This window comes from Mirounga angustirostris, unplaced genomic scaffold, assembly GCF_029215605.1.
Source record: "Mirounga angustirostris isolate CCGP_5_RB_7025 unplaced genomic scaffold, mMirAng1.0.hap1 SCAF_14, whole genome shotgun sequence".
Lineage (NCBI taxonomy): Eukaryota > Metazoa > Chordata > Mammalia > Carnivora > Phocidae > Mirounga > Mirounga angustirostris.
Genome location: NW_026991722.1, coordinates 4,563,438 through 4,625,449, shown reverse-complemented (window position 1 = coordinate 4,625,449; position 62,012 = coordinate 4,563,438). Strand labels below are relative to the sequence as shown.

Here is a 62,012-nt window from a genome sequence, read left to right as displayed (position 1 = left end):
AATCAGGATGACCAAAGTCTAATAGAAAGAAAAATAAAACAAAAGCAACTCATAATTAATATTTATTTCAATCTGTAAATGCTTGGTGGGTACAGTAATGAGAGGAGACAAAAAGGTCTCCGCACATTTCCGAAGTACCCCCAAAGTATCATCCCCCCTGAGAAGTACTGGGTCACGGACTGGACCACAGAGATCCCCCGACCCCAGGGGACCTGTCCGTGGGGTGCCGAAGGCTCTGGCGATGATACTCTGCTGAGCCAGAAAGTTAGCTCCTCTCAGCATGTGCACTAGAAGATACAGAACGTATTGGCCAGCTAGAAGTAAGGGAAGAAAAAACAAAGCAAACTCACTGGGGAAGTAACATTAGAAGAAAGAGAACATGACAGAGAACTAGGCGGACACTTGCCCCTGGAGATGGCTCTGACCTTGCTGGGTTCCAGGTTCAACGTCATCCCTGGGTACCTTCTTTAACTCAACTTCGTGCCTGAAAGTCAACACGGTCCTAATATTGCAGTGTACAGGAAGTTTTGATGAGGCTTTTTTTTTTTTTTTTTTGAAAGCTAATAGAAATTCTACCCCACTGCTGGTGGGAAACGGGATGCTACCGGGGAGGTGAGCACTAACTGTGAGGAGGTGTAATTTTTAGTTGTCAGTCACAAACTCAATACAGAGCTTTAGGCAAAAATATGTTAACACCGCATCATGGCAAATGCCCTTTCCTCCGTTCAGGACGGGAAAGCTGAACTCCCTCGACTCCTAGAGACCTTGACCCGCACCCACGCGTGCACGGCGGGGAAAGTGCCCTGGGAAGGCCTGGCTTGCGTCTGCCCATCAGCCTCACGGCACCTTCTGGTCAAGCTCCGCTCTCAACTATGTGCTGAGTCATTGGCGTGGGCACTGCCCGGCAGGTCAGGTTTTCAAGCTCAAAGGAAAGCAGAGCCGGTGAACGAACAGATTTGTCAACGCAGCCGTGCGGGACTTTGTTCTGGGCTCGCCTCCGCCAGTCCAACAGCTCTCAGATTTGGGTTTGCAGTGCACATGGGGCAGCGGACTCCATCCCAGCGAGCTCTGTTTGGTGTGCGTTTCCTTCCTGCCAAGCTTGCCCTCACTCACCTGGGTTTGCGGGGATAGCTAGGCCCAGAGGGGGCCCAAGGAGCTCCACAGATAATGTCCAGGCCAGCACCAGGGCACCAGGTTGGTGTCATGATGCCATTTTTCCAGAATAGAAATGTCGATCTGGATCTGGCGGTGCTTTAATGTTAATATTTTCTTACCCCCTAGGAGTGGGATCACTAATTGCTGGCATGGTATTTTTCTGCTTTAAAAGTTAATTAATTAAACAATGGGCCCTGGGCCACATTCTCCCTGAAATTCTGCTCCAATATGAGATTTAGTCACTGTTAGGGGTTGGATTTTTCCTCCCAAACTCATACGTTGGGTTCTACAGCCCAGTACCTCAGAATGTGACCTTGTTTGGAAACAGGGTCATTGCAGATATAATTAGTTAAGAGGAGGTCACACTGGAGTGGGATGGACCCTCATCCATTAGGACTGGTGTCCAGACAGAGACACAGAAGGGGGACACCATGTGAAGATGAAGAAGGAGATGAGTGTGACATAGTGGTAGCCAGGGGATGCCAAGAATTGCCAGCAAGCCACCAGAAGCCAGAGAGGCCTGAAGCACCCTCCCCCTCCCAGCCTCAGGGGAACCAGCCCGCTGACACCTTGATCTTGGACATCCGGCTCCAGAACTGTGAGACAATAAATTCCTATGTAAACCACCCACCTCCAGTAGTTTGTGAAAGCAGACCTGGCACATGAATACATTTATTTAAATTGATTTTTGAATTTAAATATTGGCCATCTAACAAAGTACAACAGATTATTAGTATTTAACATATAATATCCATAAGGAGAGACATTTCTCATCCCAACAGTTACAGTTTTTAATTACAAAGAATAGAAATGTATTGTCTATCAGAAACTCCCCCTATGGGCTCTGCTCATCAAAACCTGATTCTTTCTCAGGAATATCCCTGGCATTCCCAGGAGGCCCATGTGGCGTGTTTTGAGCAGAAATGATGAAGAGGTCAAGCAGAAGTTGTTATAAGCAGGGGCATCTGGATGGCGCAGTTGGTGGAATGTCCCACTCTTGGCTTGGTTTCAGCTCAGGTCCTGATCTCAGGGTCGTGAGATCGAGCTCCGCATCAGGCTCTGAGCTCAGTGCAGAATCTGCTTTAGTTTCTGTCGCCCTCTTCCCCTCCCCTACTTTCTCTCTCAAATAAATAAATAAATCTTTAAAAAAGAAAAACTTGTACAGTAAGAAACACCCACCTCCGACTATGACCCAGGAAAACCAATGCAACAGAATAATTGCCAACAAACTAGTTGTGTCCAAATCAATCAGGACAACATGAGATGCTTCTCTCCTACTCATCCTCTGTCCCTGGACTTTTCCAGGAAAGTTGACTGTAAGGTGAGTCTGCCTCGGATGTGCCCCCAAATAACCTACCTCTGAACTCTTGGTTTTGTTATAGATTAGATGTTTTATCACTGTATGTTTTATTATACTAGTGACTCAGGTTGGTTAGGAAATTAGTTTCCAGTTTGCTAGTTTAGCTTGCATGATCTTAGAAAGGGTTTCCAGAAGGGCTTCTTGGCATGCTTTCTCCAAAGAGAGCTCAATTATTTCCTGAAAGTAAAAGAGCTGAGAGGTTTATGTCATGTGAAAGTATAATTCGATGGTATCGTATGCAAAATGAGAATATAAATCTTGTTCATCATTTAATTGTTTGGCTAAACTTAAGACCAATAAAGGCAGGCAGACATAGAAGATATTAAATATATTTTCTTTCTTTTCTCCTGCCCACACAAGAGTTAAAGGCAGCTGGGGCCGTGAGAGGCAAGGCCCTGGGTCAGCCTTTAGCCTCTAAGGGGAAGCAATTACAATGAGAATACTTTTCTCACCCAAATAGCATGCCCTGCACAATGATGGGGACACAGCCCCACATCACAAAGGCAAATGCCAAGAGATGCTTGGAATCTGACTCTCACTATTAAAATCTCACGCAATCCTTCATTTTATACCCCTCAGAAAGGTGTATGGTTTTAATAGCTCCTTGACCTTCAGCCCTGACAGTGGAAGTGGAGACCTCGCTGGCCGTACCAACAATTGAGCTGTCCCTGCATGTATTTGGGCTCAGGAAGGAGCGTGTCCCCTTCTCTCTGGGGACGGGGTTTGAAACTGACAAATCAGGGGGCAGGAGGAGGGGCGTATCTCACTAATAAACAGAGCTCAGTTCAACCTGCACAAGTGCATGACTTACGATTTCTCTCTCCCCACGTGAGCCAATGCGTTACCTGATGAAACACGATGACTCAGTGCTAATGAACGAGGGCTCCTGGTTGAGCCCGCAGTTCAAAGCGCAACATCAGCGTTAGCTGGAAAGCTCAGCAGTCTACAGGGCATACATTCTAACCCAGAAACACTGCCTGTGGCCTGCAAACTGGCACGGATCTGACTTACCCCACCACCCACAGATCCCTCTGGCTGTTCCCAAATATTCACTCCGAGTTAAAAAACTCAAACATTTGTGTGCGCCGTGAGGGGCCCTCGATGCATTCTCAGTATTTATGGGAAGGCCGTTGTTTGGGGCCATGCCAATGTTTGAGGGAACATCCATGACAAGGTTGGGCACCCCCCAAAGAAAAGTGTCCATCCCCTGACCCCCAACACTGACGGTTCCCACATGAAGGGGGCTCCTGAGTGCTAACCTGCTCCTTCTTACTGACCTGAGCTGGGATTTGCTCTGAATTGTAACTCTTCCAGGCTGGGGCGGACGGACGCGGTGGTCAGTGAAGCCAAGGGCATCCACACCTGTCTGCCGTGGGCTGGCCACACCGGGGGCTGGCCACAGGAGCAAACTCTCGTATCTCTGGCACTGCCCGGGACCCGGCAACAGCAGCAGAGATGGTTTCGAGCCATCAGCACCTGGGGTTTAGTGGGGGAGATTCCCCTTCCTTGGGGCATGGTTCTAAGGTCCAGCTTGTGTTCCCCACCTGTCTTTTGAGTAGCAACTGATGAAAAACAACCTAAAACTGACTTAAGACAATCAAGGGGATTTATGAATTTCAACTCTCAGGTTGAACTGAAAGAAACTGCCATTCTTGTAGGTCAACACTTGTCAAATTGTCAGCAGTATTCTATGCTTCTGACATTCTAAAAAGCCCCACGAGAGATCATTTTAGCTTCAGGAGAGGCATGATCCAGCAGCTTAGCAAGTGTCTCCAAGGAATCAGATTTCCCCATCTTTCCAGTCTACCTTCCATGGGGACAGGCTCCTCTCAGACCTTGTGAGTCCTCACCCCAGCAGGACCCAAGGTATCTCATGATGTCAAAACGGCTGCAACGGGCGCCTGGGTGGCTCAGTTGGTTAAGCGACTGCCTTCGGCTCAGGTCATGATCCTGGAGTCCCGGGATCGAGTCCCACATCGGGCTCCCCACTCAGCAGGGGGTCTGTTTCTCCCTCTGACCCTCTTCCCTCTCGTGCTCTCTGTCTCTCATTCTCTCTCTCAAATAAAATCTTTGAAGAAGGAAAAAAAAAAATGGCTGCAACATGCCAAAACATACATCTGTATACCCTATCATCCAGGAGAGGAGAAACGGTCTCTTCAGAAGCACACGCCAAGAGGGAAGGAACGCCACCTTCCCACAAACACTGGCAAACAGCTCTTTTGCGTCCGGTTCTTGACAGTGAAATACTTTTTCACTAGTCAGGAGATGTTTTTGTTTTGTTTTGTTTTGTTTTGTTTTAGCTCAAGCTCATCAGGGCTCATCCTGGAGTTAGGAGGAGGGTCAATCCCACCCATATTACATAGCTGAGAGCAAGGGAGGCTGGTCTCCTGCCAGTCAAATCTGGGTGCTGTGACCAGACGGGAACGGACACTTGGTGGCAGAGAGGAGATGCCCAGGGCAGGCTGCTAGCGCTTCGGGGAGTGTGACCAGAACAAGCCTTTACACTCAGTAAGCGCCCTGAGTGTTAGTGGCCACCTCATGGGAGGAAGGCCATGGGGCCAAGGGACCTTACTCCCTGCCAGTGGGGCCATGTGGGCCTCAAGCAGGTCTCTGAGAGGACACTGGACAGTGTGTCTGTGCCCAGCTGGGGACACAGAACCCTGCCACATGCATGGTCTCTGACCCGCCTGGCGTCTCGGTGCTGCCTGGGCAACTCTCCTTCCCTTCCACTCGGCACTCCTCATTCTCTCCTCCACCACCTCCCCCTCACGGAAGATGAGAGGTGTGGATTCCCGTTTCCCTTTCTCCTCTTTCCGACTCTTCTGGAACATTCTGGCCTCCTTGGCCCTTCCAGCCCAGGGACCTGTGGCCGCCAAGCAGCCCCCTTCTCCCACACCCTCCAGCCCCTGCCCATCGCTCCAGCGGTCCCCCACCAGCCCCCCCATCACACCAGCATTCTGGACAAAGCAGTCTCCCCCGAGAAGGCCAGCCAGGACTGTCCCGCGGCTGTCCTAGGGCACAACTGCAGTCTCAGTCCTAGCCCATGGGCTCAGAGCCAGCCTGACATGGGTCCCAGCTGTCACCGTTGGTGACCTTGGCTGAGTTCTCGCTTGGCCTCTGGTGCTTCATCTTTAACACGGAGATTATAGCAGGTTCCCACCTCTGTGTGTGTGAGGAGGATTGGGCGAGGTCCTAATGTGACACCCTCCAAAGCGTGCCTGGCCCGTGGCAGACTGGCTCTTCTCCGTCCCTCCAGGGACATTTCTGTGGCAGCCTCTCTGTCAGGCTCTGAGCCCTGCATGCCCCTGGCCTCCCTGCTACCTCAGTGCTCAGCTTCCTTCCAGGCCTCCCTGTCCCCCAGATGGAGAGCTGACGGCTTTTGTCTCCAACCTGGACGACAGGACACCACCAACTCCCAGATGCCCAAGCCAGCCTCCTGGAACCTTCTCCAGCTTGCTCATGTCTCGAGGGGTTTGTACCTCCAGGGCTTTCTACAAAAACTGATGTATGGAAACTTCTCCCTGGGCTGAATGTGTGGATGGAAGGTCTCTGGTCAAGGGATTCAGAAGGAGAGTATGGAGTCACAAGGTCATAGTTGAGGTCATGACAACAGTTGCCTTCCTCCAGGTGGTATGAATAGAGGGGAGCAGACAGAGCCTTAGGGAACAACCCACTCAGGGGGCTGGTGGGCTATTCCTCCAAAGGCCTCCGGAGTAACACTGCCGACGTGGGGCCCGAGCTTCTCCATTTAACAAACTCACGGATGCTGCTGGTCTGCACAACAGACGTGGGGTAGCCAGGGTGGAGGCCTTGTGGATTTCCTTTAAAAGTGAGTTCACAAGTATTTTACTACAATAAAAACACTAATAGTACATAAGGGACTACATTCAGTAAAGAGGCAGCCTTCTGCTTTTTGATCTAGACAGATTTCTGCTATTTATTATAAAGTGAAAAACCATCTTTCCAATGTGATTCCACTTTTCTAAAGAACATGAGAAGTAATTCTGGAAGAATATATATATTGAGACGCTAACTGTAGTTATTTCTAGGTGGCCACCAATTTAAATTTTATTTTCATATATTTCTGATTTATAGGTCTTTTCTTTTTTTCTATAAATATGTACAAAAGTAGTAACTGTAATTTAAAAAGTCCCACTCTGAAAAGCCTAAATACATAAAAGCTCATTTATAAAGACATGTATTTATTCCTAGGCTTGGGTACCTGCTCTTGGCCACCCAGTCTATAATCTGTAGAAAGTGCCCTCTAAATGCAAGTCGGACGATGGCTGTTGAAGCCAGGCTGGCCTCCTTGTTCCTCTTCAAAAATGCCAGGCACACTGTTGCCACAGGTCCTTTGCACTTGCTGTCCCGGCTCAGGGAATGCTTTCCAACAGACCTCTGTGTGACTCGTTCCCTCACTTCATGCCAGTTTGCACCCAGAGGTCTCCAGTTCACAGAGGATTTTCTAAGCCCTCGAGAATTGCACCCCATTCTCTGTACACTGCCTCCTCCTCCACTCGATTATACCATTCACCGACTGGTGCTCCATGCATGTCTCTTATTTGCAGGTCCCATGGATGCAGCTTCCTGAGGGTGGGGACCATGGCATCCTGTTCAGGCCTGTGTTCCCAGGCCAAGACGGTTCCCAACTCAATACATAGTTGGGGGGTAAATTTTAGGGACAGTTGTGACCCAAAGAGGGATGATTTTTCCTTCATTCTTACACTTAACGCTAGTGGTTCTTGATCCTTGGGGAATAACAGGCCCCCTAAGGATTTAAGGAAAGTTCCTAATACCTTTCTCGGAAAAACATGCATATGAACAAAATGTTTCATGTAATTTCTGGGGTTCTAATGACCTCCTGGAGTGGCTTCATGAAACGGAGATCTGCTGCCCTAAACTATAGGTGCCACTCTTTCAAGCCTAATTTGCTATTCAGTAGCACCAGAAGTTACCAGAAAGATCTTTCCTTTGGGTTTCTCCTACTGAGAGGTTGTCAGAGAGAGGCAGTTGTCTATGAGAGACTGCACGGACACCAACACAAATTATAAGTTTCCATTTACAATCTGAGCTTGAGATGGGTGAGAACAAATCAGTAGTCCAGAGCCAGCAATATAAATTACAGTAGGAGTTCTACTGTCCATCTCTACTTAATCTCGTCACAGGATTAGCTGTCTCTCTCCATGTCCTCTGAAATGCATGACACCCAACGCCCACGACACACTGATATGCCCCATTAAGAGTCTTGGCCTGGGAACACAGGCCTGAACAGGATGCCCTTCCTGAGCGCCCACACGCCCCACTCTAACTAGTGGCGTGTTTATCAGCTCTATCTGCTTCCACTCTGCTTATTTATATTAGCTGTACCCGTAAATGCAATTACACTGTTTAACTGAATATTAAGTAGCCTGGAAAGAAATATGGTGCCAAAGAAGAGACGGTCCTATAAAGATGGCAAAGACTAAATTGAACGCGTTGGGAAAGCTTTGATCAAGGGGTTGTTTTAGAAAGGCTGGTTAGGAGCCGACAAGACACGCTAAAGACCAGGTAGAAAATTCTAAAACTCCCGGAATGCTGTGGTACAGGAATGGTGGGCGCTCTCTCAGCAAGAGCAAGGGAAGTCTAGATGCTGTGTTCTCGATGCAGTCAGTGGACGCACACTGAAAACCTCTGGACAAATAAATGAACACTTGAGTAAACTTAAAATAAGTTAAAATGATTTCCCACTTTACCCGACTTTGAGTAATCAACCATCCAAACATACAATTAAAGGAGCTTCAACTACATTCTAAAAATAGGGAGGCAGCCAACCTGAAATCCGAGACAAATCCTATAAGCATGATGGAATTAATTTTTTTTTGAAGATTTTTATTTATTTGACAGAGAGAGAGAGGCAGACATCGAGAGAGGGAACACAAGCAAGGGGAGTGGGAGAGGGAGAAGCAGGCTTCCTGCTGGGCAGGGAGCCTGATGTGGGGCTCGATCCCAGGACCCGGGGATCATGACCTGAGAGCTGAAGGCAGACGATTAAGGACTGAGCCACCCAGGCGTCCCTGGAATTAATTTCGATAGAGAAGGCATGTTCTTCTCCTGGCCTGACTCAGCAAACTGGCCGAGCACAGGTCTTCTGGAATCCTTGAGGAGAGTCAGCCTGACACTGAAGAGGGGCACAGAAGACAGACTCCTGCTAAGCTTTTGCTCTGCTGAGAAGAGCTTGAGGAGAAATGAAAAGACTGTGGAATCCAGTTTGAACTTGAAAAACTCAGGGAACCAGCCAAGGGGCATAATGCTCAGCATGGATGATCCTGGAAGATAACTTACAGTGAAGAGCAATGGAGACAAGAGCAAACATCTACTCCATGATTTCCCTGAAAGGATTTTCTCTGCTATATGAAAACTTCAACCAAAAACACAGAGTTGCTTTTGATCGTATTCAGTGTTTCGGGGTAAATCCATGACCAAGCTCATACCAAAAGGAAAGAGAAAAATGTTCTCTCCAGTTATTGCTAAGCCTCAGCAGTACGTCCTAAATGCTGAAATGATCAGTTTTCTGAGAAGGAGAGCGTCACTTGGGGCCCCCCAAACCAGTAGGTTTTAGTTAAAAGGAAGGCTTTTGGGTACTGGGCTTGCTGCCAAGTAAACTTGACTAGCCTGGAAGAGTCCGCAGACTCAGGTCAGGGGCAGGCTTTGCTGAAGTCATGAGATACTGCAGCTTGGCAGAGATAAAGGGTGCTTTCGCATAAGCTAATCAAACTCAGGTCCAAGAGCACAGAACTTCCCTGACCCTCGGATACGTAGCCAGCCTTGCCCTCCCTCATGTTTGCTGCTGATAACCTTCCACCCTCCCTTGTCCCCCATCTTTTGGACAGGCTCCAAGATCCAGGCACCAACATAGCTGTTCATAGGGTTTCATCAGCCAACAGGATCCAGCAAGTTAAGAATATCAGAGCTTTGTCAGCTAACATCTTTCTCTGCCTCATGCTGTGCTAAGAAACTCCTGGAGTCTAAAGACGCCCGAGCTCCAATACACAACACTCAGCCTTCTGACTGCAGTTCTTAAAAATCACTATCTTTAAAGGCTGAGAAGTTTGCCAAGTGCCTTCAGCACTGCCTCGGACTTGGTGACATCGCCAAGGCTTTTGGGCAAGAGTGATATCAAAGTGGTGTCTTTGTACGAACCATCTGATGGTGATGGGGATTAGACATTAGAAGTCGAGATGGGGCTGGGGGAGCAGCTGAGGGACTTCACTTCTTATTTAGTCAACAAACACCTCCCATGTTCCAGGAATTGGAAGAGGCTCTAAGGACACACCATGGAACAAAATAATGGCATGGCCAGATCCAGGTGGGAGGAGCCAGGGAGCACGCGCAGCGACAATTCAGAGAAGAGCTGAACGTGTGAACTAAGGTGGTGACATGGGAGGTGGAGAAAGGAGATGGGTATTAGAGTTGATCAGTCATTCCAGCTATTGCTTACTATCGATTGCAGAAGTCTAACATTTTCATTCAAACTGTATAACAGGACAAAATATAAAGAGCCCCTCCTCTAGCCTCACATCCCACACCTTACAGGGGGCCACTTTTAACAGGTGGCTGATTTTAGGAAGTGATGTTGAGGAGGAGCAGGATGTCACCGCCATTTCTGGTGTGACCTGGGCAGACACTTCTGAGATAACAAACCAGAGGAGAACTATTTCTTAGAGGATGAGTGTACTTGGAGCTTGTTGAATTTCTTATATAACAGCTGTATTGAGATGTAATTCCCATACTATACAGCTCACCCACTTACGCTGCACAATTCCATGGGTTCTTAGCACGTTCAGATATGTGCAACCATCACCACAAGCAACTTTAGGACATTTTCATCACCCCAAAAGGAAACCCAGCACACATTAGCCGCGACTCCCCATTTCCCCTCAACCCTCTTCCCCAGATCTAGCCAACCACTTTCCGTCTGTATAGGTTTGCCTATTCTGAACACTTCCTACAAACGGAATCATACAATACATGGCCTTTTGTGACTGGCTTCTTTCACCTACCATCCAAGGGTCAGCCATGTTGTAATGTATATAGCACTTTTTGTTGTTAAATAATACTCCATTGCAACAATCAATCCATCAGCACATCTTGTTAATCCAATCCATTCATTGATTGATGGATGTTTGGGTTGTTTCCACTTTTTGGTGATTACAAATCCTATGAACATTCATGCACAAGTTTTTGAACACCTGTTTTCAATTTCCTGAAGCATGTATCTATCAGTGGAATTGTTGGGTCCTATGTAATTCTATGTTTAACTTTTTAAGGATCCACCATAATGTTTTCCATAGTGGCTACACCACTTTATATTCCAACCAAGAGTGCACAGGGGTTCCAATTTCTCCACCTCTTTGTCAACAATTATCATCTGACTTTTTGATTACAGCCTTCCTAGTTGGGTATGAAGTGGTATCTTGTGTTTTGATTCGCATTTCCCTAATAACAAATGATAATTGAACATCAATTCATGTGTTCATTGGCCATTTGTATATCTTCTTTGGAGAAGTGTATAATCAGATCTTTTGCCCATTTTTCAATTATATTTTATTGAGTTGTAAGAGTTCTTTATAGGTCCCTTATTAAATATATGATTTACAAATACTTTCTCCCATTCTGTATGTTGTCTTTTCACTTACTTGTGTCCTTTTAAGTACAAAAGTTGTTAATTTTGGCAAAGTTCAATTTATCTATTCTTTTGTAGCTTGGGCTTCTGGGATCACTAAGAAACCACTGCTTTATCCAAAATCATAAAGACTTAGGCCTATGTTTTCTTCCAAGATAATTATGGATCTTTTACTGTGTTCTTGAACTGGTGAACTAAGCAATGAATGTGAAGGTAATGCTACTTCTCTTTGTTACAGTATTTTTTTTTCCATCTGACCATTCTCAACTGATTTCTTCCTAAAGAGCTATTGACATGACAAGCATAATCATGAAACTGAAATTCAGTTCAGAAAAATATTAGAATAATGAAACAAGAGTTTTCAAAATTGAGTTTTCACCCCAGGATACATGTCACTTAAAATTATGGGAATTTCGAATTCTTTCTACTAGAACTTCTAGTTGTTCAGTTACTTCCAAAATTCTCCATGGCTCCAAGACTATTAAAATAAATAAAATTTCCTGATCTAAAAGTGACAACATACCATTTTAATGGTTCCTTATATTTCGAGGACTGAAGGCGAAATGCTCGCAATTGCATATTTTGCATTGTTTTTCTGAGGGACCTAAGCTGTTGACACAAGCAAATTTGTTTCACTTGCTTCCTTAAGGGAAGGGGATGATGGATTACACAACTGCCCCACATGCCTCACACCAGGATGTATGAGTGCTTCTAGCAAACTTCAGCCTGGTCCTAGAGAGACTCCAAATGCCCTCAGATGCAGAGACCATCCGTGGGATCGGAAAGACCTGCTGCCCACTCACCCTCCTTAAAGCAACTCCCCTTGATGTGTCGGAAATGCTATTTTCAAACCTCATGTAAGCTTTGGTTCATCCTGAAGTTCATGACTCATTGGATTCTTTGGGTCACCAGCCTCAGTAGGAAAAACAGACCGTGACCAGGAAGATACCAGGCTGAGGCAAGAGTAGAGAAAAACAAGCCCTGCCTCTTTCTCCATTTTTAGGACTTTCCCTGACAGATGCATTGTTCCCACCTACAACTTGGGATTTGTTTGCGATCTCGATGGAAATTTCACATTTCACAATCAAAATTTATGCAACAATTTCGTCTCTCGAATTCTCAAACATTTGTTGACTGACTGCAGAATGTGCCTCCTGATAGAACCCTTCCCTCCTCATCTACCATGATGGAAACACCTTGGATCCTTTCCTACTGTTTCTGAGATTGACGTCCAGGTTTTCTGCATGAAACGTCTTCCTCCCCTGTTGTTGCTCCTTCCCCAGTCTGTCCCCACTTCTGAGTGGCTGAACACAGCAGATGTGGAAGTCTAGCCCTGTGCCTGCCATCACGTCTTCACCCCTCCCAGCAGGACCACAAGGCTCGCCGAGAACACGGACCATCTCATTCCCCAGCACCTTACATGCAAGCCTGTGTTGCAAATGCTGATGGCACAGGAGTGGACCCTGATCTCTCAAGGGGGACTCTGTACTGAGTATGAGAGTTCCCCACCCTGGGGCCAAACCAAACTGCACCTGGAGAGATAAGGTGAACACAAATGTAGTCAGAGAGCAACAGAAAGAGGAGTTTAGACACTGGTTCTCAGCCCAGCCTCACAGATTCTGTATATGGATGTGATGTGGCCATATGCTGTAAGCCATCACAATTACAACTTGTTTTGCTCGAATTTCACATATCAAATACCTTATCCTAACTAAAAGTGATCTTTTCTCTAAAGCAATCCAGATGGGGACATGCAGACATTCAATGCACATGTGTGCCAGGCAGAGGAGTACAAGCTTGATGGTCATTTCTCGTTTTTTTTTTAAAGATTTATTTTATTTGAGAGAGAGCGAGCGTGCATGAGTGGGAGGGGCACAGGAGGAGGGAGAGAGAATTTCAAGCAGACTCCATGCTGAGCACAGAGCCCGATGCAGGACTCGATCTCACAACCGTGGGATCACGATCTGAGCCGAAACCAAGAGTCAGGCACTTAACCGACTGAACCACCCAAGTGTTCCATTTTGATCCTCACAATACCTGAGAGTCCGCTCACATGTATGGGGCAGGGTTAAGTACAGGGGAAACACACAGTAGGTCTGAGTATTTTCAGATATGCTAACATCTGCTAATGGCCTAAAAGGCTAGGTTTGAATTTAGGATTTTCAGATTCCTCAAAGTTCTACGGCAGAAGGTGGCGGCACCAGGAGAACCAGCCCCAGCCCTGGTTATGCACCAGCACATTCATAGACCCAAGGATGTCCACACATTCATAGACCCAAGGATGACGACAACCACCACAGACAAAGGTAAATCCATGGCACAAACCATTCCCACTAAGGCAGGACTGTTAATGGATTCATTCCCAAGGACTGTCTGGCCTGAAATGAAGAGTCATTCTGGTGAGACCTTTTCGTGACTGGGGCAGATCAGATTTAGATAATCATAAGAACATGGGATGTGTAGGTATTTGTGTCTCATTGGGCAAGTACAGTTATAACTGGAGAAAGGCAAAAACAAGGTACTGGATGTTCTGGCCATGAAAGTCAGAGTCTGTGGCTTCTGAGGGGAGTCCAACTGCGGTTTATGGTGGCATTGGGAATAGAAGAGAAATTGGTCCAGGGAAGACCAGGGGTCTCCAGCATCATGGACAGATCAGAGTTTCTGATAACAAATCTAGCAGTCTGAAAGTTTACCTCCTCCACCCCCCACCTTAGCAATGGCCTGAGAGATACAGATGGTGGGGTCACCTTTCCAGGACAATGTTGGAGTGAAGGGAAGAGAGAGGAGAGGGACTTATGTGTAGGAAAAGTACGAAGTCTTGATCTGGTGTCTCGTGTGGAAGCGGTCTACTTTGATGTTGACTATTTTGTTGTTGTTGTTAATTTGATTCTGAGGTGTCTTGTGTTTGCACAGGACCAGATGTCTGGTGGCACCTTCTTCAGTTGTAACACGGGCACCCAAGTAGTGACACTTTGTCATTTGTCACTGGTGTCAGTGATCAAGAAGTCTTAGTAGGTCCTTCCCATCAGTCTTGCTTTTGTAAAAGCATCAGAGTAAAACAGTAACTGCACGTCAGTGACAAAAGATTGTAAAATGTCCACTGTTAATGTGATGAGGAAATGTAGTTATTTCCGCGATACACAGCACTTTAGTAACTGAAATTATGACTAAGGACATTATAGCAGGACATATCAGATTTCTAGGAATTTTTTACAATTTCTAGAATACTTGCAACAAATACCTACACAACACAAAGAAGGCTTAGTATGACTTATTTGACAATAGGTCCCATGTAACCTAACATATCAAATAAGGCTAATTAGTTTAACATCTTTCTAAAAAGATAAGGTGAGATAACAAATCTTCTGAGATGCAGTAGGGACTCTGGAAAAAACTAAAGTTATCTCCAGCTCAAAAAGACATCAATTAGCATTTGGCTTGGGGGGAGTTTATCAAAAATATCAAAAGGTTTTAAAGCACTTGGTCAAATAGGATCACAGGCCACTCTGAAACAGTACTTAGTTATCCATATAATCATAATGACAATTAAAGACTTCAGGCAAATACAGTTAAATAGTTGTGTAAAAAAACTTGGCTCTATCAACAGAGAAGACTCCGCTTTCTTTAACAATCAAAGTCATGATAAAGACATCATGAAACACAGGAAATTATTATTTTTTTAAGATTTTATTTATTTGAGAAAGAACACACGCATGAGCGGGGGGTGGGGGTGGTAAGAGGGAGAGGGAGAAACGGACTCCCTGTTGAGCAGGGAGCTTCACATGGGGCTCAATCCCAGAACCCTGATATCATGACCTGATCATGACCTTTGTTTTCGAGGCAAATACAGAATCTTTGTTTTCCAGATTACTTAGAAAGGTAAGGAAAACCCTTTCACAATCTCTTATCAAAAGCAGACCAAAAGTCCAAGAACACTTTGCCCTTTTAACAGAGGAACACCCAATTCTAATTTTGCAGATTACTTTTTTTTTTAGAGATTAGGCATGCATGGAGGGAGGCGGAACACAGAGGGAGAGAATAATTTTTTAAAGATTTTATCTATTTCTTTTGGGGGGGTGAAGAGGGGGAGAGAGAGGGAGAGAGAATCTTAAGCAGACTTTGCACTGAGCACGGAGTCTGACGTGGGCGTGATCTCATGACCCTGAGATCACGACCTGAGCCAAAACCAAGAGTCCAACGCTTAACTGACTGTGCCACCCAGACTCCCCAGGGAAGGAGAATCTTAAGCAGACTCCACACCCAGCACAGAGCCCAGCATGGAGATCAACTCGGGGCTTGAATCTCACAATCCTGAGATCATGACCTGAGCCTAAATCAAGAGTCGGACGCTTAACCAACTGAGCCACCCAGGTACCCCTGCAGATTACTTTTGACATTAAATTCATTCATCGAAAAAAATCTTAAATTCTAATCTAAGCCAGCTTGACCACACATGAAATTCTTTTGCAAGGATTCCTTTCCACAAACTTCTACAACTTTTTAAATACCCCTTCAAATTTTGTCCTGTTTTTCCTCTTTCCCATTCTGAAATACCCAGCTTCACTTAGGGCAAAATCACTCTCTTTCCCCTCAACAAAAGTGCATCTTCATTCCTCATACCTTCTCTTACCAAAAACACACATCTTACTTTCCTTACATACAGAAATGTTGCCCTTATTATTTCTAGTACCTTTACATAGGTTACAATTTTTAATGCTTCAAACACCTTAACTTCTGAGGAAAATAAGAAAGTTAACAATTGTGAGCTTTTACTGTAGCATTCTCTGGCAAATTCACAAATGCATTTTATATTTTCTAGAAACACATGTTTTCTCAGTGTGGCACAAAACATGTTTACTCCTAGACTCAAATAGCTTTAGTTGCTCTGTAAAAAGAAGCCAAAAAGTAGATAAACCTATCCATATTTGGTAATCAATGTTTCAGTATTTTATTTAGAAATGACCTAGGTAGTATTCAAGGATTAATTTAACTTAACAAAACTTCAAGGTTTCAGGTTACCAAAACATTTGGGAAACTATTTAAAAAGTTCACCTAAAAACTTCTGACCCTCTTATATCTATTTAGTTACTCGTTCTCTGAATAATTACGTTTAATTACGAAAATTTCATCATACCAGGTTATTTTTCCTGATGACCAATTTTATAAACCGAAACAACATGAACTTATTTGATTAATAAATCCAGGTAGGATAAAAGATATGTGTGTGCATTATAGTTAATGTTGATAATTCTAGACATGTCTATTTCAATTAAACCAACAAATTTTAATCAGCTTTAATACTGGGTATTTTCCGAGATCACATGAACCCGAAAAGTATTTAGGCCTCTATTCTATTTTTGAGAATTTTATGAATACTTAATTCATATAAGCACCTAATTTTAAGTCAATTAATTGAATACAATTAATATTGTACATGTGGGGGAAATACCCATGTACAATACATATGTATAAATACATATACATATAGATAGAAGTCAACAGAGACCTTATAGCTTTTGTTTTAAAACTTTAGCCATGAGACAGGTAGAATAATGCAGAACTTCACTAGCTGGATCCAAATTGTGTGTCTGGAAGGTGAAATAAGTAAAGGTTACCTACTCAGGTAACTAAAGCTTTTTACTAGTATTTGTGGAGAAGACGCTTAAGATTTTCCTTACCCTCAGTTTCAAAGAACCTTATCCCCCTTTTGTTTTTCTTCTGGTAAGAATGACCTAAGTGTGTATTTCAAAGACATGGCCTAGCTAAGAGTGTGGGGACACCAGGTAGAGCCTTTACATCCCAAAGGCACAGGGGAAAAAAACACAAGTTCCTCCCAGAACAGACTTTGTTTCCTAAGGCCAGAATTTTTATAATACTGACCAGCCTTTTGAGATCGATAGAGGTGGTTTTAGAATTGGTAACAATAGATGAACTTGAATTGTTCCCAGAGCTGCATTTCTGGTTTTACTAAAATCTGTATGGTAAGGACAGTTGTTTTTAATTCCTCAAAGAATTGCATTACTGCCTAATGACACCAAACGGTCGATTTGTCCATCTAACCACTTTATTTTCGATTTGTTATGTATCAGGAAGAAGATTTCCAACTAAGATGAAAATCAGAGATTTCTATGTTCTGTTTGTCTTCAGGAAGTTTTAAGTAAATCCTTTTTTACAAAGCCTTTTAGAAGGTTTTTCTCTCCTTCTGGATGCATAGTTTTTAGTTTAGGGGAGAAGGCCTAAAATAAAAGTACAATCAGGCACTGAGTATCAGCTTCCAGTTTGGCCAACTTTTGACCACAGAGCTACTTTACAAAAATCTTTTAAATATTTCATTAGTTACCTGCTGGGACAAACAATAAGTATTTTTGGCAGGAGTGAACATCCCCTCTTGGAAGTAAGACGGGTCCCCCCAAAGAGGGTGCAAAGATGACTACTTTCCCAAGATCCAGAGAGTCACTACCAAAGACAACCAAAAGGAAGAAGTGACAACTGTCATGTCCAAGGCAGGCAGAAAACCAAGCCAAGTTCTTAGGACACAAAACGAGACAAGCGAGAAGGCAAGAGCTATCCCTGGGGAGAAAGAGAGAGTGGATAACTAGCGGGTTGGATCTGGAAAGGAAGAGACAACTCAAGAAATTTTATTTTTCCCCTTCTTGACTGGGCACTGCAGAGAGAGACTCAGGAGAGCTGACTCTGTAAGGACCCTCATCCTTACCCAGCCTCTGCCAGTTTTCCCAAGACCTCATCCGCAGGCCCCAAGTGGGCTTAGAGAGTGTAGCTTCAGTATCTACCAGAATCTGGCAAGGTTTTCCGTTCATTTTCAGTTTCCCTTGGCTGTTTAAGGGAATAACAGCCATTTACCAAAAACTCCCCCGGAGTCCCGTCAACTCTGGGAGAGGCCCATATGGGAGCTCTCCTTTGAGAGCAGAGCTAGAGGCATCCATAAGGCCATTAGCTTGGCAAACTTTGTTTATGGCCTGTTCCTAAGTCCCTTTCAAAGTTCTCGGCTCCGGTCATGAGTTCTGTCAGACTGATGGGAGCTCAGTTCCATCCTGGTTTATCTGTCTGAATCAGTCTACTAGCCTCAGGAACTGGTCCATTTACAAACAGGGCAGCAAGACCAAGGTTGGGTGGCCTCGTTTACTGTATGCAACCGGGATGCCATAGGAAGAGAGCTTCCAGACAGTCTTGAAAGTCTGCCACAGATTCATCTTTTTTGTTTGCTTGTTTGATAATAAACCAAATGGGGCAGGAAGGGAAAACTCCTTCCGACAATGGCTTTTAAAACGCCAACCACCATTTCGTAAGCTTTTTCTGGTCCATGAGGGAAGTGTGTTTAAGAGCGAGGATCCTAAATATCTTCAGGTTTACACCAATCTGCTTCATGTATCCATTTCTGGGCTTCCTCAGGGCTGACCAGTATGTGCATAAGCCCACAGAGATCTGAAAGCCTGGGGTCTGTGGCCCTGCTAATGACTCTAAATTCTTCAGGAAACTTTTGGGGATCCTTCCTGGTCTCAGGAAATTCTCTATGGCCCCTTAGTTCAGTCTTTGACCAAGAAGTTTAAGATATCTGAGGAGGATCTTCTGCAACCCGGGGTAAGCCATTCTGTTTGTTTGGTTTGGGAGCCCTGGCTTTCAAAATCTTGTCTAATGGGAACGTTCCGCATAATGGCCACTGTAGTTCTAGACTGCATTTAGTAAAACTTTGTCATTGTCGTAAATATCCACAGCTTCTGGGACCACAGTTCTTGGACAACAAGTAAGCATTTGTGCCAAACAGGTGGTGTGCTCAATTCCTGGGGCTAAGGCTTCGGGTCTTCTGGAGCCAAACTGATACCCAAGGGGCTGTGTCGTCGGGTTGGGGACTGTGTGGTGTTCTACACTGCACCTCACCACATGAAGACTTTCTGGAGGTTGGCAGGTGACCTAGTGTCAACCTAACCTGTTCTGTGACCAACTTATGGATAAAGTTGGGTGGCAAGCATTCTAACAGCTTTTAAGTGCTCAGCCCATGCCCACCAATCATGTAGGTTTGGGCTTCCAAGATTCCCATTAACAATAGCCTTTCACTACACAAAACACACTGGATCCAGGCCAGCTTACACCAAACCCAGTTTGACCCCAGTTGGGATGGGACTGGGGACAGGACTAAACCAGCAGACCCCAAACAAATGGCCAACTGTGGAGTGAACCACCAGCAACATGGAATCAGAGACTTATCCAAGGGCAAAGGATCCTGATCAGATGGGGACTGTGGACTGGACCACAAGCAGTTCTCAACATGAAATCAGGGACTGTCATCAAACATGAGATTAGAAAGCCAATTAGGTCAGGAGCTTGACACAAAAAAAGCAGAGCTCAGACCCGAGAGGAACTTACCCACGGCCCTCGGAAACGACGAGAAAGACAGAGAATGCGGTTTGTGGGTACCATGACTGTGTTTCTCGTGGCCCCCGAAGCTGTCAGAAGTGTCCTTCGGATCCCATCACTGCCACCCAATCTGTTAAAATCCAAAATTCCTCAGAATAAAATGTAAAGATCTTATTTTTATTCAACAATTCATCAATCGGGCAATATCGTGTCTGGCAAATAGAAAAATGCTCCAAAGAGCTGTACCAAATGGAAGACTTTTATGGGCAGAAAGAGACTTGAGCAGAGCTGATTGTTTCAGGCAAAGTCATCTTCCTTTGAGGGGTCGGCAGCTGAGGGAGGGTGTCCACCGGGGATTATCTCGCTAGTGCTGACCAGATAATTCCAGACTGACTGGCTTAAGATTCCACTCCTGGGAGAGGCGGAAACTGCCATCAGTTTAGGTATCAAGTCTTGGTGTGGTGACATGGGTTTAGCACAAGTGACTCAATTTGGGGCCTGTTGCCTCGTTTTAAACAATGCTCTGTAATTAAAAAATTCCTTTCCAAGGTGCTTTAGTCATTTCTGAAGAAGTCCATTGCTTATCAGTTGGTTAGCCTGCCAATGGAAACTTGTACAGTCATACGTAACTACGAAGTACTTAGAATCTAATTCATCCTTTAAGAAAAAAGGATAGGGCAGAAAATAAAGATGATAGAATTAGTCTACTGGAACTCCAATGAGAAAATGAACTGAGCCATAACAGATTTCCTCAGGCCTCATCACCACCCATTTCTTCAAAAATCAGACTCCGAATGTCCCATAATCTCTTTCAAATTTTGTTTTTGTGAAGTACAGAATCAACATTTCCTTAATGAGTATATAAACAGTTTTTGCTTCTGAATGAGGAATTTTTTTAAACTTTAGAACCTATATGACAGAATCTCTTCAGTAAATTTTTAGTCTGTGAGAGGGGACAGATAAAATGTCCTCTCATGGTTCACGGGTTTCCTTTTATGTTGACTGTATTTTTTTAATCAAGGAAGAGGTAAGTCTTTTTCATAGGTCCTACAGGCCACCTTCTCTTTTTATCATCTATTTCAAGTAGAACAATTAGAAATCTTTCATTTCTGAGCTTTTCTTAATTCCCTGGGAACGGAAACTACACTGGAGCAGGCAGTACTGGGTTGTTCAGGAGAGAGGACACAGCACAAGGAGGGATGTGAGGACACTGCCCATCGCACGTCATATAGACTGCTTGAGTCTCAACGATTAGCACATTAAATGACTCTGCTAAACAATCAGATTCTAAATGTTAAAGGCAGTTATATACCAAATAGACAGGCAATCGTGGTGGCATATTTTAAAAGCCAGATATATTTTTTAAAAGATCATGCCTACAATAAGTAAATTATGTAGTGATGGAACATCAAAAAAAGCTGATGAACAAAAGGCACAATTCAAAGAGTCCGGGAGTAGAAAGAACAGTTCTTTTGGTTTGGTTCAAAGTAGGAGAAAAGGGAAACAGGTGTATTAAAGTTGTTTTTCAGGTGAAGGTTTCTGTCAATTGAAGCAGTTAACACTGGCTTCTTTCTCCCTGGTCCAAAGCAGTCTTTTCTTTCCTCCACTTCTGAGCATGAGTTTAATCTTCTGCTGTATAGAGGTGATACATCAGAGCCACTAGCATTGCTGAGACGGCTGGGATCACCCAGTTGGTCCACCAGCTGGAAAGAAACGGCAATGATGCTTGCATGAGGTTCGGCGCACGGGACTCAAAACCTTTGCTCCTTCTACTTACCGTGAAAATCACTGTGGCATGTTTTTATTCTCTCTCTAACTTGCCTGGATGAAACGTCAACTCTGAGTTGTTAAAAGCAACATGAGCACCACACATGCCCTAGTATACCAGCAAGTGCTCTAGCTTTGGAAGAAAATTAATGACCTCCATCCCCATTCCACTTAAATCTATTTCTCTTAACTTACACAAAGAGCTATGAATCACTCCCCCAACAGATGCTACCTACAACTAGCGACTTATTTAAGGACATCAACTCTGGGTTACGTATCACAAGTTCACAAAAGCAAATATTCCTTACAGGTTTTATTCTACTTACATACATTAAGAATTTAAAATAGCACTAAACTGAGAACAAGAAAATCAAGGTGCTCATTTTGGGAGAGCCAACCACAAGCTCTATACCCACGAGAAAAGCACATCTCCTGGACTGTGAAGTTAAGGAGTTTGAGCCACGGGATTATTAAGGTTGCTGCGAGCACCACAGCTCTATGTTCCGTGATTCTGTTTGGAAAATCTAACCTTCACCCATGCACAAATTTAACACATTAAGAAACAGCATGCCCAAACTACTTAATCTGTGGTCCATAGGTGTAAACTCAGAAAAATCCCTAACTTACACACTGTTTTAGTCCTGGTGCATAGAATTTTTGATCAACTAAAAATGACAGATTACAGATCAAACCAGGGACAAAGCTAGAATGATCTTCAATTTAGATATGAACCTATAGTTTCCTAGAAAGCAGAATGTGAATTAAGCCAGATAACTCCTATAAAGACATATATTTTGTCATAAACTTTCTATCCTTTAATACTCTTCACACATCAACCCATACAAAGATTGTGTTCAATACAAAGATTTAAACTGCAAAAAAGATTACAAATGTAACTTTCATCTTGGTGGGGTTTTTAGTTTTCATTTAGAAGGAAACTTAACCTGTCAATAAAACGTACAGTGAAGGACTACTGCCTGAAGGCAGGGAATGTACCAGAACACTGACAGACTGGGGCAGTTCCATTTGACAGGGTGAAATAAAATAGGCATAAATGTGTGGTTTTGAGCTTGGGGCCAATTATCTCTGTCTACCAGAGAGATATAGGCCAATTATGCAAGTCAATATGGTAGAGCTGCCACAAATGTTAATAGGATCTTGGACTGTGACAAAGAAATCCAGTCCCTAGAACAAGTGATTCATGCTACACTTGAAGGAACACTGAGCTTAGGGAGATGTAAACACTTAGATATAAACATTTAGGGAGATATAATCACTACAATGTAAGAAACAGACCATATATTGAATAAGAAAGGTTGTTTGCCTTGGCAGGAAGACTGTGTAGGCCACAAGACTACCCTGGAGAAAAAGAGACCCAACTTGTTCTGTCCATACTATAGAGTAAATGCAGCTGGAGGACGAGATTTGGGGTTGTTCTAAAGAGTGTCCAGAGTCTGAGCTGTCTGACAATTGAGGAGGGGATGTCCTGAGTCATCTGGGCACCAAGTGGAGATGACCCTGGGCTGTCCACTGAGAGGGGGCACAGTGGGAGCCTGAGCCCTCAGGTGGGGGAGGAGCCCTAAGCCCACCCAGACTCCACTGGCCTTCTGACCAGTTACCTTAAGAGAAAATTACGACATACCTGGAATTAGAATCAACAGTAGTAATGAGAGTTTCCTGAAACAAGAGAAAAAGTGAACTTTAAGGGAACATCTGAACATTTATTCAATTGACTAAGAACTTCTTTTAAAATAAGATCATAATTTTCAGTATATTCTTCAAAACACATTGAAAGGGAAAACTGTATCATAAACTTTTACTAAAATGCCTATTTTCACCATTTTTTAGAAGAAAAAATTTTAAGAATCATCTGTATTTAAATTACTTAGACATAACCTAGACAATTTGAAAAAAAAAATTAAAAATAGGCTACATAAAATATCCTCTACACAGTACACATCTGAATAATGTAGAAACTGAAAACTGATTATCATATACACGGACACATAACCCCACCACTACCTTTAGGAAGAAAAGCTTAATTCTTTAAAAGCATGAATGAAAACTTCAATAAAATCAGTTATTTCATTCAAATTTTATGTGAAGTAAAAGTGTACCCAAATTGTATTAAAAGACATGTCAACCAAAAAGAGAAAAATAAAAATTGTCATTTAAATTATCACACTCTGGACCACTACCTCTCCTGGCCTTCTCTAACTCTGACAAGACAGCTCTAAAAAGTGGAGGCCTCAGGAACTGACCTCACAGGGTCACCAGCCAAGAAACCTCCAAATAGGGACGCCCTGTGTGTGTGCTGGGGTCTTTCACAGTTGGCCTATTTTGCCTTCCAGAACTTTCTACGAGAACTTCTGTCAGTACCATGAAAGTGAACTAATTTTGGCTCTTGAAAAATACATACTTCCCCAAACAGATGAATAACTAAGGCCTAAGGAAAAATAAACTTTCCTGGCTTGAAAACTAAGAAGCATTCTTTAGAAATTTCACACCAGCGAAAGTATTAGTGCCTCAAAGGAAGGTAGCCATAAGTAAGGCAGCTTCATCTGAGAGTTCATCTCTGCAGTTTCCCAAAGCACAAGATAAGCCATTAGCAAAACATCCACACTCTGCAGTGAGGCAAAAAGCTGCACAGAGCGAGGCAGCGCATTCATTAGAGAAACCCCAGGAGAAGGCAGAAAACTGTTAGGGAAGAGCAAGCAAATCAGTTAGGAGACCCACAAACCTGGAAACATGGCCTTTAAGATTCCTGACACAGTAGGGGGGAAAAAAATAAGTCATTTAAAAAGAAAACTTCACACAGTTATTATCTTTTTAAGCAATGTTAAATCTTAGCAACTACAAAAAGTATTCATAACTACTGCAAGATTATTTTTCAAATTTTGCGTATATGAATAAAATTAACAAGGATTACCAGAAGTCACTGGACTGTGCAAAAGGATTATTCCACTATTAGATGACATAATAAATTCTGAAACTGGAGCACAACAGTTCATTGAAAGTAAAATATTATTGTCACAATAAGAAAGTTAAGCCCAGAAGAGTAAACAGAACTCAGACACAGATCTGTTATTTTGTTATACCAAGCACGTGCATTTTACCAAACATGCTGACAACTCTAAGGAAACTAGGCTAGCCTACCTCCTCGTTCATCACTGCCCTGAGCGTTAATGCTAAAACTTTTAGGGTACCTCACCGCCAGCAACAACAACGATCTTCTAAAGAGCTGTACTTTAAAAGATTATATACATTTCTGAGTGTTTCTTATCTGTTAGGCTCTTAATCCAGAGATGCCTGAGAGCTAAAGCAAGTTTGAATTACCATTTACCACACTGATGAAAAAGAAAACTGAAACTGTCTTGCCCGTCCAATGGTCTGAGGGGCCTAAGTTGGGCTTCTGTGTGTAACTAACAAATATGTCAACAACTAACAGGCAGAAAAGACTATGGTTTTTATTACAGGCTCTGCCACCTGTTCACTCCATGACCCTGAGGGGTTCAATTTCACATAGGAAAGATTAATAATTCCATCAGTACATGAGAAGCTATATAAAAATCATGCAAAGTACATCAAGTTTTTGCAAATCAAAATCATCTCATTTATACATTTAATCTACTTTAGCCTATTCCTTAATTGGAATGCTTTCCTAAAAATATCAGGGACACTGATATTTTTGCCTTTGGAGTACAGAGCCTACAGAAGAAGCTTAAGAGACTGCACCCACCAAACCTGAGATGGGTGCCAGCCATGGTTCTGCAGTGTGACCTTGAACAAGGTCAAAGCTTGCAGCAAGGTCTGAGCTTCACTGTTTTTACCTTCCTGGAAGGTCTATGGATCCCACAGGGATATCATGAGACTCAAACAAAGTCACTTAAACAGCAATAATTTGAAAACCACAACCAAGAAAAGGTATTGATACTACTGATATCCTCCATGTAAGCAAATTTAATAGATACAAATTTGTTTAAAAATGCATCATTTCTAGGTCTACAAATATCTTATCTTGGCAACTAAACACCATGTTTTCCTTTGGGCAGGGTCAAGCTAATAATCTTTGTTGCATCTTATTTCACAATTCAACTAGGTATTTTCAGTGGCAACATTGAAAAAAATCAGACCACAGCTTACATTTATCAGCCTGGAGATAGACAGATGGTTATACAGAGACCCACACACCAAAAGAAATACCCAAGGACACTCTCTTCTGGCAAACTAGAAGCATAAGAAAGATAAATCCAAAAGAGTAGTCGTGTATTTTTTTCATTGTATTTGCTTATGTCCTCTAAGAAAGACAGCAAGTTCTTACCCTACTTCGGCTGATCTAATCAAAGTCATATATGTTCTAAAAGAGGAGAGAGTCTGTCTTTGGGAAATACAGCAGTATGGCAGGAGACCTGCTTACCAATTCAGCCCTAGTTTCTGTTTGTAGGCATCGTCGTTTGAGATATGACTGGACCTACATTAAATCTAACTTAATGCAATGAGCCTTATCAAATCCTTTATTATAGCTGAATGATTTATACCAAGATTATTAACCTCCTGAAAACCTAACAGGAAAAAAGTATATACTTTTTCCCTGACCTGATTATGGAGAAAAAGCAAAGACTACATGCATCACAGGATTTCAGTTACCCAAAAAGTAGCCTCAAAAAAGGTGCTAATGTCGTATGACCCAACAGCAAGAACTCAGCAGCTGTTGTAGAGGCAATTCAAATTCTGAAGTCCATTTTTTGTCTTCCCAAAGTACTCAGATCACCAACACTGAACTTTCTGAATAGGGAAAGGAGAGACTGTAAATGAGATTGCTTTGTAAGAAATACCATTAATCAAGACTTATATTATACCATCTGGGGTATGAAGGTAAACATGGCCTTTATGCTCTATTGGATTTACTGCTTTGATTTTGCTATAGATTAAAGAGAATGTCTTGTCAACAGCAGCTAGCAAATGAGTTCACCAGTTCTTTCATACAAGCCCTGAGGAGTCTCACTGTTGGGCTCTAATAAAAGCAAGAACAGAAACCAAAATGGAAAAATTATTCTCTCTTTCTGTGGTTTAAGCAAAATGTTCTTCCATGGTCCTTTAATTACAGGCCGACAACTATTCTGTCTGCTTGTACTCGTCAGGGACTCTGGTTGTTGTCATCAATTCTTACTATGGATTTTTCAAATGTAAGTGAGAAGACCAGCTCAGCGAGAAGGGCTAGTGAACCAGGGCATAAAATTAATATCCCCTAGAATATATTTTCCTTTCCTAAGGAAAAATGCATCAAAAAGTTATTATTTAATTTTATTAACATTAAATTCAACCAACAAATACTTATTTAACACCTATGTCCCAGGGACACGGAGGTAAAGACATGGGTAGTGTCCTCCAAGGTTCAAGTATTAAGACCTCTGCTCAGATTTTAAGTTCTCTGAAAATAAGGCTCGTGTCAAATCTTTCAGATCAGAAGCACAGTGCTACTTATACAAGTAGCACTTCAAGAGGTATCTACTGATAATTACGGTGAAAAAATGATGTATGGAGAGTATTACAGAGAGAACACACAAGCTGTCCTAATGAAACACAATGGCTGGTCTATACACAATGTATTTTGCTGAGCCAACAGGTTACATATTCATCTAACCTATGCTGGCCTGGCCTCATTCAAATAGCTGAAAGACTTCTGTCCTCCAGTTTGACAGGTATGAAATACAGTGAAGATAGGCACGGCCACTGAGACACTGGGGATGACACACTTACCGAAGGCTTGGTTAACTTTGCTCTATCATCCTGCAATTAAAAAAAAAAGGCACATTACAGAATGAAAGAACATTTACAAAAGTACCATGTCCAAAGCAGTCACTTTTACTGAGATTTTTTAGAAAACATTACTATTCAGTAACTAGCACTTTAGGTTCATCTATCTAGGTTGTTAATTACAAAGTTTGATCCATCTGACTTGACTACAAAAATTAATAGCTGATTAAATGATTAATTTTCAATCTAGAGTTCCAAAGTTTAGAACATCATCCATGATAATCATATTTATATGTTCATGTGCATATACATTTATTAGACTTGGATTTTAATCTTCAATTCAGGGAGCAGCTGAGACCTAAGTAGATTATTCCCCTGCTATCCTGTGAAATGAGTGTATGTATGTTTGTATACCTGTGTGTGTGTGTGTAATTTTGCGTCATATCCTCAGTGAATTCCTGCAATCTCCCAACTACAGGGTTGCAATTTTCTTAAACCTCTGCTTGAGGTAGTCCAAATTAAGGGTCACCTAAAGGTGACCACAGGGAATCCCAGTAAGCAGATAAGGCAGAAATGCTGTAGTCGCAGTCTGAAAACCCACCTCTTCTACACCTACAAGTTTGGAAAGGAAAGAATAAGGACAGAATCAAACATTTTAAGGAAAAGCCTCTCTGGTTACCATAAAGCTACCTCATTTTGGTGAAGTATGAAGATCAAGATGAAAACATGTGGGTGAATAAACTCTCCAGGTAAGTGAAGCTCATTCTTTCAGAGTACCCCCTCCTACCACCAAATAAACAAACAAACAAAAAAACCCTACCTCCCTAATTCAATGGAAATTGCTCTAAAACAGATTTCCTATTTTTAGGCCTTCCATAAAGAGCCTTTAAGCTTTCCTTCATTCATGGTCATTGCAAGAAATATCAATCAACTTTTTTTTTTTGGCAATGTTAAATTTCTTAGCTTGGTAATTGGTACACAGGAGCTTATTTGATCAATATTTTATGTGATGCACCTATTGATTTGTATTTACCAAATGTTTTATAATAAATGACAACATTAAAATTATTGGCAAGTATATTTGGCAATTATATGTGATTTTTATTACAATCATAATGACAGAACTTTTCATATGGATTTTTGTTTTTCAGTGGTTTCTCAGAGTGCGTACTTGGGCTGAGGCCACATGCCTACATTAGCCCGCTTCTAATAGCGCCCCCACCCCCTCTGGCTGGCTCCCCGTGAAGCAGCACGAGCTGGGAAACAGGAGACCCTGTGGCCCAGCTGAGAAGCCCAGGTGCTCTCTAGAGGTAAGAACAGCCAAATGCATCGTGTAGGAGGCTGCATCTGTTTGGAGAACTCCGCCACCTCTTCCCAAGTATTCAGCTACCTTCCAGATAACTTTGGTTGACAGATTAGCAAAGTTTCATATAGTCATTCAAAACTGCCACAGAAGGGCCTAAATTCATACTACAGCCCCGGGTTTATATAAAAGCTAAATTAGGGAGCATAAAGTCAGTCCAGGGATTTGCATCGACCGTGACGTTTTCAAAGATCTGGAGTCAAGTAAGAAGAGTGAGGAGAATGTGTAAGTTTTACAGAAGACAGGGTTTATTCATTTAACAGAGGTGGTTTAAAAATTTTTTAATCATTTTTTTAGAATTGAAATATCCTCAAACTATGAGAGTAGAAGGGAGTTTCTTAAGAAATATTTCTTAAAATATTTTAGTCAAGGAAAAAAGAAAAAAAAGAAACCATGCTGGGTCAATGACCCCCACCTTCTAAAATATGTTGCTCCGTGACACTTCATAGTCTGAGAGGCACTGTCCCCCAGCCCTGGCCTTGGGTTAGAGGGTCCTGACTCTAAGTGCCAGTGAAAACTTCAACCAGGGAAATGCAAAGAAATTTCTGATCGATTTGTTTATGACAAGAATGGTGTTATATAATCAGGAGGAGTTGTTTTTGCTTTACTTCTTCAATTTCATAATATGCAAGTCTACAATTTTGAGCAAGGTCAACCCACAGCCTTAAAGAGGAGTAAAGGCCCCCAGTAAGGTACTTACCGGATGAAGTTCCCCAATGATGTACGTTTTGGACAATTCTCTAGCATCTGTAGAGTGTCCCACATCCTCAAAACTTTCAGTAGCATCCCCTCCAGCTTGTTCCCTTAACACTTCTTCCCCACCAGGATGCTGTTTGAAGGACAGATACAAAAAACAAAATTTTTTTCCCAGGTAAATGAGTCAAAAGGAAGTGGCCAGTTTCATTAACCAAATAGGCTACTCTAGAAGTGGTAGATGACAATGTGTGAGTACAACTCATCCATATGTGGATGAAAACAGCATACTCTTCTGTATTTAATTTCCTTCTTGAAAGTTCATTAGAATCTTTCTCCAATAGTCAAGATGTTCATTTCCCCAGATCACTCCTATGGCTGTAAAGCATTAGACACATATTTTTAATCCGCTGGGAATGTCCTCTTTGCTTTTCCATAAAGCTCTCAAAATTGTTCTTCTTGACCTTTACCCAATCTATTTTTTCTTGAGTCCTATACCCTGACCTTTGACTTCTTTGATCTAGGTGTGGACTTACGCTACTACACCTTAGATGGTAATTGTGTGATAATTCATCTTTGAAAAGCACCCTGTCTGCCTGCCAAGTACAGGAAGTGTATAGCCTGTTGGACAGGCAAGCATATCCCCTGCCTGTAGCAGAACTCTCTTTCTAGTAGGAAGAAAAAAGTAAGCAAGCAGGTGCAGCAGTAACTTGCCCAAGCTGCTGCTGTATGGACAGATTATTGATGGGGGACAAGGAAGGCAAAGAAGAAAGAGCACCACTCCACTGGGGGTTGGGGTTAAGGCCTTGGGCAACAGAAGTATTTCAGTGCTCTTAGCTGCTCCTTAGCTGCTTCCATTAGTAAAACAACAGATGGTCAAAAGGCAGGGAGGGGCTGACAAGGGGGCCCAGGCACAGACACAGATGAAGTCCAGAGATCCTCAGGCAAGGAACGGAGTTCTCAGTCAAGTAAAAAGAGAGTAAGTGCTTGGTTATATCACCCTGAATACTTTTATGGGTGAGAAAAACCTTCTTAAATTGAGCCTATTTCCTTAGATCAAATTTACCCTGCCCTTGAGCAAATCACCTGTAAGCACGTGTCCAATGACTAAACAAAACAACTCTCCTCTGCATAACTGAGAGCACTCTGTTCTTAATTTCTCCCAGTGACGGAAAATATAAAGGTACATAACAGAGAACGGTGGACAATTACTGTTTTGAAATCCATTTCTCCTCCTACTTTGTTTAAATATATCTACTGCTACAGAAATCTACTTGGTTTTTTTCTCTACTATTGTAAACGTTATCCATCTACATTATAGTAAAACTGGAAAACACAAAGAAGAAAATAAAAATCACCAAAATTAGCTATGGTCTTGCCATCTCAATAGGGCTGGATATACACACATGTACATGTGTAAATAATTTTTGAAAGAAAACGGAGATCATTGCCTTATGCATACGGTTTTGTTAGATTAAAAGCAGATCATAATACATGATACAGAGACAGTATTGCCTAGTGGTTACTTACTACTCCTATGTGAACTTAGAAAAATAATTGTAGGGCGCCTGGGTGGCTCAGTTGGTTAAGCGACTGCCTTCGGCTCAGGTCATGATTCTGGAGTCCCGGGATCGAGTCCCGCATCGGGCTCCCTGCTTCTCCCTCTGACCCTCCCCCCTCTCATGTGCTCTCTCTCTCTCATTCTCTCTGTCTCAAATAAATAAATAAAATATTAAAAAAAAAAAAAAAAAAAGAAAAATAATTGTATTTATCTCATATAATTTTTTAAGATTAAATGTGTTAATATAGGTGTCTGACACATAACATATGACCAATAAACATTATCTAGCATTTTCATTAAATATTTTCCAATGTCATAAAGCATCTTTCCTCAACATGACTTTTTAAACAGCTACCTAATGCTGCATGCTGCAGGAATTTCCCAACTTATTTAAATGTCTTCTATTGAGGGCACAGAATATCAGAAGTCCACTTTAAACAAACATGAGAAGCCACACCAGGGGGATGGCTCACTCTGAAAGCCAATCTGAAGCTTCCTGATGCACTTCCAAGGCTGTGGCAATGGAAACCATGATTTGTTGATTCTGGAACAGTCTTATTTACTGTTGGGCATGGACTGAGGAGTACAGAAGCAAAACACAAGAGATATAAAATCACAACTTACTCAGCACCCACAAATTATATAAGTACACAGACTGTTTTCCTTCCATGTGGATGGCTGAACTCATGAGTTCCTTAACTTTTGGTTCCTATTAAGGATATGTGAATATAGACAAATCTCTCAGAGCAAATCATTAGTTTCCAGTTACAGCTTATCTTCAAAGGAAATTTTCAAACAAGGTTAAAAACATAGATTAGCATTTCCTAAAGCATCATAAAACTAAGTTTTTAAAATAGAGAATTTTGATTTTTAAAATGCTAAAATGCAGAAGGTAAACATTCAGCTTCATAGAGAATAACACAACAGCCTTAACCTGAAAGAAAAGGGCAACTTCTCAACTTAATTTCTGACCAAGCAAGGAAAACAAGAGAGCATGTCTCTACGTGTACATATGTGTCTATCTAGCTATGATTTAGACTTTGCCTAAACCATCTCTGTGAGACAGTTGTTTTCAGGGGAAAAAAAGAAAGACATCTTGGGTTCCACTGGTTCCACTGACCACTATTTAAGAAAAATGAATGAACTGACACTAAAATACATTTGCCCCACTCCAGGGATTTTTTTAAACAGTAAAAACAAAAACAAAAAACAAACAAAAGCAAAACAAAACAAAAAAACACACCAAAAGAACAAAGTTTTTTTCTTTCTCCCAGAATAAAATAACTCAAATCTTGATAAGACAGCAAAAGATATGGGACTGGCTTATTGTAATATCGGATATTTTCCTTGAAATATATTTATGATGTGGGGAGACACAGAGACACACACTTTGTGAAGTAAATGAAGTCTAATGATGGTTTGAAACTTGGTGATTCACCTTGTCACTCTCTTCACTCTTGTGAGCAGATTCATGCTGTAGTCTTAATATGCACACATCTCATTATCAGCCTGAAGGAAACTTTCTTCCTTACCTGTCAGCACTCTTAAGAGACGGGGACAGTGGTGTTGATGCCATCTTGGTTACTCCCAGAGATGGTGTATGTCTACGGTTTATGCCCAGAAGCTCTGAGAAAACTTACTATCTGTTGGGCAGCTTCTAGAATTTGAGAGGGACTCAAAGAAAAGACAATGCTTCAAAGAGGAAAGCAGTAGAATAACAGGTGATGAAAATCATCTGGAGATTTTCTGAAAGATTTAAGGAAAAGACCAAAGTGCCTAGTCACACGCAGGCAAGATCAGAGGTAACAAAAGAGGTGAGACTCTCTTAAAGAGTCAAGAGTCCTGAGCCAAGCCCTGAATTCTGTCCTCAGAAAGCAGCACTCACGAGGGCCCCCACTCATCCCACCATGCGGTGGCAGTCAGCAGCTGTGGAGCCCAAAGAAAAAGAGATGGGACAGAATATCAGGGGTGACAGTAAGGAGTACCCAGGAAGGACAGAACTGGGTGCGGTTGTGGGAAAACTAGCCATTTCCACTAGAGCTGTCCTAACATAAAGTCTCCCATTTTTCCAGAGGAAGATTCATTTCCCATTTGTGTTATTATATCCTAAAGTCAACGGACTCAACAAACACATGCCAAGTGTCTCCATGTGCCAGACACCAAGGTGTGCCAGACATATGGAGCAGAGAAGCTCTCAGCTCCTGCCCTGGGGGATTTATAAACTAATAGGGATCCCACTGGAATAATCTGTAACCGTACAACTAACTGCCGGTAAAAACCAATGTTCTGAGACAAAAGAGCACAGTGCCGAGAAGGCTGCAACATGAAGGACTCAGGAGTAGCTCCGCTGAGCTGAGATACGAAGCAGGAAGGAGTCAGGGTCAAGAAGGGGCAGAGACAGAGGAGATGAATGTCCCATGGGGCAGGGAGAGGCTGGGCAGGGGAGGGAGAAAGGGCAAGCCGCAGAGGGCAGGGCAGGCCACACAGAGCTCTAGGCCCTTTTAGGGATTCTGATCTTTCTCCAGCAAGCGATGAGAAGTCATTGAGAGATCTAAGAAGGGAAGGTAACAAAAGCAGATTTAGTTTTAAAAACATAATCTGGTCTTCAGAGTGAACAACAGGTATAAGGGCAGGAAAGGATCCAGGAAGACAATTCGCTAAGGCCATTACAATAATCCAGGCAAGAAAAAGCCTAAGGCAGGCTGGTAGCAGCCATGGAAATAAAGAGGCAGGGAAGGACAAAAGGCAAGAGAGGAAGGACTTCTTGATAGGTTGAAGAGGGTGGATGAGAGACAAGATGCAACACGAGGATGCAGGTTTGGGGCTTGCCTGATTGAATGGATGATGGTGCCAACTGCTGGGAATGGGAATCCCAGAAGCAGACCAAGTTCGGCAGGTAGACTGGTTCCAGCAGGGCCTCCCCACACTCACTGTGTCCACATACCTGGTGATCCAATAATTCCCTCTGTCTGCCTCTGCAATATCTCCATTCCACAAGTTACCCAAACACACCTTGCTCTGACAGCATATGAGAAACCCCAGGTACAAACCAGGGAATACCAATAAAATAACTGGCAATAGCTTTTACTCTTGACATCCATAGTTAAGGGTAATCTACAGGAAAATGTATTTGAAAAGATAAAAGATTAGCACAGTCCATAATTCGGAAGACATTAACTGCCACAGCCCCACTCCACTCTTAAGGACACTTTCAGGAAGACATGGTGAACTTCTATGGTATGGACAGTAACTCTGGCTACCAGGGCCCGAAATTACATCTGACTTTCTACTTTTCGCAGCATAAAAGCCCTCAGAACCTTGGCACAGTGGATCTCTTCTTAAAATGCTGGCTTCTCATGGCTGCTGGGACAGCAGACCCTCCTGGTTTCCCTTCAACCTCACTGGCCACTACTTTCTAATCTGTTCATCTCCAAGTCTCAACACGGGAGCACCCCGGGGCTCGGTCCCTGGCATTCTCCCATCCTCTACCTACACTAACTCTCCCAGTGGTTTTACCTGGCCTCCAACCCAGAAAATCACTGTTCCCTAGTGAGTGCAGTTGAGTAATACCTGGCTTCCCCTGAGCTCGAGTCCTCCTACCTGTAGTAGCCTACCTTCCGTGTTTACTCAACATCTATTCCATGTTCCAAACACAACATAACATAACCAAAACCAAATGTTTTACTTTCCCTCAAAATGCACTGTTTTCCAAGGGTGCCTGGGTGGCGTAGTCAGTTGAGCGTCTGACTCTTTATTTCAGCTCAGGTCAGGATCTCAGGGTCCTGAGATCCAGCCCCATGTTGGGCCCTGCGCTCAGCGAGAGTATGCTTGAGGTTCTCTCTCCTCTCCCTCTGCCCCTCCTGCTCATGCTCTTTCTCTAAAATAAAGAAATAAATCTTAAAAAAAAAACAAAAAAAAATGCACTGCTTTCTGGAATTTCCATTCTCAGGAAACAGTGCCACCATGTACCCAGTTGCTATGGTCCAAAACCAGAAGTCAAACTTTATTCCTCTCTCCTCGGCTCCAACCCACCAGCAAATCCAGGTGGCTATCTTCAAAACATACTCAGGATCCAACCACCTCTCCCCACTTCCGACACTGCCACCCTAGACCAAGCTACCAACACCATACATAAACGACCACAATGGTCTCCTAACTGGTCTGCTTCCTCTTGCCCCTTGTACAATCAGCTCCCTCACATCATCACACTATGAGGACTTTAAGAAGATGATTAAGGCAATCTAGGGAAGGGCTAATGCTAGCCTAGCCCAGGGTGGTTGGTCATAGTGGACTTGAGGAGAAGTAAAAGGGAAGTAGAAAAGGAAAACAGACATGCCTGCAGATTCTGCCCACACCTGCAAATATCCAAAGTCTTTCCAGCTTTCTGGGAGGGCAAAGTGAAACCTCCGTTGCTCAGTTCTAGCCAGTCTTGGGGCAGGTCCTCAATCCTGCCAAACTTGTTCTCCATGTCAGATCCCTCCCATCTGCCTCTGCTTGGAATGTTCCTCTCCCAAACTTTATGTGATTCCATCTACCCTTCATTCATATTCAAGTTGGCCTTTCAGAGCCCTTCGAGGATTTCCCCATCTAAAGAGCCCACCCCACACCATGTTCTCTACCCACTTCCTGTTTTGTTTGCCTTCATAGCACTCATTACTACCTATATTTATATCAATTTGTTTATAAGATTCATGAGGACAGACTTTTGTTTGTCCTACTCATCACTACTGCCCCAATATCTAGTTCAATGCCTGGCACATGGCAGATATGAAGAAATATTTATAAGTAATTGTTGGCTAAATAAAGGAGACAGGCACAGGTCATTGCACACTGGCTTTGGAACCATTACATCTAACCAGTTATGTGGCTGATGACAACTTTCTCATTTCAACTATTCTAGCCCATACCACTCTCCTTTCCCTGAACTGTGAGAGTTCTTACCATTCAGAAACCATATAATTTTACGTTTAACTGCTAATTTATTTAATCAAAATATTTACTGTCTACTCTGAGCAACACATTGTGTGGGACACACAGAAGTTCATGAAAAAATCAGCGTGGCTCAAACCTGAAGAATCATGCACTTAAGCTGAGGTTAAAGAAATAACAGAAAAAACCCTTGGCCTTCACTAATACAGCCTCACAGTTCTGACTAACCATGAATCACCCACTAGGTCCTAACCATGTAGTAACATGCAACACTGCTAAACATGGAACTGAATCACTCTCCCTGAGAGTCAGGAGCAAATGAGGCACTTAGCTGCTGCCCAGCATCCATAGCACAGTGCAGTCAATGATTCTCAACTCATTTTCAATGCTGTGACATGTGTGATAAAAGCTTTCTTTGTGACAAATGGCTCTGAAAAAAAGTCACCTGTTAATAATGGTGATGGAAGTGAAGAGAAAATCAAGAAGTATAATAAAGCAATGGTTTTGTTGCCAGACATCAGCAATGGGGTTTGGAGTAAGATGTGAATTCAGAAATGGCTTCAAACTGTCATACAAATGGTTCCACCAAATACAGTCTCTCCACGGAACCAAGGGGCTCACAAAGCTGCTTTAGTGAGTGTTCTAGACCAGTACTGCCCAACAGAACTTTCTGCAATGATGGACATATTCTGTATCTAAACTGCCCAAGATAATAGCCGCTACTCACAAACAGCTACTGAACACTTGAAATGGGGGTGAGAAATTGAATGTACAGTTTAATTCATTTAAATGTAAATCAGCCATGTACGCTCATTAGCTGGATACTGTAGCTGTAGACAACACAAAACTTGTTAAGATTTTTTATTTTTTTATTTATTTGACAGAGAGACAGTGAGAGAGGGAACACAAGCAGGGGGAGTGGGAGAGGGAGAAGCAGGCTTCCCGCGGAGCAGGGAGCCCGATGCGGGGCTCGATCGCAGAACCCAGGGATCATGACCTGAGCCGAAGGCAGACGCTTAAGGACTGAGCCACCCAGGCGCCCCTACACAAACCTTTTGCCTTCTCTATAGAAATTAATTCCAGGGGCGCCTGGGTGGCTCAGTCGTTAAGCGTCTGCCTTCGGCTCAGGTCATGATCCCAGGGTCCTGGGATCGAGCCCCACATTGGGCTCCTGACTCAGCAGGGAGCCTGCTTCTCCCTCTCCTTCTGCCTCTCCCCCTGCTCATGCTCTCTCTTTCTCTCTGACTCAAATGAATAAATTTTAAAAAAATAAAATAAAGGGGCGCTTGGGTGGCTCAGTTGTTAAGCGTCTGCCTTCAGCTCAGGTCATGATCCCAGGGTCCTGGGATTGAGCCCCGCATCGGGCTCCCTGCTCTGCGGGGAGCCTGCTTCTCCCTCTCCCACTCCGCCTGCTTGTGTTCCCTCTCTCGCTGTGTCTCTGTCAAATAAATAAAATCTTAAAAAAAAAAAAAACCTTCTGCAAGACATATAGACAACCTAGGTGAAAACTGAAAAATCATTTCATTTGCAATGAAAGATACGTATACTTACTACATGTGTGAGACCACACAACACAGCAACCCCACCGCCTTGGTAGTGCACTGCATCTCAAGGTGAGGAGGCTCACAGATAAGGGCCAATGGCTAGAACAAGGGATCAGCACAAACCAAACTGCCTTGGGAAAAAAAGCTTTTGTCAACTAACTCATCCAACTCAGGGAGAGGCCAGGATAAAAGCTGATGATTGCCGAAGGCCAAATGACTCTTCTCTGTGGTTATGGCAGATTGTAGGATCAAGCCTGACTTGTTTTACCAACCCTAGGGCATCACAGGGTATGGCTGTTGAAGTCCTTGCCTATATAAGGACAATGCAATAAAGACTGGCACGACACAGAGCAGTTTACTTATAATAATTTAACAAATTATTAGCTTATGACTTTAGTCCTTTTACAATCACTACAGGTCTGAAGTGGTCTCTTAGGCTCTTCAATTATACTCTACTTAACATGAGAAATACAGTTGTACTTATGAATTTGAGGGTTTATCAAAGTCAAGGGACTCACAAATACATACAAAAATGAGAGGAATACCAATAAGGCAAAAAATAAAAAGTGTTAAATGAATATCAAAACGCAAGGAAAGAATAAGTCATTCCAGACAGCGGACAGGCAACAGTGGAACCCTTCTAATGCCGAATGAACGACTGACAGGGAAGGTGAGATTACCCCTACCTCATTAATGGCACTCACTGAGTCTGTATGGTACTCAGTGATCTAATAGGTATAGTACCTGTTTTCTAAAAAATGTAAGAGCTCAAAAAGAAAGAAAATATTACAAACTTGATCAATATTTCTTTCCTGGGCACCAAATATCCATAATGAATTAACCAGTATTTACAGTTGTTTGGACAATACTGAAATAGAAACAAGCTCAGATTTTCATTTCATCTTAAATTAGTAGTGCCATGCTCGAATAATGAGGTAAACACTGATGAGTTACGTGCTGTGAAAAATCCACACACTTCAGGGCACCTGGCTGGCTCAGTCCGCAGAGCATATGACTCTTGATCTCGAGGTCATGAGTTTGAGCCCCATGCCGGGGGTAGAGTTTACTTTAAAAAAAAGAAGAGGAAGAAGAAGAAAGAGAAAGAAAAAGAAAAAGAAAAATCCCCACACTTAAAACCAATGACCATATTGTCACTTTTCACCTACAGAGCCAGCCTAGGCATGATCCCACCCACCCCTCTTTCCAAATATACTCTACTGGTAAGAATTTCCTTTAATCTGAGAAACAGTCAGTGGAGGTAGAGCTCAAACACGCTTGGGATTGCTTTGTTCAGGAGGGATACCACTGGTAATCAGGGTTAACCCAACACTCTCAGCCTCCACTCAGAAACCCTATGATAGGGGCGCCTGGGTGGCTCAGTCGGTTAAGCGACTGCCTTCAGCTCAGGTCATGATCCTGGAGTCCCTGGATCGAGTCCCTGGATCGAGTCCCTGGATCGAGTCCCGCATCGGGCTCCCTGCTCGGCAGGGAGTCTGCCTCTCCCTCTGACCCTCCCGACCCTCCCCCCTCTCATGTGCTCTCTCTCTCAGTCTCTCTCTCTCTCAAATAAATAAATAAAATCTTAAAAAAAAAAAAAGAAACCCTATGATAAGCTTCATTTATAACCAAAGTTCAAATAATCTCACTGAGAAGACATGTGGTCTGTTTAACACTAAGGAGCTCAATGGTTTATACCTCAGGTCATTACAAAAGAGACCGTGACCCAAACCTGATGGCAAGACTCCCGTGTTCTGCTGACGTCACAGCAGCACAAGTGCTGAAGGCCAGTCCTAGGAGAGCGTCTTCTTCCACCTCATCCCCTAACCCCTGGACATTCTCTGCTTCAGTAATAACCAGTAGCAAGAGATACCACACAGAACATGCAACTCTTTTCAAATGAAAATAAGTCCAATTTCCCATACACAGAAAAAAAAAGGAGTATCAGAGTGAACTACAAGGTGCTTTTCCAGAGCCCAACAGTCAAACATATCAGGGGACCAGGTACAGAATACATACAGTCAGTGAAGACAAAGTCTTAGATTATTTTTTTGTGTTAAGAGACCAAGAATAAGAACATCAACATAATGAAAGCGAGACCTCAAGTCCTTTTTAGAATGAGGCCAAAGGGAAATGCTAAGTAAAGGAATAAATGCATAATTAGAGGATTTTTTAAACTGCAATAAAATTATATTTCATATTTAGTAGTACACTAAATAACAATAAGTAATGCTAATAATACAGTAAAAAGTAGATCTATAAAAACTGGCAAGATAAAAAAAAGATAAACTTAGATGCCTCTCCTGATACAGATGTTTTCAGTAAGTAATAAATTCTTATTAGGAAGGCAATAATTTTTTTTATTTTAGAGGAAATTTCCTTTTTATTTTTTTTCCTCAAGAGTACTTTTTTAAAATTTGAATTTCCACTTTTATCACATGCAATAGAAACATTTTTAGAAATAGCTTAATATTTTTCAAATGACTCTATTTTTAGTCATCCTTTTGTTGTTAAAACCATGAAGCTACAGAGATCTGTTATATCCTTACTATGCCATAATGTGATTTGTGAATTTTTTTTTTAGTTTTTATTTAAATTCTAGTTAGTTAGCACACAGTGTAATATTATTTTCAGGAGTATAATACAGTGATTCAACACTTCCACATAACACTGGTTCTCATCACAACAAGTGCCCTCCTTAGTCCCTACCACCTATTTAACCCATACCCATGCCCCTGCCCACCTCCCCTAGGAAGACAATAATCTTAATGAGAAAGAAAATGTAAAATCAAAGTCACTATAGATAGATTCAAATGCAGCCTGCAACGACTATTAATTCCGAAACTAATTACTGAGCGAAAATACTTTCCGGGTCCACTCTGCATCCCTACTGTTTGCTTCTGTGACTGGTACAATTTCTTGGATTCTCCAGCCAGAAAATAAAGATGGGTACAAATTATATTTTTGGAATTATCTGTGCAAGTTATATTCCCCTTTAATAGAAACCATTTCATAAATGAGACAGTCTTAGGCTTGATACAGAATAACATTTTTGCTTAGTCTTTGACCTTAACTCTTAGAATACCTACATTTTAGTGACTCTGGAAAAACAAATTGTAAAATTTCAAAGTCAAAAATTAGGTGTTGTTCACCTGACAGGAAAGCCTTGCATTCTTGTAAGTAAGATCAGAGAGGGCTTCTCGTGGAGTTCATGGCTCCAGCCACCAAACTGGTCCTCTTCTCCCCAACTCCTCTCCCATTCTTACTCGTCTTCTGTATTGCTGCTAGAATGTTCATCCTTAAATATTGACTGTTTCATGTATCCCACTCAAAATCGACAGTGGTGAATTTCTGCATGCCAATCAAATGCCTCCTAAATATCTCAACAAAGAAAGCCTCAACATCTGCACAGCATGGGGGTGCCCTCAGCAGCACAAGCAAGTCAGTGGTGGTAAACGCTGCTCACTGCTCATTGTGCTCTCTCCCCCCTGCCCTGACCCCCCACAACACTTAAACTTTTAGCTAGGAAAGAGCTACCTGGAATAGAGATTTTCCCAGCCTCCCTTTCAGCCATGTGATTAAATTCTGGCTAACAGAATATAAGTGAAGGGTCGGAAGAACCTTCTAGAAGTCTTCTCTTTAGACTGGTGAGCCCCTTTTGCCCTTTCTCTTCATCCTGTTTTCTGGAATGGGGATGCTGCCTCTGAACAGGAGGATGAGGACCAGACCCTAGGGATGGCACAGAAGTAAACTAGAAGTATAGTGCCCTGAAGGCTTTACAGAACACAGCCAGCACACAAGGCCTGGACTATCGGGCTTGTTTCTTTATGACAAACAAACCTTTTTTTTTTTTTTTTTTTTTTAAGATTTCTTAATTTTTTTATTTATTTGACAGAGAGAGAGAGACAGCGAGAGAGGGAACACAAGCAGGGGGAGTGGGAGAGGGAGAAGCAGGTCTCCCGCTGAGCAGGGAGCCCGATGCAGGGCTCAATCCCAGGACCCTGGGATCATGACCTGAGCCAAAGGCAGATGCTTAACGACTGAGCCACCCAGGCGCCCCACAAAGAAACTTATTTAAGTACAGTTATTTGGAGTTCTTCTGAGGTTAATTCTCATCACTACATTCATCATTTTATCAATACCATGTGCCAGGCACTGAAGTCCTAAAGCATTTAAAAGAATGTGAATGAACATTATTCCCAGTGTCAAGAAACTTAAAACCATATTAGGACAATGGTCTTCACATACATTAAACAACTAGAGTAATATTAAAGGATCAACAATATTAATTGTTGACTGAACAGAGAAGTCGGGAAAGACAGGGGCTATTAAAAGATTATCTAGGTCCTTTCAGGAGAGATAGAATTTGGGTAAACAGTAGATAAAGATGAATAGGCTCAAGAAGAGTATGAGTACCAATGAAGGCTTACTGACTGAAATGTGCATGAGTGCTTGGGGTTAGTGAAGAGATAAGCTTGAATAAAACAAAATATGTAAGACTGTGTGATGGCTCATTTTATGTGTCAGCCTGACTGGGTTCAGGGATGCCCAGAGTGAACACTATTTCTGGGTGTTTCTGGATGAGATGAGCATTCGTATCAGTGGACTCAGTAGAGCAGACTGCCTTCCCTCCAATCCATGGAGGGCTTGAGTAGAACAAAAAAGAGAGAAAGGAGGAATCTGCCCCCTTCTCCCGCCTCACTGATTGGGCTGGGACATGTCATCTTATCTTGGGCCCTCACATTGAGCCTTTCCAGCCTCCCACTTCCCCTCAATCCATCACAGGCTCCAGCCTTAACCATAAACCACTCTCAGCTTCCTGAAAGTCCTGCTGCAGTCCTCCACCCCATTCATGAGCCTGGCATCAAAAGCATCAAACTGAGCTGAAGATCTCGGACTCCAAAAAGTAGACTGAAGGTTAAAATCCCAGAATGTCAGAGTCTGAAAGAACCTTCAGAGACTCAACATCCTCAAGTTCACAGATGGAGAAACTGGAACCCAGAGAAATTAAGCCCAATATCACACTGACAGTTCATAGAGGAGGCAGGACCAGAATCCTGGTGTCCAACTTGTAGTCAGCCTCCCCTTTTTGAACAGGCAAATTAAATGAAAATGTTTATGTTTCTGATCAAAGTGACTTTGGATAAGATGCCCTACAAATAAAGTTCCTCCATAAATTTGGGGATTTAGGGGAAAATCTCTCTCACTTTTTCTAGGCCCCAAGAGATTTTGTCATCTGCTTTGACTTCTTGGCTCTTGCCAACTAAGAAAGATTCTAAGGAAACACACAGACATACACACACACTTCTATTGCAAGGCTTTATCTGGCTACAAGGTTATCCATATAAAAAACCCAGAAGGGTATGTGAAACTACACAACGGTATCACAACGTGTCAGGTCAAACTCATTCCCTCCAAGGGCTTGTTTAAACAAGCAAAACAAAGGACAACAACAAAAAACCCCTTTCCACTTAAATGTAATGTTATGTGGACCCAGAGTTCACCAGTTCTAAAGTTTTAAATAGGATCTTTCCATCCAAACATTTAACACTGCCAAAGAAAGGTCAAGCAAACATATTGTCCATAAACAATGACTAAGCAAAAAAATTTATTTAAAGAGATTATCTGCAATAGTTAAGCCAAAAATGAAAACAATTCAAAGGAGTGTAGAACATAAACAATTTATACAAGATTTAGAAAAAAATAACAAGATAGCCCAACCAAATGTTTTCTCTGATTTCCAGACACTGTTTTTCTGCACTGCCTACGGCTTTGCATGCACCCTCTCACTGAATCCTCAAAGCTCAGGGACCAGAGGCTCACCAGCAGCATCTGAATTACTTCTGCTTGTTTCCCTTGAAGATCACGGGAGGAAACTTAAAACAATGGCTATCTACGCATTCTCCCCGCTAGCTTGCGAGCCATCCGCTCACTCACACATCTGCCATGCCAAGCTCTGTTGTTTGCAAGATGGCGAAGTATTGGCCCCCTTCCTCAGGGAGCTACAGTCTAGTGAGCAAACAGACCTGGAGACATACACTGGCCAAGCACAGTAAGCACCAGGTACAGAAGCTACAGCAGAGCAGGTGGCGGGATCAACTCCCAGGGGCTGGAGGCCAAGAGGGGCCAGAGAACAGTACTAAGGAGAGATGCTTGAACTGAGGCATGAAAGGTTCAACAGCTGTTCCCCAGGTGAATAAGGGAGAGACATTCTAGGTAAAGGAAACACAACAGGCAGAAACACAAGGGCGTCCTGGAGGACTGTCAGGCACTATAAAAAACCTGATTTCACAGGTATAAAGATGCATCGCAGGAAAGGTTCTTTCACTTGCTTTTGTTATTGGACTGGGAGAGGGAATTAGAAAGAAGAATTAAGCACATTATCACCTCCTACCAGCTTTATAGATAACCCTTTCCATTATCACTGATCAAAGTGCAAAATTAGACCCCCCATTAGTCACTGCAAGCCCCTTAACCCTCGTGACCCCTCCCTGACCACCTCAGTGGGCTCTAACATCGACCTTCTTACACTCCTCAGGTCCCCGTGTCATGGTTAGTATTCTAGAAGTTGCGACTTGTACCCCAGCTGTCCCAGCACCTGTGTGTAGGCAGTACTTTGTAAACTGAACAAGGTCCAGCTCTGCCACATCTTAGTGAGGTGACCCAGGAAGGTGCCAGATCTTTCTGAGCTTCCATTTCCACATCATAAATGCCTCCCGGGGAGAGCAAACAACACAGCAGAATGCCTGGCCTGTAACAGGTATTCTAGTAACATCGATTGCATGCCCTTTCTCCAACACCCCCGTCTGCTGTTGCCACAGAGAACCTGGTCCAAAACCTAAACAGTACCTGCCCCTATGAACTGCCGAAGGCCAAGTTCAGCACCAAACCCAAAAGACTCCCCACTTCTTTCTACCCTGCCCTTTATCTTCAAGAGATTTCTGTGGATTAAATCACATTACTAAACCTAATAGTACAAAGCCACAGAACCTAATGACGAGAGTTAACAGAAACTACGTATTGCAAGGACGACACCCATTGCCTACATGAGAGCATTCCTGAAGGTCATGGGGATGAGAACAGATACGTGATGCAGCTGTGAGCTAGTGATTATCCCACAGAATGCTGTTAAGATTTTCTCTCCTTGAAAAGAGAGAAGCAAAATTCTTCTTGGTTATATTTAGGGTTGAGATGGTAAATGGCTTAAAACGTGCCAGAATCAAAAGGAATTTTGCATTTAGTCATTATGCCTTGACCAATACTATTAATTCTACCATACTAACCTTCTCTCCGTAGATACAATAAAGCAAGTGTGGTAATTACTGACAGAACTATTCCTCTGATCTCCGAAAGGAACGTAAGTCCCGATTCTGAGGTAAGGAGAGACTTGGGGTGGAGGGAAGGGACAGGGACAGGCCTACTTCTAGGGAAAAGAGCAGGGGACACGGAGGCCAGGAGAGGAGTTGCCTCGTGACCCATCTCGACCCAATGTTTCTCAGGAGAATAAGCAAAGCCACCAAACTTGAGGGCCCAGCAGCAGGCGGGCAGTGATCTATGAGGCACTATTAGTCTACAGTCTGTGATCCACCTTGTTAGAACGGCCAAATGACGAGATGACAGGACAGCCTGTGTTGACAATGAAAGGGGAAGGAAAGAGGGTTGATGGTGGCGCCAGACTGTCTTTTCTCACTTTCTCCCTCAGATCTTAGGCCTGTTTTTCCTTTTCTATCTAGTGCTGAGAACAATAAATTTGGCTCAAACCTGTATCCAAGGGCAAGACAAAAATAAAATAAGCTGCCGGGAAATTATTCAAGCTAGCCCAATAGCCAATCTGCATCAATTTTCTAATACATTACACTTAAAAACTTTTAATTATTCATCCAATAAATACTTGTTGAGTCCTTTCTATGTGCCATCATTGTTCTGGTTGCTGGGAAACATCAGGGAATAAAGCAGGAAATATATCCTTCCGCATATGCTGGAGAATGTATCCTCCTGCATTCACAGAGGGAGATGGACAAGCACTAAGTATAATAAGTAAATTATACAGCATGTTAGAAGCTGGCGTGCTACAGAAAAAAGAAAAAAATAGAGCAGGGTAATGCAGCTGGGGCGCGGGGGGTTGGGAGAACTTCCCCTTTAAAACGGGGCAGGGGTCAGGACAAGCCTTACTGAGAAGAGGAACAGGTGAGCTATGCAGCTATTTGGGGGAATAAATTCCATTGCAAAGTACTTAAGGTGGGAGAGGTCCTGGCGCGTTCACAGAAGAACAAGGGCATCAGTATGTCTGAAGCGGGACATGACAGGAAGGCGGCGGCAGAAGGAAGTATCAGAGACGGAACTGGCACCAAGCGACATGGGGCCCTGCAGCCATCAGACTCTGGCTTTAACCATGAAAGGGAGAGCGAGCCACTGAAGGTATTTTCTGTTTTAACTATATTGAAATAGTTACTCACAAGAAGTTGTAAGAGCAGTACAGAGCTGGTGCCATGAACCCATCACCCAGACTTCCTCAACGGATGACATCTTACAGATGCACAGAGCATTATCTTGGCATAACCCAGGTCGGCAGTCTGACTTCCTCAGCCAATTGCTGTGGGCACGCACATGTCTGTCTGGTGTGTCCCAGCCTGCAGCACTTTCCCACGTGTATGCCATGCGCTACAGCTCTACCATCACAAAGGGCTCCCCCCTGCCCGTTCAGTCGACCCCATAACCTCTCATCTGTTCCTCACTCTGTCATCTTGCCATTTTGAGAACGTCCCATAAATGGAACCACACTGCATGCAATCTTCTGAGATTATCTTTTTTCACCTGGCGCAACACCCTTGAGATTCGTTCAGGTTGCTTTGTTCCCTTTTTGGTGCTGAGTCATACTCCACTCTACGCATGTACCAGCCTAACCACTGATGCACTAAACAACACTTGTTTCCAGTTGGGGGACAGGACACATAAAGCTACTCGCCAACAGCCGTTTTATATCAATGCTCTAATCTTTCACAATTACAGACTCTTAATTATTCAATCAATAAATACTGAGTCCTCTCTATGCACCAGCATTGTTCCAGTTGCTGGGACTTGTGTACAGGTTATCAGACGGACACAGTTGTCATCTCTCTCGGACAAATGGCTAGGAGCATGATTTCTGGCTCATATGGTAAGTATATGTTTAACGTTTTAAAAGCTGGCTGATTTCCAGAGCATCTGTACCATTCTGCATTCTCACCAGCAATGCATGCCAGAGTTAATATTTCCACATCCTCGCCAGCATTTGGGTTACCAGTATTTTTTTTTTTTAATCACAGCCCCCTCCCCTTTTTTAAAGATTTATTTATTTATGTCAGAGAGAAAAGAGAGAGAGCATGAGAGTGCATGCACAAGTGGGTGGGAAGGACAGAGGAAGACAGAGAGAATTTCAAGCAGATTCCCTACTGAACGAGGAGCCCCACGTGGGCCAACATGGCTGATCCCGTGACCCTGAAATCATGACCTGAGCCTAAATCAAGAGTTGGACACTTAATCAACTGAGCCACCCAGGCGCCCCTATCATAGCCTTTCTAAGAGGTTTGTAGTGGTACCTCACTGTGGTTTTAACTTGTATTTCCCTAGTGGCTAATAATGCTAAACATCTTTCCATGTGTTTATTTGCTACCCGTGTATCTTTTTGGAAGAAATGTGTATTCAAGTCGTTTGCCCATTTTGTATTGGGATTGTTTCCTTATTGTTGAATTTAGAGAATTCTTTATATACTCCGGATATAAGTTCTTTGTCAGATACGAGATTAGAAAAAAATTTTCTGCCAGTGGCTTGTCATTTCATTCCTTTAAGAGGGTCTTTTAAAAAACCAATGTTTTTCATTTTTATAGTCCAATTTATCCATCTGTTTTTATATGGACCACACTTGCACTGTCATGTCTAAGAATTCTGCCTAAGTCTCTTCAAAATATTTTACATTTTATATTTAGATCTGTGACCTACATTTGGGTTTTTTTTTGTTTTTTTTTTTTATCAAGTGTGAGGTTTAGGTCAGGATTTATTTTTCGACTACTAATGTCCAATTGTTCCTGAACCATTTGTTGAAAAGGCTGCCCTTCCTTGATCAAATTGCTTCTGCATCTTTGTCAAAAACCGGTTGGAAGTATTTGCATGGGTCTACCTCTGGGTTCTCTACTCTGTCCCACTGATCTATGTGTAGGTTTCTCTGCCAGGACCACACTTTTCTTGATTGCTGTAGCTATCGCCTAAGTCTTAAATCAGGTGGTGTAATTCGTCATGAAAAGGTTTATACAAGAAAGCGGTGTGTTCTGACTTACCTTTTAAAAGGCCACTCTACTGTAGTGAGAGTCTGCTGTCCCAGGCAAGGGACACCAGGCGAGGAGCAATGGTACTCAGACCAGGGAGACAGCAGGAGAGGTGGGAAAAATTAGAATCTGACGATTATAAAATTGGAGACCACAGAATGTCCTCCTGGATTCATGTGTGAGTGTGTGGTGTAAGGTAAGGGTGTGAGGTAAGAGAAGAGTCAGCTATGACCTCAAGGTTCTTGACCTGAGCCAATGGACAGAATGGTCATCAACTGAAGTGGGTGCGTGGGACAATGGCGCCAATTTTACAAGGGAAGGTCAGCTGAGTTTTTAATACGTAAGATGTAAGGGGCCTAGCAGACATCTAAGTGGAGATGTGAAGCAGACTGTGGATACAATCCCAAGGCTATGGAAGAGGTCTTTTTGCCCTGGAGATAAAAATTCAGAAGCTGCCAGCATATTCAAAGCCATGACATTGAATGAGATGGCCCCGGGAAAGTACAAAGCACTGGGCTGGAGGGCACTCCCCCCCCCCCCCCCCCCCGCCCCAGGTCAGAAGGGAGAGAGAGCAGGACCAGGGTGGTGGGAGAGAAGGGCACTGGGAGCCACTTGTAAAAAGTGTCTCCGAGAGAGGAACATCTGGTCACGGGGTGCAGGAGAATCAAGCAGAGGAGAGTTGCGAATGGACCAGCGGCATCACTGCAGACCTTAGCAAGAACGGTTAGGGTAAACTGTTTAAGAGAACAGCGAAGACAAACTGAAGGCAGAAGGCTTAACAACCTTCTCAGGATTTTACTCCAAAAGGGAGCAGACAACAAGGAGCGCCAGGAGGGGGAAGTAAAGAGGGGCCCTGTGTGAGTGTGTTTTAGGACAGCAACAATAAGGCATGCTTGGACATGAGCGAGAACCACCCAGTGGGGTGAGGGCTGAGGAGGGGGCGTGTTCTTGCAGAAGAACAGTAGGTAGCTGAAGAAGGGACTCTGGGTGAGCAGAAGGAAGTGGGCTCACTGGCTTTTGGCAGACTGTACCGGAAACCCCAGGCTTTGACTCTCCACTTTCTCCTCTGCACTTCCTAGGAGCCTTGCTCGGTGTCATTCTTAGAGTCCACACTCTGAGGCTAGGCCATAACTGGAACTGTCCTTACAAAGTCTCTCCAGTTTCTAAATGTTAAGTCTCTGGGACAGAATTCCAGGCAAACGTCTATGGACCAAGAAAGGATCATGTCATAATAACACTAGTAGGTAACATTTGTGGGGAAAGAGAGAAAAAAAGAAATAAGACAGTATAGGGAATGTGTCTGTGTCCCTCCATCAGACTCTCTCCTCCTCTACCCACTTAAGGGGTATTTACTGAGCACTTACTACGACGTGCCAGGATATGTAGCAGTGAGTAAGATGGACAGGGGCTCCGCCGTCTGGTGGGGCAGGTTGTAAGGCTGTAAGCAGGCAAACCAGAAAAACAGCGGGTATCAAAGTATTAACAGAGAAGCAAAGCAGGACGATGGGACATAAGATTCCTGGTATTGCGAAGATACTGAGCCGGGATCTCAAGAGGGTAGAGATCAAGGGGATATACACCAGGCAGAGGGGGACTAATACAAAGGTTTATGGCAGAAACAAGCCTGACTTGTCTGAGAAACAGAGAGGGCCTGAGCGAGGGGTGGAGGGCAGGGGGATAGTATTACTACCTGCGGTGCGGGCCAGATCACACAGATCTCATTAAACCAGGACACAGAGATGGGATTTTATTATAAATGCAACAGAAAGCCATTGAAAAGAATTAAGCAGAGAAATGGCAATCTGTTTCCACAAAATGAAGTTTTTTTATTTTCTTCAAGAAGTTACATTTCTAATAGAGTAACAACATACATTCCTCAAACTGAAAACTCAAAGCAACTACCAGTTTGGCGGAACCAGTGAAATCTTGGAGCCTGGGTGAGGTCATGCTCTGAGGAACACAGGATAGAGTCTGGCCAGTACCGCAACCTCGTGGCAGATACAATCAAGAAGACAGAAGGGAAGCAGCAAGAAAGGGGGGACACCTTCCTGGTGGTGGGGGGGGGTCCCAAGGCTGCAACGTTAAGCGGAATGGTGACACAGGCAGACAGGGCAAGGCAGGGGGTCACACACAGCTCCGGGGATGAGGACCCACAGTCAGCGAGGGGGTGGGAAGGGGCAGGAGGGGATTAGCTGAACCTACACAGGGTTTTTATCAGAGCAGGAACCTCATCAGATTTCCCTTCAGAACAAGCCCCCCCAGGGCACTTACTTAAGAAGCCTATCCAAAACAGCATTTCACTCTGCACACATTTCTAACGTACACGTAAAACAATCTCTTCCTTAAACAACAGGACACTGGTTCTTAAGACCATCCAGGTGTCATCTGTGTTAGGAACAGAGTCCTTGAAGACTCCACCAAGACCCTCTACTTAAAAAACCTCCTGTAAGAAACTAGAATGGCTGGTGATCTCCTTCACCTTCTAGAAGGCAACATAGTAAAATAACAACAGATAGAAAGAAAGGCACATTTTTGCCCTTTGACCTTCCAAGAGTTTTCTTTTTGTTCAAATATTTCCATTCCCAATTTCTCTTTGCTTTCTCCCTGGTTCCTGCAGTGATCTCTGGACATGGGGTGGAAACCTCAAAGCAAATGACAGCAACTATGTACCCAATGGATGGCTCTTGTCTCCTAAAGCTCTCCCAGTTATCCCAGGTCTCATGCCCTGGTCATGGGGTTAGCTGAACAACGTGGGCTGGGGAGTCCTGCAATCCATACTTTAATCCTGACTTTGTCCTTACTGGCCATGTGACTGGAGCAAGTCACTGACTTCGTTCTCTTACCCTTAAAAAGGAGAACCCACTGCCAACCTAGGAGGATCATTTTGGGGATTAAAAGTACAAATGCAAAGGAGGGATTTGTGCACAAAAAGCACTCAGCGTACTATCTAGCACAGACTCAGTGCCAAGCAACGTTCAATGAGTGTCCCCTGCTATCATTTCTACCATGAGTCCACCAGGGATCTCTACCAAGGGAGGGAGTACACATGACATTTAGTTAACACTTCCTGAAGACAGGAGGAGGAGAAAGCAGGCTGGGTATATTTTGTGTCCCGGCCAATTTCGACACAGCTGTGCAAAACTCAGTGAACAGCCTGTCCATGATAAGCAACAGCCGGCCCTCCAAGACACGGGTGGGAAAGCCCACGCTCTAGGCCTTCACTGCCGAGGAGCAACAGGTTGCCCCCCCTTGAAAGCCGGTACAGAAGGCCCTTGACTGGGGTGGAGCCATGAATGCCGCCCTCCCTCTCCCACCTCCCCTACCTAGCATCCCATTCCTCCCCAGCAGCAGTGCTGGCTCAGGGCCACCCGTCTGGACACGGGGACCTCATGGGCCTGACCACAGACACAACTCTGCACCAAGAACGTGACTTCTTGACGTCAGCTCCCAGTGAGCAGGGATCACTTACCAACAGGCTGCTCAGACCAAATTCTACTTGCCCAGAGTAGAATTTCTTCAATTCACTCTCCTGATCTAAGACACAAGCAGCCAGTTAATAAATATGGACACATAAACAGGTGCTCCCAAGAAAACCAGATTCAAAGATAACAGAAAAGAACTACACTTCATCAAGACAGAGAAGGGCAGGGAGCCACTGCTATTTCCATCCCCCTTACGCCGCTGCTACCTCAGGCCACGTGCCCGAGTGCTCGAAACTGGACTGGCGCTGCAAGTTTTAGGATAAACAGCTGATACTTGCTACAGCTGCATTTTTAAGAAAATGTATATGCTAAAGGAGAAAAAACTGTTTCCATACGCTGCCCCTGCTGAGAAAAACACACACCCAAATAATTCAGGAGAGGAGGGTAATCAACTAGGTCTCTCAGTCACTAAAGAAAACAAAGCCCTGGGGAGAGCAAGTCTCACTGGAGTGCAAGGCAGGGCTGCGGCCACTAGTAGGATCACCGTGGGCACTCCGGGGACAGGCAACAAAACGCACAAAGCATGTAACTTCTCATCCAGCAACGCCGCTTACAGAGACTTACCTAAGGAGACAATCACAGGAGGCAAACTAAACAATGAAATGTGTTAAAAAAAAAAAAAGAGAGGATTGGTTACATAAATCAGGACACATCTACCTAACAAGAAAGTACCCAGGAAGAATATAATTTACGGACACAGAATGGTGCCCTCCACGTGTAGGAGGACGGGACAGATTACCAACCAGCACGCAGAGTATTTGACCATTTACATACAACAGATCCCTGTGCAAAGGTGGATGTGCGTAAAGCCATCAGGAGGCTGTTCATCCAGAAATTCACGGCGGTCACCACAGGCAGTGGAAACGCTGTGAGTTTTGACTTTTCCCTCGCTCTTTTCCACACTGTTCAATTCCTTAGAGTATTCATGTGTTCTTTCTCCCAAAAGCAATAAAGTTGTATTTTTAAAAGCCGGAAAAGAGATGATACCCATCACACACAGCACACAGTCCTCAAAAATTGTATTTCAAGCGAGTATTTGTATTTTGAACCATTTTTGCTTTTAACATTATAATTTGGTGTGTGTTCCTACTAAATAAATATTGAACCTTCCATGTAACAAAATTTTAACACTTAATTTATAAGAAAACTTTATCTTAATCAAAATATTTATATACTTTGCCAAGTACTTACACATATATTCTTCTAATGTTCACAAACTTGATACAGGGGACAGAATAGTCCCCATTTAAGAATGAAGAAAATGATCTAGAGATTTTACCTGACTCACCTCAAAACAGGTCTAAGATGAGACCTAGTTTTCTGAACCCCCATCCAACACTTAGAATATCTAGCAGGACCTGGGTTGTTCAAACTCCATTATATTAAAAGGTACCCATTGCAGGGTGCCTGGATGGCTCAGTGGGTTAAGCCTCCAATTCTTGATTTCCACTCAGGTCAAGACAGACCTGGGGTCATGGGATCGACCCCCTCCCCCGCCCTGCCCCCCGTGTCGTGTCAGGCTCTGCACTCAGTGGGGAGTCTGCTTGTACCTCTCTCTCTGTTCCTCCCCCAGCTTGTGCACACGCACATGCTCTCTCTCTCTCTCAAATAAATAAAATCTTAAAAAAAAAAAAGAAAAAAGGTTACCCATTGCTTGTCTTCTATGGTTCTGGCGGACTTTTGGAATACCAGACACCTGCATTCAGTAGAAATGCACACTATTTACTCCTTGATTTAGCCAAGCTGTCCTGCATAATCTATTCTCCCTTCCTTTGGAATTTCCATCCACCTTAAAGATAAAAAAAAATCAAAAGTTAATAATCTCAAGTGTTGCTTTCTGTTGTTAAATTTTTACTGTTTCAAAACAGAGTAGCTCACTAACACTCTTGAAACCTCTTCTCAAAAGCAGCAAAAAGTTACCAATAAAAAAGCTGCAGAAATAGGGGTGCCTGGGTGGCTCAGATGATTAAGCGTCTGCCTTCGGCTCAGGTCATGATCCCAGGGTCCTGGGATCAAGCCCCACATCGGGCTCCCTGCTCGGTGGGGAGCCTGCTTCTCCCTCTCCCTCTCTCCCTGCTCATGTACTCTCTCTCTCTCTCTCTCTGTGTCTCAAATGAATAAATAAAATCTTTAAAAAAAAAATTGCAGAAATATAAAAGAGGCCCTGCCCATAGGCTCACATTCCCCAAGTAGCCTTGTGGCTCTGCCACCTGTTTACCCAAGATGCATGAGCCACCTTTACTCCTAAGGATCCCTTTACATTACCAAACTGCATATGTGAAATAATAACAACATTCCTATTTTATATTCATCAAAGACATATTTGCAACCACAGCTCTTTAGTATCAGATTCAGAGTATTATCAAACTTCCTTGAAAAAAGCAAAGGCACTTAGAATTTTATCCCTAAATATGTCACCCCATATCAAGGATAAAGATATACAGTCTTCTGTGTTTTTCAGGATTAAGGACATGAGTTTCAAATACCCACTCTTCCTGGGTCCAGGGGAACTGAGGTCCCCCAGGATCGGAACCACTGGTTTCTGCAAAGTAGGCAGCCATGTTCAAGGAAAATAACAAAAAGCAAGTCCCTACATCAAAACTTGCTATTATGAACGCAAAGTCTCAGAAAGCAAAAACAACAAGCCAGGAGCTGACAGCTTTGTGAAGCAGAATGCTGTTAAAGGATATCCAAGACACAGCTTACAGAGCATTAGAATCCCAGGACGACCAGAAAATGTTCTACAGAAACAAGGAGGGGAGAACTTGACACAAAGGCATTCTCCTCTATTAGGAAGATGCCAATTTCATAAATCAAACATCTATTGACTGAAACTGAAAGCAAGTTAATATAACTTCATCAATTATAAGATGCTTTCTTCTCCCCTCCCACAGCTCTTAAAAACTGAATACACACGGCTGCCCAAATAAAAGAAAGGGAAATGCAAACCATTTTTTTTTCCTCCCAGCCCCAAAAGCCTACGTTTTCTTTTTTTTTTTTAAGATCAAGAGCCTACGTTTTCATTTCAAGTAACTGTCTCTCAAAGTTCTATAGTCATTAGCCCTGCTAATAATATAATCAGGTAAGACAAAACCAAACTGCACCAAAATAAATTTAAAAACTAGAACTCAGGACTGAAAAAAACAAAAACCTACTCCAAAATATGCAGGCAACAAAGGTCATAATCCTGTAGGTCAACATCAGATAGTAACTAAACACCTGCTGGTACTTAGCTTGCCATTAATAAAGAGCTGGCCTGCCCTCTCAGGTGTCTACCCTCCCCTTGAACAACAAACCAGTTTTTTAAGGCCATTATTTCAAGAGATAGAACTCTTGGCACAACTTAAAAACTCCACCTGTGCTCTTGACTGGAAGGATATCATTTTTATAATCCTTTCTCATTTCAACATCACCTGCCAGATTTACACCTTTACCTGAAATCTCCTATTAACACTCAGCTACATAAGATACTACAGAAAACAAGTCACCAGCCCACCCTTCCCTGAACTAGGAGTTTGCGTTTACCCACGTGTCTGGTATTGTGTTATGTGTTTAACCAGCATTGTTATTTTTTTAAAAGACTTTATTTATTTGACAGAGAGAGATAGCGAGACCAGGAACACAAGCAGGGGGAGTGGGAGAGGGAGAAGCAGGCTTCCCGCGGAGCAGGGAGCCCGATGCGGGGCTCCATCCCAGGACCCTGGGATCATGACCTGAGCCGACGGCAGACACTTAACAACTGAGCCACCCAGGCGCCCCAGCATTATTTTAATTCTTATAATAACCCTGTGAAGTAGACACTACTATCATCCTCCCATTTTACCTTAAAGTAAGGGATCTGAGGCATAGAGAGTGTAGGTAGCAGACAAATACCCCCTTCCGCCCATCACACTATACGTTTTCACAACATGAATGCAGACGTGCATATGAACGTATAATATTCTGAAAGGAGAAAATGCTCCACCAGGAAAAGTCTTGTTGTCCATACGGATGGGTGAATTCATAGTAGAGGGAGATCTAGAGCCCATAATGATTGAAAGTTCACTTTAGAGGTAGGAAGCCGCCCCCCCCCACCCCAAAAAGAAAAAAGAAGAAACTTTCATACTTCGGTAAATTAGGGAAAGCAGAATATTCTTTAGTTAACATACAAAGTTTCATGAAATCCTGGAGCTTTTAAAATGATGAAAGTGTCAGGGCAGGAAGGAAGAGACAGATATCCTGAGCCCCTTTCTCTGTTTCTTAAGATTTTATTTATTTATTTGACAGAGAGCAACACAGCGAGAGAGGGAACACAAGCAGGGGGAGTGGGAGAGGGAGAAGCAGGCTTCCTGCGGAGCAGGGAGCCTGATGCGGGGCTCGATCCCAGGACCCTGGGACCATGACCTGAGCCGAAGGCAGACGCTTAACGACTGAGCCACCCAGGTGCCCCCCCCCCCCCCGTTTCAAAAGAAGCTATGAGATAAACAGCACTGGCAGAATAAAGTAATGGAAACAGGAGGGATCTAGGAAGAATTACACCTGGCAGAATGGGCCGCAGAAGTGGAGAGGATTTGTGTTTAAGATGCAGGAAGCCATGGGCAGGGATCCTAGGATGGGGTATCACCCCAGAGAGGCCTGCCCTCCTGCCAGTGGGTCCAACTGCAAAATGTCAGCCACTTTGCTCTGCTACCTTAACCCAGACCCCGCTCTGTGCACCTGTGTTGTCCTTTCCACCCTGCCACTGTGGACTTCAGGCCCTCTTTAGAGAGCTCACGGCCAAGCCCTCACACCGCCCTCTGGGGTCTGCTCCAGACAGAACTAGACTCGGTGGACCCCAGCACGGCACTGTTTCCTGTGCAACAGAAGCTTCTGAGAACAGAAATGATGTGTCTTTCTCTAGGGTTGTAATCTACCGAGGGTTTGGGAGACACACCCAAAAGAGTTCAGAAGATACTGAACTCACTGATCAAAAGGAAGGGCATGACGACCAGAGAGCAATGGTGCCCCAAACTCAAGTCCCAGGCAGGCTACTACAGGGAGCATTTTACCAAGGACCAACTGAGAAAAGGAAACAAGTATAAACTTGTTTTTATTTATCTCACTATAAATAGTTTTTAGTTATCTCACTGTGTTAGTTATCAAATATTAGTGCCAAGCTCATTTCACCGCATTTTACCTATTACCTAACACATTCTCCTCAAGCTACTTTCAGAGTAGAGAAAACAGTAAAATAAAGGAATTGGTCCTCAGCTAATTTACCCACCCAACAGCTTGTTCGCATCTCTTACAATTTTACTCAGAAAATTTTGTGCAATTCTCTTTCCTGCCTCATAAGAATGAAATGTAAGTGGTTTAAAATTTAGTAATCTTCTCTTCCTTAAGAGTTATGCAAAATGCATTTTTAGGACAGTGATTCTCTACTAGGAGTGATTTTTGGACACTCGGAGGCATCTGGAGACATTTTGACTGTCACAACTGGGGAGGGGGTGCTGACATCTGGTGGGGGAGAGGCCAGGCAGCCGCCTGTACAACTATGTACAGAACAGAACCCACAAAAAAGGAAAAAAAATTTCAAAAAATATCCTATTATTCTTTCATAAATGCTGTTCTTTTTTACAGATAGACACAAAGAAAGCACACACTGAGTCTTAAAATTCTAGAATTACACATACCATGGGAGAGGAAGAAGGAACAGCTGAAAGCAGACCTTTGGCATCAATTGGCCCTGATGTTATGATGCAGGGCTGTGAACTCCAGATGCTCTATCGCCTGTGGCTCTGGAGAGAGGACAGATCAGGTGTGCTTCCCTACTATAAACCACTCCGAAATCGGAACACTATTTTATCTTCTGGCACACCACCAAATGACAATTTAGGAGTAAAATATCTTAATAAATGTCTTCAGCTTTTTTTAAACACAGTTTTTAAAAAAGTGCTCCTCCAAAGTCGTTTGATGTAAATTGTGATTCAGCTAAGACCAGGCTTTTATCTTCATTTCCCCTCCAACTATGTAAAAAAATTCCCATCACTACATATTCTCATTTGTTTGGCGGGGGGGGGGGTGGGGGGGGAGGCAGAGGTGGCGGCGAAGGAGGATAAGTGTTGTATTCAGATTTATGGTTCAAAGTCACCCACAGTGATAAAACAAATCCAGAGACAACAAAGAAAAGCACCTTAGAATTTGCTGCAAAAGTTATATCCTAATGCAAAGAATCTTATCGAGGGAATGTCTTCCTTTAAGGTAAAGTTAGTTTACAACTTCCAAAGCTAAGGATCAAGTCCTACGGGCAGTTCTCCCCACCTATCCTTTCTCCTTCCTCAAAGCCTCTCACACAGGCGGGGTTAATTTCCTGGTCCCAAGAGTCCAGCACTGTACCTCGCCGTGAAGTCCTTATTGGAAGCGGTTAACAATCACGGCGCTCCTTCCTGGGGAACAGGGTGCGCGTGGATGCTGGGGGTGGGCCTGTGGGGGCCGCGGACAGCGGGTGCGGGCCACACCCGACCTCGGAACTCAGGGTCTTCTCTCGTGGGATGCTGCAGTTCTCAGGATGGGGCTCTCCAACCGGCTTTTACTGGGAATCCACTCCCGGAATAACAGAAGTGGGACGATCCCGGCCTTTGATTGAGCCCCCGCTTTCCGTAAACTCACAAAGGGATCTTTCAACCCCTTCTGCAGCAGCGCCCTCTCCCAGGAAGACAGCCCCAGACGCGCTCGCTTCCCGCTAAGCGCTAAGTGGTGCTCTCCGACGCGCCCGCGGAGGGAGGCAGCTTCTGCCGGATGCCCGCACGCCGCAGGCTGCTAAAATGGCTCGCCCGGCGGCGACGCCGGCTGACGCGGCTCGGGACGCTCCCAAGTGTGCGCGCACAGGTGTGCAGACTCCGGGGGCGCCCAGGTGTGTAAGTACAGGAATGCAAACACCGGTGCAGACGGGAGGAACGCTCGCGGGTGTGCACGCACGGGCGAGCGCATTCCGCACAGTCGCACACGTCAACCCCGCCGCGCTGCGAACAGACGACTCGCCTCCCGGAAACCCCAAACCCCGGCCAGCCTCGCGTCTCTCCAACTCACCTCCTCCAAGAACTTGGTCAAATCGTACACCTTGTGGTGCAGAATCAGCCAGGTGCTCTTGCTGTGGTTGTGCTTCTGGATCTCCTCCAGGGTGTAGTACTGGACAGCCTGGTCCGGCTGCTCGGCCATTTCGGAACGCGGCGAGCCTCAGGCCGTGCAGACACCAGCCGAGCCGGGAGAAGCGGAGCGCGCGTCTCAGCCCCTGGGCCCGGGACATTCCCGGGGCCCCGGCCCAGCGTCCACAGCAGGGCGGGCCCCGCCGCGGAGGGGCGGTGGCGCGCGGCCTCCGATGACTGGACAGAACGCGTGTCACTCAAGGGGCCCGCCCTCGGCCGACAGCGTCCGCCAACCCCAGCGCGCCCCAGCCCAGCGCGCGGGCGTCGACTGGCTGCAGAAGGTGCCCTTCAGGAGCACGGTGGTTGGAGCGCGCGGAGGGCGTGGCGAGCTGGGGCGGGGTCTCTCTTGCGTCTGCGCAGAAGGTTGCGGGGCAGGGGCGGACGGCCCCCGGCGTGGGGGACCCGCGCGGGGCGGCGGGGCGGCGGTCCAAGGACGGTCCGCGGGGGGCCAGCGGCCGCACGCCACCTTCGCCGCGATTTCGCCATCAGGGCAGATCAGCCAGCCCCGAATTTCACTGTGTAACCAAGTCACTCCGCTGCGAGTCTGTTAACTATTCAACTGTTAACCTGATGGCACAGTCCCGAGCCTCGGGGACTTAAAACACGCAGTGCCATCCCTCCGCTTCAGTGAAACAGTGTGCTGCACAGAATCGTCACTCAGTAATTCTGCTCGGCACTCCCCTCCCCGGGGTGCCCAATCTCACAGGAGGAAATCCCAGGGAAGTTATTTGTGCTGCACAAAGAAAAAGTCCTGATTCCTCAAGCTCTGAAGCACTTCTAGGCTGTCTACCCTGCCTAGGCGAGTCCTTGCTTCAGTGTCCTCTTCTGTCTCAGCGGTGTGGTGTTTACATAAATTCTAAAGGATCAACAGCATTTGGACTCTGGAACAGCAATTCCCCAGCTGAGCGAGCACGCATAAGAAGAGTTACAAATGTGTGAGGGAAAAAAACGGAGAAATCTCAGCATATTATCAAGTCATCTATTAAGGCCCTTTTCAGCAGTGAATTCCAAAAGGACCTACACAGCAGGTTACACACGTAGGTCATCTTCCTAGAGATTCAACACAGCTCTTCCACATTAGGAGCCTCATAAATGTTAGTTCCCTTGCCCCCTCCTTACCTCCTCCATTGGAATGCATGGCCATGGAGAAGGAAACATTTTTCCAAGCTTTCCAAATAGCCTTCACATATGATGGAATACATTGGTTTTCAAATACTGAACCAGCCTTGCATCTCTGAATACACCCCACTTGTTTATTGCTAAATTATATTTTGTTAAAGAATTTTTTTTTTAATCTGTGTTTATACGAGAGAAATTGGTGTGCAGTTTTCTTTCACGCATAGTATTTGTCTGGTTTGGGTATCAGAGTAATACTGGCTTCATAGAATGAATTGTAAAGTATTCTCTTTTTTTCTATTTTTCTGGAAGAGATTTGTAGAATTGGTTTTACTGCTCTTTAAAAGTAGAATAGGTAGAGTTCTCCAATGAAACCATATGGGCAGATTTCTTTTTCAGGAGGTTTTAAACCATGAATTTAATCTCCATAACAGTTCCGGAACTATTCAAATTATCTGTTTCACACTGGGTGAGTTGTGGTATTTTATACTTTTTGAGGAATTGATCCATTTCATCTAAATTGTCAAATCTATATGTGGTGTTGCTCATAATACTCCTTTATTATCCTTTTGATGTCTGTAGGGTTTATACTGATATCCCCTCTTTAATTCCTGATATTAGTAATTTGTGACTTCTCTCATTTTTTGGTTGTCAGCATTGCTAGAGGTTTGTCAGTTTTACTGATCTTTTCAAAGAGCCAGCTTTCTCTTTGATTTTCTCTATTTTTCTTTTTTTCAATTTCATTAATTTCTGTATTAGTTCCTTCTGTTTGCTTTTTGTTTATTTTTCTTTTCTTTTTTCTAGTTGCTCCAGGCAGGAGTTTAAATTATTGACTTGAGACTTTTTCTCTTTTCAAATGTTTACATTTAGTGTTATAAAGTTCCTATATATTTTAAAAATAGTAAACCAGATTATACTACTTCCCTAAACAGTTCTCAGAACTGCTGAATCTTCCCATGACTTCTAGCAGAACAGTGAGTCTCCTGAGATCATGGCCATGGCTATATCTATAATCCAACATCAATACTGTTCTAGATTTCAGTCTCAGTTCCAACTCCAGAAGCGGTTAAAAACAAAACTTTGGCACTAGTGATCTGGATCCTGCCCCTGGTTTAGTGACTTATCAGAGATACATAACTATGAGCTAGTCATTTACCTGTTCTAGGCCACTACTTATAATATGCTTAGTACAAGTTCTGGCACATAGGCAGCATTCAGTAGATTTTAGCTCGTACTGCTATTATTATTCTACAAGGCTTCCTTATTCTAAAACACAAGTATGAGGAAACCTCCTATCTGGCAGGTGCTCCAAGGTGAAGTAAATCTAGGCAAATTTGGAAAAAAACGAACCTGAGAAATTAAAGAACACAAATATTTACAAACTCCTGACTTCCCCTCCAGCAAAGACATTTTTATAAACACTTAGAAAACCAACTCCATCCCTAAGTACCTCAGGTAAAAATATACTGTAAAAAGCACTGTTTCTTTTCCACTAAAAGGCAAAAGTAAGCAAACATGATTACATTTTTACTCATTTTCTATTTCTGTCACTCATGCACAAGATGTGCTTGAACAGCCTTTTCCTGCCCATTGATAGTTAAATTCTCCATTATATAGGTATAACCATAGAGAACTGGTTCCCTCAAACAAATGGGCACTTCTACAAAGATGGGACTCCCAATTCAAATATCTACACACATAATTTGCATTGTATCCAGGTCTTTTAAATACTATATTAGCATAAGTTAACTTTTTCCTTCAAAAAATTTCTAAATCTCTCATCTATATAGCCTATTTGGTTGATTTCTAAATAATTTCCTATTAGCAATAATTTCCAAAATTTTCTAAATATTTTACATTTTTATTCATTTTCAAATAAAGCACGTATGGCTTAAGGTTGTTTCTATCCATGTATAACACCAAATGTCAGTTGAGAATCTGTTCAATTGGACTGCAGAAGCAGAAATGAGGAGTAGAGAACAATGGGTAGGTATTATCTGACCACAAAGCTCATCAAATGTCTGAAATTCATTGCTGAGGTAGGGCAATTTTTCTCACTAACTTCAAACGATGACAAATTATATATCTTATTGTAAATACATTCTTAGGCACATTTTCCTTGTATGTCCATTTTTAGAAGCAGGCAAATAAGGAGAATGTTTGATAGTAGGACATGGCTGTAATATTACATTTATTTTTTAAAATCTCTTTTTGTCTCCAGCATAAGTAAATGGAATAAGAGCAAAATGGTATACATAAGGAAAATTCCAGATATCCTATTTAACTTTGTAAAGGGATTAGGTTTCCAGACAGTTCTATGAAATACAGTTGATGGTGTATTTCCCAAGTCAGAAGCTTACAAATTATCCAAGTCATCCTCAAAATTGATTCCATCACCAAGTCCAAGAGACTTTCCCTCCTAAACATCTAATGATTGTTCTCCTCTTTTATCTCTAGTACCATTCTGCCAGATCTGCCTTTCATGATTACCTGCCTACCTGCTTACAATAACTTAACAGGTTATCCTTCTAGTCTTCAATTCCTCAGGTCCATCTTCCATAGAAGAATGAATCTAAATTAAAATCAGATCACAACACTACTTGCCTAAGACTTTCCAATGTCTCCCAAGGACTAAAGTTCCCATTCCTTACCAGAGCGTCCAAGATCATTCAAAATCTGCCTCTCTCTAGCTCCATCCTTTGTCATTTCCACCTACAGCCTAGCAACAGTGAGCTATTTTTAGCTCTCTGGAGACACAGTATCCTATCCTCACTTCCATACCCTTGCTC

The 62,012-nt window shown here is 43.4% G+C and overlaps 1 protein-coding gene and 1 long non-coding RNA gene across 2 annotated transcripts; both read right to left on the bottom strand.

Moving 5' to 3' along the window:
- Positions 1-20,888: 20,888 nt before the first annotated feature.
- On the bottom strand, positions 20,889-58,239 carry LOC123852504 (cytochrome b5). The gene is made up of 5 exons (XM_045886554.3): positions 57,992-58,239; positions 29,138-29,266; positions 27,078-27,107; positions 22,960-22,994; positions 20,889-21,253 (listed from the first exon to the last, which is right to left on the bottom strand). Exons 1-5 carry the CDS (start codon positions 58,118-58,120, stop codon positions 21,172-21,174), a joined length of 405 nt encoding a protein of 134 aa, XP_045742510.1. The 5' UTR covers positions 58,121-58,239; the 3' UTR covers positions 20,889-21,171.
- Positions 37,250-57,981, bottom strand: LOC135362571 (uncharacterized). Its single transcript, XR_010407423.1, has 2 exons — positions 57,299-57,981; positions 37,250-52,733 (listed from the first exon to the last, which is right to left on the bottom strand). It is a non-coding gene; the product is annotated as an uncharacterized LOC135362571 (long non-coding RNA).
- Positions 58,240-62,012: the final 3,773 nt, after the last annotated feature.

Bases quoted from the DNA above. Each gene is read 5' to 3' on its own strand.
- LOC123852504 (XM_045886554.3), bottom strand. From the start codon at position 58,120: ATGGCCGAGCAGCCGGACCAGGCTGTCCAGTACTACACCCTGGAGGAG. The intron at 27,108-29,137 runs GTAAGTACCTTA...TTTTAATTGCAG, and splicing joins TCATTGGGGAACTTCATCCG to GATGATAGAGCAAAGTTAAC. The intron at 22,995-27,077 runs GTAAGTGTGTCA...CTCTTGTTTCAG, and splicing joins CAAAGTTAACCAAGCCTTCG to GAAACTCTCATTACTACTGT.